The sequence below is a fragment of the Nicotiana tabacum genome, chromosome 6, assembly GCF_000715075.1.
Source record: "Nicotiana tabacum cultivar K326 chromosome 6, ASM71507v2, whole genome shotgun sequence".
In the NCBI taxonomy this organism is placed as follows: domain Eukaryota; kingdom Viridiplantae; phylum Streptophyta; class Magnoliopsida; order Solanales; family Solanaceae; genus Nicotiana; species Nicotiana tabacum.
This window is the reverse complement of record NC_134085.1, coordinates 16,320,892-16,392,980: the sequence shown is the minus strand read 5'-3', so window position 1 is coordinate 16,392,980 and position 72,089 is coordinate 16,320,892. Positions and strand designations below refer to the sequence as shown.

General features: G+C 37.8%; 1 protein-coding gene and 1 long non-coding RNA gene across 3 annotated transcripts; one reads left to right on the top strand and one right to left on the bottom strand.

Annotated features, from left to right (window-relative positions):
• Positions 1-3,850: 3,850 nt before the first annotated feature.
• On the top strand, positions 3,851-7,141 carry LOC142181719 (uncharacterized). The gene is made up of 5 exons (XM_075255166.1): positions 3,851-4,102; positions 4,239-4,525; positions 4,661-5,228; positions 5,334-5,804; positions 6,377-7,141. Exons 1-5 carry the CDS (start codon positions 3,851-3,853, stop codon positions 7,139-7,141), a joined length of 2,343 nt encoding a protein of 780 aa, XP_075111267.1.
• Positions 7,142-48,697: 41,556 nt separating this feature from the next.
• On the bottom strand, positions 48,698-55,874 carry LOC142181583 (uncharacterized). 2 transcript variants are annotated; one of them, XR_012710248.1, is made up of 4 exons: positions 55,459-55,874; positions 53,648-53,718; positions 49,956-50,022; positions 48,698-48,989 (listed from the first exon to the last, which is right to left on the bottom strand). It is a non-coding gene; the product is annotated as an uncharacterized LOC142181583 (long non-coding RNA). The 2 variants fall into 2 exon arrangements; XR_012710247.1 differs by lacking the exon at positions 49,956-50,022.
• Between the last annotated feature and the right edge of the window lie 16,215 nt (positions 55,875-72,089).

The following is a 72,089-nucleotide window of genomic DNA, read 5'->3' as shown; positions in this document are numbered from 1 at the left end:
GAAGGTTAATTTAACTTTTTGCATAAGCACAATTATGGGGTTTTACAGTCTGTTTGGCCAAGCTTCTAGGAGGCCAAAAAAGTACTTTTTAAAAAATTCAAGTTATTTGGCCAATACAGAGAAGTATTTTTGGATAGTTTTTCTGCTTTTGGGAAGAAGCAGAAAATTCTAGCTTGTTTCAAGAAGAAGAAGCAGAAGTGGAAAATTAATTTATTTAAGACAAAATTATCCTCACCATAAATTTATATTTTCCAAATTATCCCTTACTAATTTAAGTTTTTTCCTTTTTATTTTTGTTTCTAGTTTTTACCATTCATTTAAAATTAAAGATATCATATACATGAATCATATTGTAACTTTCCAAATTCTTTATTGAATTTTCTTATTTTTTTATTTGTTCTTTGTGTAATGTCTCGTAACTTTCCAAGTTATCTTTTTCTTTTTTGACACTAAAGCAAATTATCTACATCCTTCTTTGGATTATCAAATCTCTTCCTACAAATAATCATTTATAATTTCTTCTGTTATACGCTATTAGTTCCCGAATCTTTAAAACAGTTGTCAAATCCAAAAAACTTATCTACTAATAGGTAATAAATTTACAATTTCATTGTATAATCTATCTATTTATTATTAAAAGAAGAAAAAAAATCACATATTAAGTCAAGTGGCAGCCTGACAATAGGACACTTGGCAAGTTAGGACAAAGTTAGTAAGGTTAGGTAATACTAATTAGTTTCTTTTTGAATTTAATTTTTTTTTTAAAAAAAAATTATACATTATGTTTTGTTAATAATTAGTTACTCTTTTTGAATTTGAATTTAAACATACTTAACTATTTTTTTACAATTATTTTTATATCTTTAAAATTATTTCTATTTTACGTTCAATGTCATCTTTCAAGTTTGACACTCAGAATCATCTAGTTACAATTACCATGGCTATATCATCCGACGACATTCTTCTACCGATAAGGAATTCAATTATTATGCTAATGAAGACATTACTGCAGAGATTGAGGAAGGAGACGTACCTTCTGATATTCCTTTAGAAATGCAAGACAAGTCTTCTACTAATATGGAGGCATTGTGTGATAGACATAGAGATGAAACTATTGAGAAATATTATCATGTGTGAGTCATTTTACTTATTATTTCATGGTAGATTATCAATATATAGTAATTTGTGGAATAAACTTCTAATTCATACTGAATGATATATTTTGATGATTCAAATCATCATGGAACAATAAGTAATTATATTAGATAATAATATATATACTTTGGTATAACTATATGTGTAAAATTGATTTAATTCTTTAATATGTTTGTTTACTTTATATTTTATATTTTAATTAAATAAAATAAAAAATAATAAAAGTCTCGTACGATAAATATTTGAGTTTGTTTTTCTCCTTAAAAGAATTATAAGACCTTAGTACTTTCCATTTTGGTAATTCAACACTCAAAAGTATTTTTTAAAAAGATTGGCCAAGCACAATTTGTTCACCAAATGTTGCAAAAGTACTTCTTAAATAAATTGGTCAAACACAAACTATTTTTCAAAATAAGCACATTTTGACAGCTTGGCCAAACGAGCTCTTAATCATTCATTATAATTATTATTTTTTTAATCATTCATTACTTGGTTTGCAATGTCAAACTACTGGTATATCTTCTCTGTTAAGTCTTCATTATCATCATAACGCTGCCTCCAATTTGTACTAGTTGACATAGGAACAATACTTAATATAAATTAAAATCAAGCACAAATCGTAGCATTTCGTTAAGATGGACATTTTTTAGAAGTGCATTAGAATAAAAGAGAATGGAATAAAGAACCGGAAGCCGGTAAAGAGAACGTGGCTCCGGCGTCCGGCGACGGAGCTGGTGCCATCCCAATCCCCTGTGCGGAGGAAGCAACGGCGGCAAGGAGGATGGTGAGAACCAAGGCTTGGATGGTAATGCTAATCTGAGCCGTGATCACTGATCAGTTGGTGAAGAAGATGGTCAATATGCGTGGTGATTTATATAGGATAGTAGTGGAGGGAGGGATTTGTGGGACCCGTATGTGAAGAGCGACAGATTGAAATGTGGGTGAGAGTAGCGAATTTGAGAAATGGCCAGTTCACCTAAAAACTCATAATTTGGTGGTAGCGAATTTGAGAAATAGCCAAGTCATTTGCTCAATATGATTATAGCTAGGGGTAGCAAAATGGTTATAAAAAAAATAGTAAATTATCAATATTATTCACTAAAAAATAAGTTAGACAGTGAATTTTTTTAAAAACGGGTCAAATATGAATAAGAATCATATTATTAATTTAGAAAATAGATAATCAATGGGTCTTATATTTGTAAAGCCTCAAATTGGGGGGTTCTCAAGTTAGAGAGACTAAGAATTCTCCCAAAAGTGCTCATATGCAAGAAGTCATGGATAATATGGCTACCCATATTATCCGCCGGTTAACCTGTTTTTTATCCGTATTAAATATTTATTCGTATATTTATGATCCTTCTTCGATCTGAACCGTATCCGACCCGACCTGCCCGTTTGCCGCTCCTAATTATTGTCATTATATGAGAACTTGTTTCATTGAGCACTAACATTAAGAAAATTAAAAATTGTAATTTTAAATATATCGTAATACTTGTTAGGCAATAAGAAATTTAAAATTTGTTTTTTTAAATCAATTAAGTAATATATTTGTATGATCATATCATGTCATTTAAATTAAATAAAAAGTTTAAAATTAAATTGTCGTATATAACGAAATTATTTTTTTGTAATAGAATAATAATAATAGTCTTTTTCCATTAAAACTAAAATAGTATCACATAAAATAAATAGAGAGTGACACTTTTTTATATATTTTTTGGCTTATTTAATGCTTAGACATACCAGACCGATGGGTAAACCACTGCTCTAATATAACACCCCATGTGACAGAACTTTATTAGTCGCGGAAGAGATTTGGTTCAATCATTAGCAACACCTCTAAAGGCTTTTGGCCCTTGCTCATTATAACCTGGTTAAGTTACATGATTTTTATTAGTAGGACTTCATCAAATATCTGTGATTGACTCTTTATTATGTTGTGAGAGGAACAAAATTAACCCGCCTAATTTTCCACTCGATTAATATTAGAGATAGTGCTATTACTTGAAGGATTGGGCCACCTTTGTATTTATTTGTACTGGGCTAAGCCCAATTGTTGGTTTCTTAATAAGTTGGTCGGGCAGTGACCCAAGTAGTTGAGTGGATTACCAATTTTACCCTTGTATATATATAGCTTTTAGCATACAGATGTAAGGAACGATGGATATTTTTCTGAAAGCAATGAACAGATGCTTCTCGATTCTTCTCTCACTTTCTCTTAAACCCTAGTTATTTTTCTTCAAATCTTTCGATCTACAGATGTTTACATGGTATCAGAGCAGCCGATCCTAATGAATTTCGTCATTCTCTATCGATCGATGTTATCCTCGAGCTGTTTTGGTGGAGTTTTTCATGTGTATCGATTTCTCGGTTTTGCCGTCGTTCGAGCTTTTTGCTGGTGAAGCTTGTTTTTCTTTGGATTTTTCGCTAATCTTCTTAGTATTCCAGCAAGGAACGATTATTTATTTTTTTGGATTTTTCATCATCTACTGGTTCAAGAGTTTTCGTGCTTTTGATCTTCTTCAGAGCTAGAGCTTCTGTCAAAAGGACGTATCTTCCGGTTGTGAAGAATTTGGGTAACATCGATTTTCTTTCCTGCTCATCTTTATCTTCATTGCATATATTGAACTGAGGTAGTGTTATACAATCTCTATTTTGGTTGTTTGAATTGTATTGGTATTAATTCACAAAAATGGGTGATACTACTAGTAATGAGTTTGAATTTACTCCTCGTGCTTCAAGTCCTCTGTTCCTTCATCTTAGTGATGTCCCTGGTACATCACTGGTTAGTGTTCCTTTCTCGGGTACTGGATTTGAAGGTTGGAAAAGGAGCATTATTGTGTCTCTTTTAGCTAGAAATAAGATAGCTTTTATCGATGGAACTCTCCCTAGGCCTCCTATTAATTCACCCGAGTGCAAACATTGGGATAGGGTGAACAACATGGTAATTTCCTGGTTGACAAGCTCACTGTCCCTAAAATTGAAGAAAGTGTTCAATATTCGGAGAATGCCGAGAGTATTTGGAGGCAATAAATATTAGGTATGGAATAGTTAATGGAACTAAGAAATTCGAAATTAAGAGGGAGTTGGCTTTTACATGTCAAGGGGTTGTTGATATTGCATCTTATTTTAACAAGTTGAAGAAGCTTTGGGATGAACTGACAGTCATGTCTTCCAATCATGCAAAAAATTGTAATTGTGCTGCTAAGCCTGGTCTAGAGCAAGAAGAAGAAGAGAATATGGTGCATCAATTTCTAATGGGGTTGAACGAGACATATGTTAATGTTAGAAGCAACATTCTGCTCATGAACCCACTGCCTTCACTTGACAATGTTTATAACATTCTCTTACAAGATGAAAACCAAAGGCAAGTCATTCCTACCACTCATTTTAGTTATGATATGGCTTCTTTTCCGGCGAGTGCCAACAATAAACCTCCTTCTCAACCAAGTCTTAATAAATAATACAATCAGAGAATTAATTTTGATCACTCCAATCAAAGGTTCAATCTTGGGCAGTATAAGGGATCTTTATTCTGCAAGTACTGCAAGAAGAATAACCATACCATTGAGACATGTTACAGGCTGCATGGTTTTCCACAAAACTTTAAATTCACAAAAGGCAGGAAGTATGGTACTACTGCCAACATTGAATCTTCTGCTTCTAGAGTTCCTGATGCCCTTACTACTTCTGGATCTGTTAGTCAAGAATCTATGATACCTGGATTGAAAAAAGAACATTGCAGTCAACTGTTGATGCTTTTGCAAAGTTCAACTTTGGACTTTGACTCTCAGACAAATCTTATGGGATCTGCAAACTTTGCTGGTAACATTTCTACTCAACCTTTGCCTTATTGTGATAGCTTTGTTGCTTGCATTTTATCTAGTATTGTTAGGGTCGTTTGGATAGTAAATTCAGGAGCAACTGACCATATGATATCTAGTAAAGATTTCCTTTTTGACATTAAACCACTTCTTGTACCCTGTTTAGTTTCTTTGCCAAATGGTTACAAAGTGAAAGTAACATGCACTAGTTCACTTACTTTGTCTCCTTCCTTTGTTTTGCATCATGTACTCTATATTCTATCATTTCAATATAATCTAATATTTGTTTATAGGTTGATTCAACAGTTTCACAGTTTTGTCCTTTTCACATCTTTTTCCTGTTATATACAGGTCCCTTCCAGGAAGAAGCTTCTAGAACTTGGTAAAGTGCACCATGGTCTTTACAAGCTTCTTCCACTTACCACTTCTAGTTCTTCCCCTTCTAGTCATTCTACTATTCTCCTTAAACTGAATTGTATCTGTATTTCAGATTTAGCTGCTAATGTACTCTCCATGCATTCATCCCCTGCCTCTTTCCTAAATGATACTACATTAGTTGTAAATAATTCACCTTTGAATAATAATGTCTCTATTGTGTCTGACAGTACTATTTCTACTCTTTCTTGTGTAAAGTCTGATGTTTCTTGTATGAATTTTGTGAATGCTGTAACGAGTTCTGATATTGTTTGGCATCATAGATTGGGTCACATCCCATTTGCTAAAATGAAGGCCATTCTTGCTATTTCTCCTAATATTTCCTCTAAGCAATCTTTCATTTGCCCAATTTGTCCTCTAGCTAGACAATCTAGATTGCCTTTTCCAGTAGTACCTCTAGTTCCACTTCCTTGTTTCAACTAATTCATATTGATATTTGGGGACCATATCATACACAAACATATACTGGTGCAAAATAATTTTTAACAATTGTGGATGATTATAGTAGAGCCACTTGGACTCATTTAATGCATGCCAAAAGTAATGCTTTTCTTCTTCTCAAGGCTTTCATTGCAATGGTCCAAACACAATTCAACCTCCTTGTTAAAACTATTACAAGTGGCAATGCCCTAGAGCTTGGCTCTTCTCATTCCATGTCTCAATTTTTTTTCTGATAATGAGATCTTACACCAAACAAGTTGCCCCCACACACCTCAACAAAATGGTGTGGTTGAGAGAAAACACAAACATCTTTTAGAAACTTCAAGGGCTCTTTTATTTCAGTCAAAACTTCCTACAAAATTCTGAGGGGATTGCATATTAACTGCCACTTATCTTATAAATAGATTTTCCTCAACTGTAATATCAAACAAAACTCCTTTTGAACTTTATATGGTGTTGTACCATCTTATAACCATTTGAAACCTTTTGGCTGCCTTTGCTATGCTTCATTTCCCAAGTGTCAAAGGGACAAATTTCAGCCAAGGGTTGTCCCTTGTATTTTCGTTAGTTACCCTTTTGGGAAAAAGGGCTATAAGCTTTACAATTTGCAAAATAAGTCTGTACTTATTTCCAGAGATGTCAATTTTCATGAAGTTGTCTTTCCATTTTATCTCTCAGACTCTCCTTATTCTATACCTTCTCCTTTGCCTTCTTCTCCATCTCCTATCATTTCCGACCCTTCTGGTCCTTCAGCTTTTGATGTTTCTCTTCCTCCTTCCTTTCCCCCTTCTTCACCTATTTCTACTTCTTCACCCATTTCTGCCCCTGCTTCTCCCCCTTCCAGTTTTTCTTTTACTCCCCAATCTGATTCATCTTCAGCTCACTCCTCTCATTCACCTATTTCTTCCAGTCTTGCTGCTCCTAGGAAATCAACCAGAACTCACAATCTTCCTTCTCACCTTCAGGATTATGTATTATCCCTTCCTCCCTCTTTCTACTCCTCTACTACCACCACTACTGTTGCACCAACTGCTGCAGTTGAGCCTCATTCTTATCATCAGGCTGCTATAAGTCCTGCTTGGCAAGAGGCCATGAAAAAAGAGTTTAAGGGTTTGGAGGCTAATCACATATGGGACATTGTTGACTTGCCTCAAGGTAAGAAACCAATTGGGTACAAATGTGTTTACAAAATGAAGCATAAGGCTGATGGTTCTGTTGATAGGTATAAAGCAAGGCTAGTAGCTAGAGGTGACACTCAAGTAAAGGGTGTAGACTTTGCTTAAATATTTTCACCAGTTGTAAAGATGTGTACTATTAGATGCCTCATTACTTTTGTTGTCAAACATAATTGGTCATTGTTTCAATTGGATGTGAATAATGCATTTTTGCATGGGGACTTAGATGAGGAAGTCTACATGAGATTGTCGCAGGTTCTTTCTGTTGATTCTTCTCTTCCTTCTTCTTCTTCTTCTCCTAGTTTGGTTTGCAAATCAAAGAAATCCTTGTATGGTTTGCGACAAGCTTTTCGGCAATGGTATGCAAAACTATCTCAGTCTTTTTGTTCTAGAGGGTACACTCATTCTTTGAATGACTATTCATTATTTTTCAAAAGAGCTGCTGCTTCCTTTGTTTTCATTGCTGTATATGTGGATGATATCATCCTCACTGGCAATGATATAACTCAAATTACTGCCTTAAAGAGTTTTCTGGATGCTGAATTTAAGATCAAGGATTTGGGCCACCTTAATTATTTTCTTGGCATTGAGGTGCTTTATCATTCCTCAGGGGTTCTTTTACACCAAAGAAAATTTTCTCTGACCTATTGACTGAGTTTAAGTGTTCAGATGTCTCTCATGTTGTGTGTCCTCTTGCTTTGTCCACCAAGTTACATTTTGAGGCTGGGGATGTCTTTCCTAGGCCTGATACTTACCAGAGCTTAATTGGTAAACTCAATTTTCTCACTCATACTAGGTCTGACTTATGTTTTGTTGTGCAACATCTTAGTCAATTTCTTAAGACCCCTGGAGTTCCTCATATGGAAACTGCATTACATGTTTTAAGGTATTTAAAGGGTACTCCTGATGCTGGTATTTTTTTAACAATTCTTCTGATCTTTCTCTCCATGGCTACTGTGATAGTGACTGGGCAGCCTGCCTTGAGACTCGCAAGCCTGTTACTGGTTTCTGTGTTTCTTTTGGAGGTAGTTTAATAAGCTGGAAGTCTAAGAAACAGCAGGTCGTGTCTCTCTCTTCTGCTGAAGCAGAATACAGGGCCCTAAGTAAAGTTGTGGCTAAATTGTCTTGGTTGGCTCGTTTGTTTTCTGATCTAGGTATGCCTCTATCAGCACCTATACCTATTTTTTGTGACAGTATGACTGCGATTCATATTGCTAAGAATCTGGTATTCCACGAGCACGCCAAACACATTGAGCTCGATTGCCATTTCATCCGCACTAAGTTGGCTGATGGTTTAATATCTTTGAGTCACATTAATACTGTTTCCCAGCCAGGTGATGTACTTACTAAGTCTCTTGCAGGTGCTTCTCATCATTTTTTGCTTGGCAAGTTGGGCGTGTGCACACCCTCCAACTTGAGGGGGGTATTAGAGATAGTGCTATTACTTGAAGGAATGAGTCACCTTTGCATTTATTTATACTGGGCTAAGCCCAATTGTTGGTTTCTTAATAAGTTGGTCGGGCTGTGGCCCAATTAGTTGAGTGAATTACCAATTTTACTCTTGTATATATATAACTTTAAGCATACAGATATAAGGAATGGTGGATATTTTTCTGAAAGACAATAAACAGATGCTTCTCGATTCTTCTCTCACTTTCTCTTAAACCCTAGTTAATTTTCTTCAAATCTTTCGATCTACAGATGTTTACAATTAAAACATATGTACCATCCGCGTAATCTGACACCACGTTCCAAAATATAATAGGATGCAAGGAGAATAACGTTGTCTCTCCAATTTAAAGTCTTTGGAGTTTGGTCCATGGCTTAAAGTTTAATCTATTCAAGTTATTATCTCCATTTTGTGACGTTACCGACCATAACATGGATAGGCCAACCACCGCTCCAGCGTCCCACACCATGTGGCAGAATTATATAGGCGGCCACACATGATCTGGTCCAGTTATTAGCACCATGTCTTAGAATAATGGTCTTTTTGGTCACCATAATATAACAAAGGTCAATTTACACGCCATTTGAGTTGGTCTCCTTCCATGTGGCTATTACAAAAATTAAGCTCCTCCTCTCATTCGTTACCTATAAATATCAAACACATTTCCCCCTCAACTTACATTACTTCAATCCAAGTGCTCAAGTTGCTTTCTTGAATCAGCTAGCTTTTAACACTAGAAGGCAATTATACCTTTTCTTCACTTGTATATTTAGAAATGGCGCTAGTTAACATGCTCAAGGCTTTCGTGCTTGTTGCTGTCATTATTTTTGCTGTTGCTGCCTCAGAACAGGAAGTTGGAATGGCTCCGGCGCCATCACCAGATGCTGGCGCTGGTTTCTCTTTGCCTGTTTCTGGTGCTTTGATTGGCACCTCTTTGCTCTTCACCGTGGTTGCTTTTTTCATGCATTGATTTTACTGTTTTCCCTTTTATGATTTAGAAAAGAAATTCATTATTCATTTTCGCAGTGACCATATATCTTTGCCAGCATCTTTCTAGCAATTTGGCCATCATATATTGTATTGGATATGGTCATTCGATATTGTAAATCTTGTTATTTTAAGTCATAGTCAAGTAATAAAGTTACTATCCATAATTAACTCGAGATCATAGCAGTATTTGTTTTATGATTTAACCTCTTTTTTATTTGGATTCATTCCTCAAGCTGAGTACAATCTTTAGGTTTTTTGGGCTGAAGAAACTTTAGGATTTATTTGAGGCAAATGATGAGACATCAAGGGGAAAATCATTTTGCGCTCAAGTTTAATCCAAATCTGCAGCTAATGTATGTTCCTCCAAACGAACGTTGATATACGTTAATTCTATGATGATACTTGATATATAGTCAGTGAAGTGGAGGATCTAAGATTTTAGCAAGGAGTTCAACTTCAACATTTTAAAAAAGTGAATAGTAAAAAATTTCGTGCGGATTCATATATAATTATTTTAATCATAATGTAAATTAAACTATCACTAAAAATCAAACTAAGAATATGTTATATTGAAACTAATACGGTGTTAGTTGTTTTGAAGTAATATTCTTCGGTTAGAAAAGAATTAACGAAAGGTTGATCTTTAGCTTAGGATGTAGGTTTGTAGCTAAAATAAGAATATACTTAATTACCTTGCTTAATTGTAGGTCGAGATTTCTATTCGTTCTAGATAGATTCAATTCCACAGGAATATAGGCATTGACTTATCTTGAATAGGCGAGTAATATTCGAAAGAATGCTATGAGTAATTAAAATCAATTAGTTAGCAACCATAGGCAATTCAGATTAGTGGGTGTAATTAGATCTCAGTAGGAGAGACAAAACTAACCATAAACTTGAAATCTTCATCCCATCTCGAACTCATATAAGCAACGATTTTTATTACTCCCTCAAAAATTATGAACTTATTTTCTTTTTAGTCCGCTTAAAAAAGAATGATTCTTTTTTAAAATTTGAAAATAATATAACTTTAAACATTTCACTTTATTTTAATTAGATGATTTATAGTCACACAGATATTTATGAATTGTTTTCGACCACAAACTTAAAAAATCTTACTTTCTTTCTTAAATTTTATGCCCAATCAAATAGATTCATTCTTTTTTAAATGGATGAAGTATTTGTTTAATTCCCGCATAGTAGTTAATAACACAACTTCAACTTGTGTGAACACGAACAAATAAGAAATTCTAGTTAGCCAAGTTAGCAGTTAACTACAAGTCCCTCGTAGGTTCGGTGACATCCGACGCTAAGGCATTTTATTATTTGTTGATCACGTATATTTATGCGTGCATTTTAAGAGCAATATCTTGCAGGGTGGAACTGTTAATAAATTGTATTTGTAAAATAATTTTGAAAAATATAAATTAACATAAATAGAAATGAAAAACAGAAATAGAATTTTAATCCGAGCCCACTGAATTCACAGTATTTCTTTAAGGAATTTAATTCCCTCCTAGTATCCAAGGTTGTGGATTATTTCCTCCCATAATAGAACGAATTACACACTGGTGTAGTGGTACTTCAAACCCCAGTGTTTAAGCGAACACAAAGTTCGGTAGCAAATTACACTTACTGTTGCTTTGTTTGATGTTAAAAGTATGCAGAAGAAGGAGGAGAAACTCAGAAAATCGTATAGAAATTCTGAGCAGAATGAACTTGTATTTATAGCCAATGTTGGGCTGAAATCTGAAGAGGTGCAACTCTTCAGAATGGTTGTTTATGCAAAACGGTCACATCATAAATGCTATAACATAAATGGCTAATTACTCAACAATAAAGAGGTGAAATAAAAAGGAAAAAGTGAAGAGGGTAGTTAATTTTTTGTTACCAAAATAGAAAACGGAAAATTGGATTTTAATATTAATATTTTTTTAATATTAATATTTTTGTTATTAAAATGGATATTTAATAACATTTCTGTTAATATTTATTATTAACAAAAAAATTTGGTCCAAAAAATTAATCAATCAATCGATCATATGACCAAATCCAAATCCGAAGCCGAGCCAAGCGAGCGAAGACGACAACGGTGCGAGGCTTGCCTTCTTCTCAACTCCTTAAGATCTAGAAGAAGATCAATTGCTTATATACCCATAAAAAATATTTTCCTCTTCCAATATGGGACAATGTCCCTTTGCCGGCGGGGGGGGGGGGACTTAAAATTTCATTTAAAAAATTTATTTCCCTCCATTTCCCATTTACCCACTTTTAAGCATTTAATATACTTAAAACTAAAACCCCAAAAATCCCCCAAATGAATGGAGAATGGCTATATCACAGAAACATGCATGAAAAACTGTGTGATTCACAAGCAAGAATTAATTGCATCTAGATAAGTAGGTTTCCCTTTGAACTTTCCGTAGTGAACTTATATCGGATATACTCGGTTAGTCGGTAGATTTGATATCTTTGAACCGTCGAACTTTAGTGTATACCTAGACAACCATAATTCACACAACCAACCCTTATCCGTCTTTGGTTCTCATTGTTGTGTTCATTTCAGCCATGAACACCGCCTGGTTCCATAAGTGTATAGAGAACTGGCCTTGCAAAATTCTCCTTGAAGTGGCTAACAATTCACACTTACATAGGTAATTCCTAAATGTGTCATCCCGTATATACACTATTTGATATACTCCGTATCAGACTTAGAAATCATTAAAAAGCCTTAATGCTTTATCCTTGGTACTGAACATTGTCTCATCACGAGAATGGACCAAAAGTTTAGTTGACAATATTGAACCGTCATTAATGACTTTGTTTGATCTCCTTGAACCTAGATCTTAGGATCTCCAGTCTTCTAGGTAGAGTTACCGCCACTATAACTTGTTCTCGGCCATAGTCCCATTCCCCTTGATGATTTCTCAACTACTTCTCTAGTTAGGCCTTTTGTAAGTGGATCCAACACATTATTACTTGACTTTACATAATCAATCGTGATAATTCCTCTAGAGAGTAATTGCCTAACAGTTTTATGTCTTCGTCGTATATGATGAGATTTACCGTTATACATAACGCTCCCAGCCCTTCCAATTGCCGCTTGACTATCGCAATGTATGTACATTGGTACCAACGGTTTGGGCCAAAATGGAATGTCTTCCAAGAAATTTTGGAGCCATTCAGCTTCTTCACTAGCTTCATCTGAGGCTATGAATTCAGCCTCCATTGTAGAGCGAGCAATATAAGTTTGTTTGGATGACTTCCAAGATACCGCTCCTCCACCAATAGTGAATACATATTGTAAGCACGTGATTTTTTCCCTATATGAGAATTACCCCCAAAAAATTCAAAACTAAAATAATTTTTCTTGATGTGCAGTTTTGTGATATTTTGTGATGTTTTGAATAATTATTTGTATTTGTCTGTGCATGTTTATTTGCTAAATTAATAAAAAATACAAATATATGTCGCATTTTGCATGTAGGATTTAATTCTAAAATTGTTAGTAATTAAGTTTGTTTTACAAAAAATAAAAATTACAAAAATAGGCATCGTTTGCATTTTTAGCATTTAATGTCCAAATATACAATTTTATGCTTAATTGTTACTTAATTGTGCGTTAATTGTTATTGGGAGTTAATTTGCGCTTTTATAACTTAATTTAGTTCTTAATAATAAGTTAAGTATTTTTATAATTTAGTTTTAGAAAAATAAAAGAAGAAAAGAGAGCAAAAATTTAAAGAAAGTCGGAATTGGGCCTCTTCTTCGATTTCAAGCCACAAGCCCAAAAAATACCCAATCTTCCCAAACGACCCAGTTCATTTCGAACTGGATCGACCCAGTCCATAACCCAAAGAGACCCAAACCCCCTTTTCTTTCATTTTTTATAAAACAAAACAAAACAAAAAAATAAAAAAAATAAAAACCAAGAAAACCCTAAAACCAAAACTATCCCCCCCCCCTCTTCTTTTCTTCTTTCTTCTCCAAACTCTAAAACACACATCCATGGCTGCCATGGCTAAGCTCCAGCAGCTTAATCTCCTTCGACACAAGTGCACACACCACCAAGAAGCCCATCTTCTCCATGTCGAGCTCAAAAGGCTCGTCCATGGCTGCGTCTTCGTCGTCGACCCGTCGCCATGGCCATAACGCCATGTTTGCTGCTTCTTCTGCTGCCCGCTACGTCCAGCTCGAACACCCAAACCACCACCAAACGACCATCGTTGTCATGCCCGCTGCTCCGTGTCGTTGCTGGTGCTATCGCTGCTGGGTCGCCGCTGCTGTTGCTGCTGCCATGTCGCCGCTACCTGCTCCTCCATTGTTCGCTCTTCACCACAGCTGCTATTGCTTCTGTTTCACGATGCTGCATCTTCCGCTGCTGCCCGTCGAAGCAGTGGGCTCGAAGCCACCCATCGCCGCTGCTTCGTCGTCTTCCTCCTTCCAGCTGTTGCGCCGCTGCTGCCTCTTCACCATGGCCAGCTGTGTTTGCTTCATGTTTTTGCTTTTGTTGTTGCATCATCTTCGTCTTCGTCGTTGTTTTGAATCGGTTAGTTGGTTTATGTTTCAAATTTCGTCCATATTTTTGTTCGTTGTTTTTCGGATCCAAAATCGATAAATGATTCAATTCTTGTTTTGTTTGTCCGTCGTTGAAATATTTTTTTTTTAGTTTGTTCATATGTTTTGTTGAATTAATTTTCAGATTTCAAATGGAAATTAATTAATTTGTTTTTCATGTTTATTTCATTTTTGTTTTATTGTTTAGGTAAAAATTTGTTAGTTTGATGTTTGTTAGATTCAAATTGAAATTTAATTGATTATTTCTTCAATTTGTTTCATGTTGTTGTATATTTTCCAGAAATTATTAATGTTGTTTGAGTCATTTAATCCGTCATGTTTGTTGTTTTAAAAAATAGATTCATTCATGTTCATACTTTGTTTGGTTGATCTTGAATCCGAAATTTGTATAGTTTGATTTCTTGTTTATCACTTATGATTATTTCTTGAATTTGTCTCATAATCTTATTTAAAGTTTAATATAGGAATTGTTTGTTGTAATGTTGTTAGAGTTGATTTTAAGTTCAATATTATTGAATTTAGAAATCTGAATATACTTGTTTGTTATTGTTGTTGTTGAATCTGAAAATAGGATTGTTTGTTGCTAAAAAAATATATTCAATCAAATTTTAGTTGTTCTTTGTTGTTCAATTTGTGTTCATGTGATTTGTTGTTGAAATGTTGAAGAAATCATGTTCATGTGATTTGTTGTTTAAATTTGTGTAGAAATTGGTCATATTGGCTATATTTTGGTTGAGTGTGATTAATTGATTTGTTATAGCTGATGGGGTAATTTGGTAATTTGCAGTACGTTCAGGGGTAGTTTGGTAATTTCAGTAAGGTCGGAGGGGTAGTTTAGGAATTGTACATTTTTGTAATTTTTTATGTGAAGCATGGGGGACAAAATGTAATGGGGTTGGTTGTGATATAATTGTTTAATATAAAGGGGGGACAACACAAAATTTAGTGGGGAGGAATCTTGTATTTGTTTAGTGAAGCATGGGGAACAAAATATAATGGGGTGGAGATGATATATTTATTTAATGTAATGGGGATAGGTGGGAAGATAATGGGTTTGGTAGGGGAAAGGGATTGATTTTAATTGATTAGAGGGTTAGGATTATATATAGGAAGTCTTGAACACAAGGGATAAGAGGAATAGAGAATAAGAAGAGAGAGAGAACGAGAAAAAAGAACACAGAGAATAAGAGAAAACAGAAAAAAACGGACAGGGAGAATAAGAGAGAGAAAAAAAGAGCTAAATATTTAAGAGAGAGAAAATTCCGAAAAATATTTAAACTTTCAAATGAAAAAAAAAACTAAAGAAAAAAATCTTCTGCTTTCTTTCATTGTTTGAAATCAGCATTAATTGTTGTTGTTTCATCAAAGCTTGAAGCTTTTGTTTTTGGGATTACTGCTCCACTGGTTTGCAAACTTTGTTCCTGGGTTGTTACTGTTGCTGGACTGTTGTTGCTGTGCTGTATTGTTATTACTGCTGTTGATTCTCATCTTCATTTTTCTTTTGCTTCCAATATCAGGTACACAACTGACACGCTGGTTATTATAAACTGAAACATGTAGCATGAATACGAAAATGAAGAGTTGAAGTTCCAGATTTATTTTAATTATATTCTAAATTTTATTTGTATATATAAATAACATTCTAATCCGATGAAACATAGGATGATAGCTTAACGGACGAACTATCTATATAAAGTAAAATAAACAAATGGTGTAGTAACTTCGTCTAGTTAATTCGCTATTGTTGGATGATTACCATGTCTCAAAAAGCACGTTAGTTTATCAAAATAGACCATTTTGGAACCTGGAGGAATGTTGTTTAGTTAAATATTATTGGTTAATTTCAGCATGTAAATAAATTAAGACATTTTTTTATTTTATTTTGTAGAGACAAATTTAATAGAAAATAATGTAGGCATTTTAGGATTGTCTTTTAAAAATAAATGAGACGGGCCTCGCCGAATAAAAATACAAAATTGTGGGGCCCTCGATAAATGTTTAATTAAAATTAATTAGACTTTGGGATGAGCCGTTTAGCAAAATTCCACGGCCTTACCCAGAAATAATAATACGTTAATTGCTTTAGGCGCGCATTTTAATAAGCTTACCTTCTTAAACTCGGGTGTGCATTTCATGCGACCCAAATCCAAATCCCAAAACATTGAATAAAAATGTGCTTCGGATTGTGGGTGCATTTCATGTGACGTAATCCAAAGACATGTTTAAACAATGTTCACATTCTTTTAAAATAATAATAATAAAGCGGTAAAAAGTTAAAATTGGCACATAAGTTCATATTTGTATTAAAATCATATAAATAAGCCGAATATGACAGTTGAGTGACCGTTCTAGAACCACTGAATTCGGGAATGCCTAACACCTTCTCCCGGGTTAACAGAATTCCTTATCCGGATTTCTGGTACGCAGACTATAATATGGAGTCATTCTTTTTCTCGATTCGGGATGAAAATTGGTGACTTGGGACACCCTAAATCTCCCAAGTGGCAACTCTGAAATAAATAAATAAATCCCGTTTCGATTTTCCTTTAATTGGAAAAAACTCCTTCACCCCTCGCGGGGGCGGAAAAAGGAGGTGTGACAGCTCTGGCGACTCTGCTGGGGAAATCTATTCCTTTAGAACTACTGGTTCGGGGTTAGAAATTCGAGCTTAGATAAATTGTTATATTTGGTTTTATCTGATTTTTACACGTTTGAGCCTAATGTGCTAAATGCTGCTTTTACCGCTTTGATATTATTTGACTGTATATATAAACTGTGCTGAACCCTTCTCTCTTCACCTCCGGGGATGTGCTTACTGGTTGAGACTCCCTATTCTGTTAGTGTTATACCTTGAAATAAAAAAGAGGCTCAGACAAGTTACGAAGCCGGATGGCCTTTTGGTTCCCGGTAAGTTGCCCCCTCCTCGACTTGAGTTGTCCGCTCGGGTACACAGTCTAGAACACCGACTCAGGTTTTAAACATAAAATAACATGACTTCATGCCGGATCCCTAGTAGGAACGATTATTTGCATCATGTTGCATTTGACTTAGGGGACTCAAAACAGGGGTTGGGTCTGTCTAGGGCTAGCAACCTGAAATGAAAAAGACCATCTTAATGCATCCTATGTGCTACATGTTGCATTCCTTCAAGGGTAAAAGGGTCATTTGGCAGACCAATGATAATTGAGAGTGAATGAAAAGGAAACAAGGAAAAAGAGAGGGTGAAGTGCGAAGATAAAGCAAATAGGGCCCGGTTATGTTTTGTTACATTTTTATTTAAAAAAAACAAATTTAAAAAAAAATGAAAAATTCAAAAAAAAATCTTTGCACTTTTTATCATTTTTGAAAAATCAAAAATAAAAAAAAGGGGAAAAAGAAAATCCAAAAGATTTTACATGTTTCATCACCTTTTAAAAAAAAGCAATAGAAAAAAAATGTTTTCTCTGAATTAGTTATTTTTTTTTATATTCTCACCCGTATCCAATCTGCCCGAACTACGCGAGTTTGATTCTCACCGGATGTGAGATACGTAGGCAACCCTCATCGGGTCCAACCCCACCTTTTGCTAAAATAGCCAAAAACAAATAAATAATAATAAAAAGAAAAAAAAACATGTCAAAATTTTAATTCTGTCATAAAGAAGTCGGGTGATGCTATTTTGACAAAACATAGCCGAATGTTCCCGAAAGGGACGCCGGAAGGCTGACTTTGCATAAACAACCACCTTTTGGGTCTTTTTTTTTGGATTTTGGTCCAGTTGACCCACACAGCCTTATAAATCTTCGTCCCCGAGGCGCTGAAGGGACGTGTTTGCAACACCACGTTTTCATCGTAATTTGAAAAAAAGAGTCAACGGTCAGGTGAATACCGTTTGGGCTTTTGGTCAAAATAAGTCGAGCCAGCTTCGGCAGCGTCTTAAACTGTTCTTGCCGAAATAGCCTTAGAGTATCTTTCAGTTGTCGAAAGGTTATTTTCGTAAAAGAATGGACAAGTTTGTAAGGGGCCACATTTGCAAAAATAGTCGTTTGGTTGCATTTGTCAAACGGGGAAAGAAACTGGTCGTTTGTAAATCTTTTGATTAGAATATGTGGGTTGTTTGATTTACGAGTTTGTAGGTCATCTTCAAACCTTTGAAACCCAGTTTGTTTAATATGAAAATTGAAAAAAAAATGTTTATTATTGTTTATCTTTTATTGGTCCGAACTACACAAGGTCTGATTCATGCGGGGTCATGATACGTAGGCAATCTCCATAAGATTCGACCACAAGAAAAAAAATAAAAAAAAATCGAAAAAAGGAAAAGAAAAAAAAATGAAAAAAAGAAAATGAAAAAAAAAGAGAGGAAAAGACGTTGTTAATGATGCGGACCGACTGAGTCCATTCTAACCTGTTTTGCTCTGAATCACAAAGAAAGTTAAGGTGGTTGGTTTGTGGTAAGCCGGAAATACAAGACCCAGAAGCACACTTTTCGGGGATCAGGCCTGATAACAGAAGCACTCGAATCCTATTGGGACTTGTTGACTAAAGTGGATGATATTGAAGTTGGCAAGGGCCTAGGCAATACTGATGCGAATCTCAGTGGCTGAGATGCCAGTTTTGATAAAATGGGAGGACGCTCCGTTCCTTGGTTAGCAGGAGAGAAGTTTTTGGTGGCTTATTTTGTTGTCATTTCTGTTGTCCGGATTATTCTTAGGGTTGTAATTCGAATGCTGTCTTGTGTCAAACCTTCTTATCTTTCCAGTTTGTCATATCAGTTTGTTTAAGTTTGGTCGAGGCTGTGTTAGGATTTTATTCTGGTTGTTTTGTTTGTTTTATTATTCAAACCATCTCGCCGGTAGTCTAAAGCAAATCCGGTCCTTTATTATTTCCAGTTTTCTTTTTGTTTAGTCCTTTTATCATTTTTATTCAGCGCCGATTCTCGTGACATGACATGCGCACACAGTTCGGACCTAATCTTAAAAGTTAATCATAAAACCCTGGGAAAGTGATCAAAACATTTAAAGGAAATAAGAACGGTTTGAGATTATTTGAAGCCCGAGTCATGTGGAACTGGGGCAAGTAAAATATAAAGATAACCGTTAAATGCAAGATTCGCCAAATTGGCATGAGGGTCGTTCATGAGAATGAGAGTGTCGCCCAGCAGTGCTTTAGAAATGACAAATGAAAAAGCAAGTGTTTAACACAGTTGTCAAGTCCAGCACCATCGGAAGAGACTATAAATCTATGATCAATTGTGTTGTTTGCACTTGGCATGTTTTGAAGACTGGAATGACGAAGGCATTTTGTTCTACTATCCAAACACTTTATCCTTCGTTAGCCCTTTGAGCCTTATTTATTTTCTTTCATACCCCTCGTTCGGAATCATTAGCAACGACTAGAAAACACAAGCATGACAGGTAAAGAAAAAAAGAAAAAAAAGAAGAAAAAAAAAATAATCAACAAAACGACAAAAGAAGAAAAAATAGAAAAGAATAGAAAAATGATAACAAAAAAAACAATAGAAAGTCAGAAGAAAACAGAGGAATTGGGAACTACGTTTGACCTGATTCATCAAAGAGGATACTTAGGCGCTTCACGGCTCGGTCATAGGGTGCATAGTGTGCATGGTGTGCATAGTGTAACAAAAAAATAAAAAGAAAAAATAATAATAAATAATCCTCAAGCAAGAAACTGGGGCAAGGGTTGCGCTTGTTGTAAACAAATATGATTTCGAAGGTTGTAATTTTGAACCCCAAATTGATTTGTTTTTGAGCCTTTAATACCCTTTCTTTCTAAGCCTATCCAAAAAACCACATTACGGTCCAAAGAAAGACCTTCTGATCAGTTTTCAAAGGATGCCAAGTCAGACAAATGAGAGTCTTACCGGTGAACATAACACTCTGTTCCACAATAGAAAGGACTCTAATCTCCAGCAGAGAAAGTCATACCGGCAACACTCCAAATCCCCAGCTGGAAAGTGATACAAATGAGAGAGTCTTATCGGTGAAAACCTTCACAGGCACCATAAGGCGATGAAAGCTGAGAGAAAAACCAAAATGAGAGAGGCTTGATAGTGAAAACCCTTCGGGCACTACAAGTCGAATAAGATTGAGAACCAGATGAGGAATTGTCAATTGAAGGTCTTGAAAGATGACTGACAGCGGAGGATAGGCCACATGTGCATATCATGACCATTAGAGTCGGTATCTGCATTTGATAGGTTTTTATTTATAGTTTCTTTTGTTAAAGAGTCATCTTTTTCCTTTGTCTTTTATTCTGTCCTTTTTTTTATCTTTCTCCTTTCATAGAAAATTCCCCAGTAGAGTCTGTTTGGTCAGAACCAGTGGGAAATGACTTCAAAATAGGCCATCAACTTTCCAATCATGCAAGATGAGATCTGACTAGTACATCCAAATGGTATGGTCAGCAAGGAACAAGCGCGAGGACAGTGTCAAAAAAGATATTCCCCAGCAAAAGGGAATTGACAAAAGGATTGACGAATGTCAAGAGGGATACCCTTGCCAAAATCAAAGGTTATTAAAACCTCAAGGCCGAGGCCCGTGGACAAAGCAAGAAGAGCAATGAACATGGTGTGGGAAATTCATACTAGACTAAAGGGTCGGGGAAATGCTAGTTTCCGAGCTCTGCCACAAAAGAAGAGGGATATCCCCAGCAGAAAGGGATTATCCTCAGCAAATAATATCATCCCCAACAAGTTGTGGAACACAGAGCAAGGAAGGAGAAAGGGAAAACCATCCCAGTAGGAGTATCACAACCAACCACCACGTTTTAAAACTAACAAATTTTGTTTGATTTGAAACAGGTAAAGGAAATGGCATTGATGCCAGAAATGCATGCCACAAGGGATATCATCAAACTGGGGCAGAAAATTTTCCTTCCATTTAGAAAATTTTCTGGAAGTCAGGTACCCATTTGGGGAAAAATAAAGATAACAAGGGAAGTGGTCTCTGAACCAATGTTGCCCCCAACATAATAAGTTTCAATGGAGGAAGTTGTTCCCCAGCAGACAGAACAAAGGGATGAAGCTTGTGCTCAGAAAAGCAAAAGGCCAGTATCATTCCCAACAGCCTTTCGAAGAGTGAAGCACTAGTTCTGAAAGAATCAGAATTCCCCAGCAGTGTTATCCTCGACAGCGTTATCCACAGCTGATAACATTTTATCCCCAACAGGTAAGTAAATAATTCCCCAACAGTCTCGAGGAGTCCAACACAAGTTTAGTGAAAATCGGTATCCTCAGCGTTTCCTTTCGGGGAAAGGTAAAACGAGTCGTAAGGGAGGTAGTCTTCGAAGGAAGAAGCTATGTAAAAAAGAAAAAAAAAAGAAAAAAAAGGAAAAAGAAAGAGAAAAAAAGAAAAAAGAAAAAGGGGGAAGTAGTTTGCAGAGGAATGAAACATCCTACTCAAAAGGAAGTAATTTTGGAAGGAGTAAGATAACGTATTTACTCAGCAGAGTTATCCACAGCAGTGTTATCCCCAGTGGATCATCGAGATTTAAAAGCATCCTCGACAGAGTTTCGGGCAACCCAGAGTGGGTAAGGAAGAAAAGGAAAAGTCATCCCCATCAAAATAATCCCCAGCAGTTTCGAGGGAAGACAACACATGTAAGTAAATAATTCAGGAAGAAGGAAATGGTTCACGCATAGGAGAGGCATTTCCTCTTAAGTTTGTTTTAGTTTCACCCATAGGAGATGCATTTCCTCCTAAGTTTGTTTTCACCCATAGGAGAGGCATTTCCTCCTAAGTTTAGTTTCACCCATAGGAGAGGCATTTCCTCCTAAGTTTAGTTTTTACCCATAGGAGAGGCATTTCCTCCTAAGTTTAGTTTCACGCATAGGAGAGGCATTTCCTCCTAAGTTTAGTTTCACCCATAGGAGATGCATTTCCTCCTAAGTTTACTTTTACCCATAGGAGAGGCATTTCCACCTAAGTTTAGTTTCACCCATAGGAGAGGCATTTCCTTCTAAGTTTAGTTTCACCCATAAGAGAGGCATTTCCTCCTAAGTTTGTTTTTTTACCCATAGGAGATGCATTTCCTCCTAAGTTTGTTTTTACACATAGGAGAGGCATTTCCTCCTAAGTTTGTTTTTACCCATAGGAGATGCATTTCCTCCTAAGTTTGTTTTCACCCATAGGAGAGACATTTCCTCTTAAGTTTGTTTTAGTTTCACCCATAGGAGATGCATGTCCTCCTAAGTTTGTTTTTACCCATAGGAGAGGCATTTCCTCCTAAGTTTAGTTTCACCCATAGGAGAGACATTTCCTTCTAAGTTTAGTTTTTACCCATAGGAGAGGCATTTCCTTCTAAGTTTAGTTTCACGCATAGGAGAGGCATTTCCTCCTAAGTTTAGTTTCACCCATAGGAGATGCATTTCCTCCTAAGTTTACTTTTACCCACAGGAGAGGCATTTCCTCCTAAGTTTAGTTTCACCCATAGGAGAGGCATTTCCTTCTAAGTTTAGTTTCACCGATAGGAGAGGCATTTCCTCCTAAGTTTGTTTTTTTTACCCATAGGAGATGCATTTCCTCCTAAGTTTGTTTTTACACATAGGAGAGGCATTTCCTCCTAAGTTTGTTTTTACCCATAGGAGATGCATTTCCTCCTAAGTTTGTTTTCACCCATAGGAGAGACATTTCCTCTTAAGTTTGTTTTAGTTTCACCCATAGGAGATGCAGAGGCATACATTTCAGTCTTTTCATTTCAAGTGTTGAAGTTGGGAGCCCGCCCATAGAACAGAGGCATACATTTCAGTCTTTTTATTTCAAGTGTTGAAGTTGGGAGCCCGCCCATAGAACAGAGGCATACATTTCAGTCTTTTCATTTCAAGTGTTGAAGTTGGGATCCCGCCCATAGAACAGAGGCATACATTTTAGTATTACATTTCAAGCGTTGAAGTTGGGAGCCCGCCCATAGAACAGAAGCATACATTTCAGTCTTTACATTTCAAGCGTTAAAGTTGGGAGCCCGCCCAGATAACAGAGGCATACATTTCAGTTTTTCATTTCAAGTATTGAAGTTGGGAGCCCGCCCATACAACAGAGGAATACATTTCAAGATCAAGTCAGAGGACAATAAAATAGAGGGTTACAACAGGAATCCCCAGCAGGAAACAATAAAAATCCCCAGCACCGGGAAGCAGAAGGTTGCAACAAGAGGTCCCAGCACAAACTCAAGTGCATGTGTCAAAAGGAAGAAAAGCATCGGAAGAAAAGCACCGGAAGAAACGCAAGCAGACAAGAAAGCAAGGCAACAAGAAAAATTGCAGTCTAGCCTAGCTTCTTGTTTTCTTATTAAGCACGTTGTAACAAGGAGATCGGTAAGCAGTGGTAATAACATGCAACAACAGTAACATTGCAGTCCTACGGTAGTCCCAGCTATCAAAATTTCCTGAACTACATTGACCTGATTCCTGTTTAGCCCAGGATATGTAGGAAACCTTTGAAGCAAAGGTTCGGTCAAATCTTTTTTAAAAAGAAATGCTTCACACGGAGTACTCGGATGGGCAAAAATCGCTCGCTTTATCTTTGCACGAAAACCCTTCGTGTCTTCGGGCAAAGAGGGGCAGATATAAGCACGTGATTTTTGCCCTATATGAGAATTACTCCCAAAAAATTCAAAAATAAAGTAATTTTTCTTGATGTGCAGTTTTGTGATATTTTGTGATGTTTTTGAATAATTATTTGTATTTGTCTGTGCATGTTTATTTGCTAAATTAATAAAACATACAAAAATATGTCGATTTTTGCATGTAGGATTTAATTCTACAATTGTTAGTAATTAAGTTTGTTTTACAAAAAATAAAAATTACAAAAATAGGCATCGTTTGCATTTTTAGCATTTAATGTCCAAATATACAATTTTATGCTTAATTATTACTTAATTGTGCGTTAATTGTTATTGGGAGTTAATTTGCGCTTTTATAACTTAATTTAGTTCTTAATAATAAGTTAAGTATTTTTATAATTTAGTTTTAGAAAAATAAAAGAAGAAAAGAGAGCAAAAATTTAAAGAAAGTCGGAATTGGGCCTCTTCTTCGATTTCAAGCCACAAGCCCAAAAAATACCCAATCTTCCCAAACGACCCAGTCCATTTCGAACTGGGTCGACCCAGTCCATAACCCAAAGAGACCCAAACCCCCTTTTCTTTCATTTTTCATAAAAACAAAACAAAAAAATAAAAATAAAAAACCAAGAAAACCCAAAAACCAAAACAAAACTATCCGCCCCCCCCCCCACCTTTTCTTCTTTCTTCTCCAAACTCTAAAACACACATCCATGGCTGCCATGGCTAAGCTCCAGCAGCTTCGTCTCCTTCGACACAAGCGCACACACCACTAATAAGCCCATCTTCTCCATGTCGAGCTCAAAAGGCTCGTCCATGGCTGCGTCTTCGTCGTCGACCCGTCGCCATGGCCATAACGCCATGTTTGCTGCTTCTTCTGCTGCCCGCTACGTCCAGCTCGAACACCCAAACCACCACCAACCGCTGCTCCGTGTCGTTGCTGGTGCTATCGTTGCTGGGTCGCCGCTGCTGGGTCGCCGCTGCTGTTGCCGCTGCCATGTCGCCGCTACCTGCTCCTCCATTGTTCGCTCTTCACCACAGCTGCTATTGCTTTTGTTTCACGATGCTGCATCATCCGCTGCTGCCCGTCGAAGCAGTGGGCTCGAAGCCACCCATCGTCGCTGCTTCGTCGTCTTCCTCCTTCCAGCTGCTGCGCCGCTGCTGCCTCTTCACCATGGCCAGCTGCGTTAGCTTCATGTTTTTGCTTTTGCTGTTGCATCATCTTCGTCTTCGTCGTTGTTTTGAATCGGTTAGTTGGTTTATGTTTCAAATTTCGTCCATATTTTTGTTCATTGTTTTTCGGATCCAAAATCGATAAATGATTCAATTCTTGTTTTGTTTGTCCGTCGTTGAAATATTTTTTTTTAGTTTGTTCATATGTTTTGTTGAATTAATTTTCAGATTTCAAATCGAATTAATTAATTTGTTTTTCATGTTTATTTCATGTTTGTTTTATTGTTTAGGTAAAAATTTGTTAGTTTGATGTTTGTTAGATTCAAATTGAAATTTAATTGATTATTTCTTCAATTTGTTTCATGTTGTTGTATATTTTCCAGAAATTATTAATGTTGTTTGAGTCATTTAATCCGTCATGTTTGTTGTTTTAAAAAATAGATTCATTCATGTTCATACTTTGTTTGGTTGATCTTGAATCCGAAATTTGTATAGTTTGATTTCTTGTTTATCACTTATGATTATTTCTTGAATTTGTCTCATAATCTTATTTAAAGTTTAATATAGGAATTGTTTGTTGTAATGTTGTTAGAGTTGATTTTAAGTTCAATATTATTGAATTTAGAAATCTGAATATACTTGTTTGTTATTGTTGTTGTTGAATCTGAAAATAGGATTGTTTGTTGCTAAAAAAAATATATTCAATCAAATTTTAGTTGTTCTTTGTTGTTCAATTTGTGTTCATGTGATTTGTTGTTGAAATGTTGAAGAAATCATGTTCATGTGATTTGTTGTTTAAATTTGTGTAGAAATTGGTCATATTGGCTATATTTTGGTTGAGTGTGATTAATTGATTTGTTATAGCTGATGGGGTAATTTGGTAATTTGCAGTACGTTCAGGGGTAGTTTGGTAATTTCAGTAAGGTCGGAGGGGTAGTTTAGGAATTGTACATTTTTGTAATTTTTTATGTGAAGCATGGGGGACAAAATGTAATGGGGTGGGTTGTGATATAATTGTTTAATATAAAGGGGGGACAACACAAAATTTAGTGGGGAGGAATCTTGTATTTGTTTAGTGAAGCATGGGGAATAAAATATAATGGGGTGGGGATGATATATTTATTTAATGTAATGAGGATGGGTGGGAAGATAATGGGTTTGGTAGGGGAAAGGGATTGATTTTAATTGATTAGAGGGTTAGGATTATATATAGGAAGTCTTGAACACAAGGGATAAGAGGAATAGAGAATAAGAAGAGAGAGAGAACGAGAAAAAAGAACACAGAGAATAAGAGAAAACAGAAAAAAACGGACAGGGAGAATAAGAGAGAGAAAAAAAAAGAGCTGAATATTTAAGAGAGAGAAAATTCCGAAAAATATTTAAACTTTCAAATAAAAAAAAACTAAAGAAAAAAATATTCTGCTTTCTTTCATTGTTTGAAATCAGCATTAATTGTTGTTGTTTCATCAAAGCTTGAAGCTTTTATTTTTGGGATTACTGCTCCACTGGTTTGCAAACTCTGTTCCTGGGTTGTTACTGTTGCTGGACTGTTGTTGCTGTGTTGTATTGTTATTACTGCTGCTGATTCTCATCTTCATTTTCTTTTGCTTCCAATATCAGGTACACAACTGACACGCTGGTTATTGTAAACTGAAACATGTAGCATGAATACGAAAATGAAGAGTTGAAGTTCCAGATTTATTTTAATTATATTCTAAATTTTATTTGTATATATAAATTGTTTAGCTTACTCTAATCAAAATCATGTAGCCGTTTAATATATATAGTGAAACATCGGATGATAGCTTAACGGACGAACTGTCTATATAAAGTAAAATTAACAAATGGTGTAGTAACTTCGTCTAGTTAATTCGCTATTGTTGGATGATTACCATGTCTCAAAAAGCACGTTAGTTTATCAAAATAGACCATTTTGGAACCTGGAGGAATGTTGTTTAGTTAAATATTATTGGTTAATTTCAGCATGTAAATAAATTAAGACATTTTTTTATTTTATTTTGTAGAGACAAATTTAATAGAAAATAATGTAGGCATTTTAGGATTGTCTTTTAAAAATAAATGAGATGGGCCTCGCCGAATAAAAATACAAAATTGTGGGGCCCTCGATAAATGTTTAATTAAAATTAATAATACGTTAATTGCTTTAGGCGCGCATTTTAATAAGCTTACCTTCTTAAACTCGGGTGTGCATTTCATGCGACCCAAATCTAAATCCCAAAACATTGAATAAAAATGTGCTTCGGATTGTGGGTGCATTTCATGTGACGTAATCCAAAGACATGTTTAAACAATGTTCACATTCTTTTAAAATAATAATAACAAAGCGGTAAAAAGTTAAAATTGGCACATAAGTTCATATTTGTATTAAAATCAGATAAATAAGCCGAATATGACAGTTGAGCGACCGTGCTAGAACCACGAAATTCGGGAATGCCTAACACCTTCTCCCGGGTTAACAGAATTCCTTATCCGGATTTCTGGTACGCAGACTATAATATGGAGTCATTCTTTTTCTCGATTCGGGATTAAAATTGGTGACTTGGGACACCCTAAATCTCCCAAGTGGCGACTCTGAAATAAATAAATAAATCCCGTTTCGATTGTCCTTTAATTGGAAAAAACTCCTTCACCCCTCGCGGGGGCGGAAAAAGGAGGTGTGACACATATCCACTTGTGGACTTAGAATCAGTTGAACCGGTGATCTAATTTGAATCACAGTATCCCTCAATCACTTCAGGATATTTACTGTAGTGCAAACAAAGCCCTGGGTATGTTCTACATATCCCAAAACTTGTTTCATTGCCATCCAATGAGATTGACATGGATTGCTCGTGTATCGACTCAATTTACTTATAGCACAAGCTATATCTGGTCGTGTACAATTCATGATGTACATTAAGCATTCCAACACACGAGCATAATCCAATTGTGATATGATTTGGCTTTTGTTATTTGCTAATGCAAGATTCACATCAATTGGAGTCTTTGCAACTTTAAACCCTAAGTGCTTGAACTTTTCAAGTGCTGTCTTAATATAATGAGATTATGACAATGCCATACCTTGAGGACTTTTATGAATCTTAATCCCCAGAATTAAATCAGCAACTCCCAAGTCTTTCATATCAAACTTGCTAGTTAGCATACGCTTAGTAGCATTTATGTTGGCAATGTCATTACTCATTATCAGCATATCATCCACATATAAGCAAATAATGACTATGTGATATTGAACATTTTTAATGTACACACATTTATCACATTCATTTATCTTAAACCCATTTGACAATATTGTTTGGTCAAATTTTGCATGCCATTGTTTGGGTGCTTGTTTTAGTCCGTAAAGGGACTTAACAAGTCTACAGACCTTCTTTTCTTTACCTGGAACCACAAACCCTTCAGGTTGCTCCATGTAGATTTCTTTCTCCAAATCTCCATTCAAGAAGGCCGTCTTAAGTCCATTTGATGAATTTCAAGACCATACACTGCAGCTATTGCTACTAACATCCGTATGGACGTAATTCTCATAACTGGAGAGTATGTATCAAAGTAGTCAAGACATTCTCGTTGTCTATACCCTTTGATTACAAGTCTTGCCTTAAACTTATCAATAGTGCCATCATCTTTTATTTTCCTCTTAAAGATCCATTTAGAACCCAAAGGTTTATTTCCTAGAGGAAGATCAACCAATTCCCACGTATAGTTGTTCAATATTGATTCTATTTCACTATTGACTACCTCTTTCCAAAATAATGATTCCGAAGAAGACATAGCTTCTTTAAATGTTTGAGGCTCATTCTCCAATAAGAAAGTCACAAAATCTAGTCCAAATGAAGTAGACGCTCTTTGACGTTTACTACATCTTGGATCCTTTTGATTAAATGTACTTTCTTTCGTTTTTTCCCGAGGTTGTTTAGATCCTTCACCAATCGACTCACATTCCTTTTTATACGGATATATATTTTCAAAGAACTCAGCATTATCTGATTCTATAATCGTATTATTATGAATGTCGGGATTTTCTGATTTATGAACCAGAAACCGATATGCTTTACTATTAGCCGCATATCCTATGAAACATACAATCAACAGTTTTCGGTCCTATTTTTACCCTTTTAGGTTTAGGAACTTGCACTTTTTCCAAACACCCCCACACTTTAAAATAATTCAAGTTGGGCTTCCTTCCTTTGCATTTTTCATATGGAATGGATTGTGTTTTGATATGGGGTACTCGATTTAGTATTCGGCTAGCCATAAGAACGAATTCCCCTCACAAGTTTTGTGGCAAGCCAGAACTTATCAATAATGCGTTCATCATCTCCTTTAATAAACGATTCTTTCTTTCTGCAATCCCATTAGATTGGGGCGTGTAAGGGGCCGTTGTTTGATGAATAATTTCATATTCTAAATATATTTGTTCAAAAGGAGATTCATATTCACCACCCCTATCACTTCTTATCATTTTGATTTTCTTGTTAAATTGCGTTTCAACTTCATTTTTTTATTGTTTTATCTTTACTATTAAGTAAGTAAACATAGAGATATCGAGTACTATCGTCAATAAAAGTTATGAAATACTTTTTTCTACTACGAGATGGTATTGACTTCATATCACAAATATCTATGTGAATTAAGTCTAAAGGGTCTGAATTCCTTTCAACTGACTTATAAGGATGTTTAACATACTTAGATTCCACACATATTTGACACTTCGATTTGTCGCATTCAAATTTAGGCAATACTTCCAAATTAATCATTTTTCACAAGGTTTTATAATTAACATGACCCAAACGTATATGCCATAGTTCATTTGACTCAAGTAAGTAAGACGAAGCTGAAATTTTATTATTATTTTCAACAACCATTACATTCAGCTTGAAAAGGCCCTCAGTGAGATAACTTTTTCCCACAAACATTTCTTTCTTACTTATTACAACCTTATCGGAAACAAAAACACATTTAAAACCATTCTTAACAAGAAGTCCAGCAGAGACTAAATTCTTCCTAATCTCGGGAACATGAAGGATATTGTTCAAAGTCACCACTTTGTCAGAAGTTATTTTGAGAAATATCTTCCACGTCCTTCAATCTTGGCCTTTGCAGCATTTCCTATAGAAAGCGTCTCATCGGGTCCAACATGAGCATAAGTAGCAAAAGTTTCTCTAACAGCACAAACATGGCGAGTGGCTCTAGAATCAATCCATTACTCTTTAGGATTGCCCACCAAGTTGCACTCGGGAAGCATGGCACACAAGTCATCAACGTCATCATGCTTTTCAACCATGTTTCCTTGACCACCTTCTTGTCTTTCTTCGGAGTACGACACTCCGTAGATTTTTTGTCCGGCTTTTCCACAATTGTAGCAATTTCCACTGAACCGCTTCTTGCTTGGGTTGTATTTCGGTCCAGAAGCCTTCTTCCTCTGTTTGTTCTCTTCAACAATATTAGCTTTCATTATTGTTGAGTTTCCACGGCCTCTCTTGTCAGCAACTTTATTGTCCTCTTCGATTCTCAACCGAACAATGAGATCTTCAAGGGACATCTCCTTGCGTTTGTGTTTCAAATAATTTTTGAAGTCCTTCCACAACGGAGGCAACTTCTCAATCATCGCTGCTACTTGGAATGCTTCATTGATGACAAGACCTTCAATGAAAATTTTGTTAGTAAACATAATAAAATTAATATTACCAACATTAGTATTAATTCTACTTATACCTTTAGCAAGGAGATCGTGAATAATCACTTGCAATTCCTGGATTTGGGTAATAACAGACTTGTTATCTACCATTTTGTAGTCAAAAACTTTGTAGCAACGAACTTCTTCAACCCGACATCTTCAGTTTTGTATTTCTTTTCAAGAGCAATCCACAGTTCTTTTGACGTTTCCACGCCACTGTAGACGTTATACAAAGCATCCTCCAACCCGCTTAGAATATTATTCTTGCACAAAAAATCTGAATGCTTTCACGCCTCAATCACGAGAAAGCGTTCAGTTTCTGGAGTTTCATCGGACAGCATATGAACATCTTTCTTGATGAACTTCTGGAGACATAGAGTAGTCAAGTAGAAGAACATCTTTTGCCAGTGCTTGAAATCAATCCCTGAAAATTTTCTAGGTTTCTCCGTCGGTGCCAATGCTGCCGGTGTTGTTCGGCTCGTTAAGGCATTGGAAGTTGCCATCGAAACAACTTGGTTTCCATTATTATTCATCATTTTTGTAAAAGAGTGACACAAACGTTAAAATCACGTAGATTTTAATGTCCAATAGAGTACAAAACCACAAAGGTTTTACTCTCCAGAAATAGTGAGTATAATACAAATACAGAATTAAATTCCTTAAGCTTGTTAATAAACTGTATTTGTAAAATAATTCTAGAAATATAAATTAACATAAACAGAAATGAAAAACAGAAATAGAATTTAATCCGAGCCCACTGAATTCACAGTGTTTCCTTAAAGAATTTAATCCCTTCCTAGTACCCAAGGTTGTGGATTATTTCCTCCCAGGATAGAACAAATTACACACTGGTGTAGTGGTACTTCAAACCTTAGTGTTTCAGCGAACACAAAGTTCGGTAGCAAATCACACTTACTGTTGCTTTGTTTGATGTTAAAAGTATGCAAAAGAAAGAGGAGAAACTCAGAAAATTGTATAGAAATTCTGAGTAGAATGGACTTGTATTTATAGCCAATGTTGGGCTGAAATCTAAAGAGGTGCAACTCTTCAAAATGACTGTTTATGCAAAATGGCCATAGCATAAATATCATAACATAAATGGCTATTTACTCAACAATAAAGAGGGAAAATTGAAGAGGGTAATTAATTTTTTGTTACCAAAACAGAAAACGGAAAATTGGATTTTAGTATTAATATTTTTGTTATTAAGACAGATATTTAATAACATTTCTGTTAATATTTTATTATTAACAAATAAATTTGGTCCAAAAAATTAATCAATCAATGAATCATTTGACCAAATCCGAATCCGAAGCCGAAGCCGAGCGAGCGACGACGACGATGGCGCGAAGCTTGCCTTCTTCTCAACTCTTTAAGAGTTAGAAGAAGAGCAATTGCTTATATACCCATAAAAAACCTCCCCCTCTTCCAATATGGGACAATATCCCTTTGCCGGGGAGGGGAGACTTAAAATTTCACTTAAAAATTTTGTTTTCCTCCATTTTCCATTCACCGTCTTTTAAGCATTTAATATACTTAAAACTAAAACCCCAACAGGAACACCATCTCAATGATAAAATATGTAATTTAAATGGGTAACAATAAGATAAAGGAGGTTTGTGATAAGAATGGACCTTGGGCCTAACTCAACCCCAAAAGCTAGCTTGTGAGGTGAGGATTGCCCAAGACCATATAAGGAGACCAAGATACTCATAACCCACTGATGTGGGAAACAACTCAACACCCCCCTCACGCCCATGCTTGCAACTGGAGCGTGGACAATATAAATGGGGGCCCAATATTGGTAACACTAAATTGGGATGGGTCTGGCTCTAATACCATGATAAGATTGGACCTTGGGCTTAACTCAACCCCAAAAGCTAGCTTGTGAGGTGAGGATTTCCCAAAACCATATAAGGAGGCCAAGATACCCATAACCCACCGATGTGGGACACAACTCAACACCCCCCCTCCACGCCCAGGCTTGCAATTGGAGCTTGGACAATATAAATAGGGGCCTAACATCGGTAATAATAAATTGGGATGGGCCTGGCTCTAATACCATGATAAGAATGGAGCTTGGGCCTAACCCAATCCCAAAAGCTAGTTTGTGATGTGAGGATTGTCCAAGACCATATAAGGAGACCAAAATACCCATAACCCACCGATGTGAGACACAACTCAACAGTATGTTAGTTTTGAGAGCAAAATCTGAGCAATTTCACTTACAATAAGAGCATATTTGGGACAAAATTCATTGGAAGACAAATTTATTCTATTTCCCATAATTAAGGGGTAAATTTGATTTCCCATAATTAAGGGGTAAATTTGAGCTAATCCACTGATGACAAGGGTATTATTTGAGACTAAATTCAAAATAAGGATAAAATTATTTTATTTCCTATAATTAAAAGGCTTTTTTGGCCTTTTTCTCTTTATTTTTTTCATCAAACAACTCATAATTTCGTGACGGCGAATCAATTTTTTTTTTGGTATATAAATTAGTGGTGATTTGTGTCTTCTTTAAAGCTTTACTAAATGCCAAGACATTACCACTGCTCTAGTATAACACCCCCATGTGGCATAATCGTATCAGCCGCTGCCGAGGTTTCCTCCAATATTTGAAATACCCACTGTGCCAATGCCCCTGGCTCGTCTTACAGGTCAATTTACTTGATTCAGAGTTGGACCTTTTCAATGTGAAGTATTCCAAAACCAAATACCTACATTCCTCTAATCCTTTTGTACTTTCAACATTATTAGAAAGTAAAGAAGCTTAACTGGACCGCAATTGACCTGATGTCACTTAAGTAGAGTTCAATCACTGCCTATTGAATTGTAGACCTTGGTCCTGGATATTACTCTTTTAATAAATATAATTTAATTTATTTTCAAATATTTGATATTTTAGAATAACTATTGTATACGGGTAAAAGCGATCTCGTAGTACGTCCCGGTCCCCGACATGATAAGCCATGGTAACGGGAGGCCAAGACCCAATTTGGAATAAAGAAGTGTGAAGATGAAAAAATTTGGAGCAAAACTAAATAAAATGCGGAAGAAAAAAGAAAAAAAAATAGAGAAATGGGGGGACACCCTTTGGTGTTTGCCCCCCTCCCCCCAAGTGAAGGATAAGAAAAATGGAAATAAGCAACAATGAAAGAAGGCATCTGGCGCTTAGAGCAAATTGTAGGAAAAAGCGTACTGACTTTAGTGCAGGGCCAGTGCTAGGCGCTGCCCTGGACGCTCGAATCGGGACTTGTCGTTATTCGCCCGGGACTTAGTTATTTCATCCCTACACAGTCCCAACTCGTATAAAAGGGGTCCTAACCCTTTTTGGAGGGGGGAGGACGTTTTGAGAGTAACTTTTGACCAAGGAAGAGCACAGAGCCGCTTTGGAGGCCGGGTTTATCTTTTCTTCCACCAACCTTAGTAATTTTTATGATTCTTTGTATGATTTATTGTTTTGTTACCATATCTATGTGGAGCTAAACTTCACGTTCTAGGGTTGTGATTCTTTCATGACTATTGTTATTCGGATATTGATTTTGCTTTCATGATTTATCATATTGATTTATTTATTCAATCTTGAACTTAATTATTTAATTGCTTGATCACCAATTGAATACTATCTACGAATCTAGAGTTGAACTCGAAAGTAGGAATTCTAGATTGCATATAAGATTGAGTAGAGCAAATTCTTGAATCTGGGCATCGGCGAACAAATTCGCAGTTAGGATAGACATATACCTAATTGTCTTGCTTGGTTGATTTACATAAATTATAAATGCGTTCTTGTTAGTTCTAGTTCCATAGACATATAGGCATTTGGTTAGCTTGAATAGGCGAGTAAGAACTCGACAGATTCTTATGAGCAATATTAACCCTGTTAACCAATAAATTAGATAAATTAGTTAGTCAATTCAATTGAAGAATACAATAGGAATGTTAGATAGCACATAACCTTAGATCATTTTCATCACATTGATAATATAAAAATATGCTCTTCCACTATTTAGAATTCATTCGGTATTTTCTTTTAGTTTAATTACTTTAACATCACTTCTTTTGGGTTTATTCCTTGTTTAGATAATTCGGATAGTCTAATTTAGTTAATAGTTAATCACAAGTCCTCGTGGGTTCGACATCCGACTTTTAGTCACTTTATTACTTGACGACCGTGTATACTTGCGTGTACGTTTGGCCGCAACAAGTTTTTGGCGCCATTGTCGGGGACTTAGAAATTAGCTGTTCTCCTATATTAGACTTTTTCTTTTATCTTTACAAGTGTGGTTTTTTGGGTAAATATTTTTATTTTGATAATTATTTGATTTTTTTTCTTAGTGTGTTTCTAGTTCTCTCAGCATGATATCTGGGGATGAAATGTACGGAGGAAATGTTATTGATGAAGATGTTTGGTTGATGGAAGACTTTTATAGCCCGTATTTTTGGGCTTGTCATGACCTGGCTTCTTGGAAGTCTGAATTTGATTTTGGGAGTAAGGGTTGGTATTGTGACGAATATTATCGCTTTAGGGAATATGCGTAACAATGTTGTCTTCTAACAACATTGATGAATAATTAGTCTAAGGAGAGAGTTGAGCTTGCATATGAAATTGACACTTTTAGCTTGGGTGTGCATAACTTGGATGCAGAATTTAGTGCAAAGGTTGATGCGTGTAATGCCCAACAATTTAACGATGAGTTGTGTGAAACTGAAAAAAATCTTCTAGATCAAATTGAGGAGCTAAAGCGAGAATACCAATCATTAGACCATGTTTTTCTTGAGGATGCCAATGTTGAGAATAGTACTTTAAAGTCATATGAGTGAGTAGATAATATTACTTTGGGAGAATTGAGTATGTGTATAAATGAGAATGTAAATAGTAGTCAAATTCATAATTTAAGGCGCATTAGACCTCATTCCAATCATTTTTCCACATTGTGTTTAGATAGTAAGATAGTAATCGAGTTATCTGAGCCTATGAGGGAGTCAAAAGGTGAGGATGAAAGTGCCTATATTCTTGAAATTGTTGTGCCGAAAAGAAAAAATTATACTCCTCATCTAAAGGCCGATAAGTGTAGAATGAAAATTTTATTATTTTGCTTGGTTATCTTTGTAGACCCACCACTGGAGCATAGCCGCAGACTGGATGTCATATTAAGGATACAATTCATAAGTTCGAGATGGAGAAAAAAGTAGTTAACGTCGTACCACGACGTTAAATTAGGCGCTTCTTAGGAGGCAACCCATCTTTACTGCTTTATTTTATTTTTGTTTAATATTTTTTATTATTTTTATCGTGTTGTTTTATTTTGTAAAATTATGAGAAGATGAAGCAAAGCCATAGGAAGTATGCAAAAGTGAGCCAAATGGCTGGAACTATTGAGAGGTACCCGCACAAAGGACCATCCTTGAGAGAAGTCTGAGTACCTCGTGAGCTGCTATTGCTTCGGCCTTTGGCCTTTCAAGGATTTTCTTGTTCACCCTTGTTATTTTTGATTTATTTGTGCATTGAGGATACTACACTCTTTTCAGTGTGGGCGGAAGATTCGATATGGTTTGTATAGTATTATATTAGTATATTATCTTTTTATTGTTAGCTAACTTCTTATTTTAAATTGTACAGTTAGTAGAATTAACGGTGTAGTAGTAATAGTAATAGAAAAAAAAAATTGAACTTTTCCCGACGATGGATCTCCTAGGCAGTTTTCTTGAGGGATTAAAGTCTTAAAAATGAAAAATAAAAAAACACAAAAACATATCTTTTAGCTTACTTTAGGTAGTAATAATCCCACGTGATTTTTCTTTGTGCCTCGGTTCTTTTCCATGGGATGTAGTTTGAACCGAGTAGTAATTTTTTTTATTTTTAGAGTAGGTTAGACTTCAGAGAATAAATGGAAGAAAGATGAGATTCCTAGGTGACCTTGACTTGTTTGATAATAGCATATTTAGGCTTTAGCATATGTAGTATCTTCCCGATAATTTGAAATTATTGATGATGCCTTGTTTAGTTGGATAGCATGTCTTGTGACGCCTATGTCTCATTCACTTGACTTATGTTCACTTTGTGTTTAATGCTCAATATCTCGTGCTCCATGAATGCTTGTATTAGTTTGAGAGTCGGAATGTGACTATCCTTAGTGAGTCACGTGTCATGTGTAGTGAGGTTTTTGTGTAGTCCATGTATTATACTTGTGTCTGGAACTTTCCTTGTATGTGAGTTGAAACGAAATTTTACGTGATGCTCGGTTTAAAAATGATTTTAGGCTTTATTTGATCTTTTTTTGAGCTTTATCGCTTATCATGAATAAAATTTATCCTTAGTTAACCCTTTTGAGCCTACAGACTTTTATTTGGCACCCACATTATAAGCCTATACTCTTTGTTCTTAATTGATATTGTTTTGATCCTTTTACCTCTTAAAGCACTTTAATTGTGAAATGAGCGCTAAAAGAAGTAAGAAGGGACTAAGTGCGGGGTGGTTTTTGAGTGAAACCAATGAAAGAAATAAGGGTGCACTTGTTTTGTAAAATAATACACCACTACCAGAAAGTGAAAAAGGAAAAAAGAATAATCTGAAAAGAAGAGAAAAAATGTAGATGAATAAATATCTTGTTTTTGTTGGAGTGTAAATGACGATAGTTCTTAAAGAAAAGGGAATATTTGTGGAGGTGATATTGTTTATGAAGTTGAAGTTGGATTGAGAGAATTTGTGCTTAAAGTTAGTTTTGTAATGTGTTAAAGTTCTTAAGAGGGTAAACCATTATTCCTAAATATATCTTACCCATCCCTTAGCCCACATTACAACCACGAAAAAGTCCTAATTGATTTTAGATCGAGCGAGCCTACATTAGTAGAGATTTACATTATGGGCAAGCCTATGGTATTAACTGCATGCATGTGACTTCTTTTGTTAGAGTGGGAGATTTTCTTTGATATATGTGACTCTTTAAACTATATTTGATCATGAGATACGAATATGTGGATTTAAATTACTCTATTGTTCTTGTTGTAAGGGTACACAGTTTCACGAGGGATGGGTAACATTATTAGGATTCTCTATGATGTTGGGTATAAAAGCCATGAGTGCATTGTGACATTGAGTCGGTTTTTGAGGCTAGGATTGTTATGAGCACGTTGTCTTTGTTGTGAATATTTTTGAAGAATGGCATAAGTAAAGGAAAGTATAAGCGATTGCATATGCTACAATTTAATTATTGTTATCAACCATGATCATTGGTGTAGTGTGTTTAAAATGTGTAAATATAAAGCGTTCAAGAATAGTGTGAATTGTTGGCTTACTCGAGGACGAGAAAGAGTTTAAGTGTGGGGTGTTGATGTTCGGCCATAAATACATATATTTAACCATTATTGCCTCATATTATAGAACTTTTAATCATCTTTTGAGTATTAATTACATTATGTTGTGCTTAATATTATATTTTAACTAAAACATTTTAGAGCAAAATTAAATAAAACACGGAAGAAAAAAATAGAAAAATAAAAAAGGAGACAATGGGGGGACACCTTTTGGTGTTTGCCCCCCCCCCCCCCCAAGTGAAGGACAAGAAAAATGGAAATAAGCAACAATGAAAGAAGGCATCAGGCGCTTAGAGCAAATTGAAGGCAAAAGCGTACTAACTTTAGCGCCAGGGCCAGCACCAGGCGCTGCCATGGACGCTCGAATTGGGACTTGTCCTATTTCGTCAGGGACTTAGTTATTTCGGCCCTACACAGTCCCAACTTGTATAAAAGGGGTTCTAAATCTATTTTAGACGGGAGGACGATTTTGAGAGTAACTTTTGACCAAGAGAGAGCACAGAGCCGCCATGGAGGCCAGGTTTCATCTTTTGTTCCACCAACCTTAGTAATTTTTATATTTCTTTGTATGATTTTTTGTTTTGCTACCATGTCTATGTGGAGCTAAACTTCACGTTCTAGGGTTGTGGTTCTTTCATGACTATTGTTATTCGGATATTAATTTTGCCTTCTTGATTTATCATATTAGTTTATTTATTCAATCTTACGCTTAATTAGTTAATTGCTTGATCAACAATTGAATACTATCTACGAATCTAGAATTCTCACTTTCGAGTTCAACTCTCAGCACGTACCGATAAGAAATTGGCAATCAGTTAATAAGGAGATTTTTACCTTTTATAGAGTTGTACCTAATGTTGGATTTTCCTACTATATAAAGGGGGTATGATTACTTGTAAAACACATTGTAACTCGCATTTCAAGGCAATACAACATTAGTTTCTCTGCTATTAGCTATCTTTCTTATTCATTAGGGTTGATCTTGGTGAGTCCGGGTCAAGGTCGATCATTTCACTGAGACTTGAACTATCTCAATCGCGTGGTCTGAATTTATTCTATCTTTGTTTATTCATTATTTACTTCGTCAGTTGCTTTGTGTTGAATTAAACCACGTATCCTTAAAATCATTTACAAATTTAATTATTATCCGATTTTGAGTGTAAACAGTTTGGCGCCCACCGCGGGCTAAGGATAATAGTGGCTGTTTGATACAAACTTCTATAACACACCCTATTTACACTTGTTCTTTGGAGTACTTTTGATTTCAGGTTAAAGTCTGAAATGCCGAACTCCTAGTCTGCCCCTCTGAACGTGGATGCTGAATTCGGCCACCATGGCAAGAACAATAACATAGCACCCGGTAACGAGGTGCCCCTCGTCGATCCCAATGGAAGTCCTTTTTCAAGGGTGTGGACTCGGCTGTTTTGGAAGACTTTACCGGGTTGGACAACTTGGAGGTGCCGAGGAAGCAGTCGTCTTCAAAGACCGATGGGCTGAATTCAAGCCCAAAGTTGATCAACTAGTTTCCTACCCCGAGTACAGATCCCGGCCGTAAGAGGTCAATAATCATCATCGTCCTGGAGGATGCCCAAGTTCTTTCCTCTCCCGTAGGAGTAGCGAGTTACTGTCGGTGCCTGGTAATGGAAAAAGACTAGGTGAAAATGAATAAGGTGGGCGTACCGTGCCTGTTCAAGGAAGCACAACAAGTGTTGAATCGGGTAAGGCACCAGTACGCTCTTTCATCCTCTACCTTAGTTCTTGATATTTCTCACGTCTTCCCCCTTTATATTTTTACAAGACTCGGTACCCTATCATGAAAGATTTCTTCAATACTGGGCTAAGGTTAACTAGCTCAAGCCGAGACCGGGGAGCTTGCTAAGAAAAGAGATATGTATAAGCTTCTCAGCAAGCAATACGAAGGGGCCGTCAAGAATCTCCGGGACGAGTTGGATGCAGCTCAGAAGGAGCATGCCAACTAATCGAAACAGGTAAAGATTTTCAAGGTTAGCGATGATGACTTAGACATGGTGACTAATGACCAAATATCATAGGTCCAGCAGAAGATTGACCGGATCGACCAACTCCGGGCTGAAATGAATGAGGTCTAGGCCATAGCCGATGTCTTGAAGGGAAAAATGGACTAGCTGGCTTCGGAAAAGGAGATCGCCAAGGAGCAGCTGGTATTGGAAGAGATCCAACTCCGAGTGGCGAAAGAGAAAGTCGAAGCACGTGCTAGATAAATCGAGGACCTCCAAGCTCAAAGGTCAACGAGATACCCTTGGCAAAGAGCTCGAAATAACGAGGTTCGAGTCGGAAACAATCAGGGTTGATGCTGAAGAGATGGTGTCCCAGTACAGGGCCGATGTCGAGGAAGTCGAGGCCCGCCTAAAAGTCACCGTTGAATACATGGAGTGGTTGTCATATACAGAGACCCTCGAGGAAATCCATGCCCAATGTTTTGACCTCTCAGGTTAGATTGAAGAGGTGTAAAGGCTCGATATTGAGGCCAAGAAGTTGGCTGAACTTGAGGATGATGAAGGCTCTGAGGTCTCAACGAATCCGAAGATGGAGAAGACCCCGACGACTCTAGTGACGAGGCGGCTTCTGGTGAATATCAGACGTAGGTGCCTTAGGAATTTTTCTTTGTTTTTGCATTTTATACATTTGTTGAGGCCGTTTTTATTGGCCTTTGTAAAGACATTTTGAAATGTTTATAAAGTTTTTTCCCTTTCGGTGATTTTCGAGTTTACCATCTTTTCATTGCAAAGATTTAAAATGCCCTGGTATGGAATTAGATGTTGCAATAAGCCGATTTTCAGAGGCTCAAATAAGACTTGTCCCCGATGCAAGTTTTGCTTAAAACTTATAGGGGCTTGGAATTACTGGAAGTTTCCCCGAGATACTTGTTTAAATATTTTTTGATTAAAATTTTGCCGAGGGTAATCTTCTAACAAGTTTAGAATTTTGAAGGCCTTATGTTTTGATTACGGGCTTCGGACCTCTCCGAGCCATTTTAGGGTGGTCGTAGCCTTTTAAGTTCAGGCATTGCCTAACAGGCTTTGTACCTCTGGGCTTCGATAGCACGAGCCGTCCAAGCTATCTTGGACGACTGTCCTCGAGTGGGGGTGGCCGTAGCCTTTTAAGTTTAGGAACTGCCTAATAGACTTTTGTTCCTCCGAGCTTCGATAGCTCGAGCTGTTTGAGTTTTTATTGGACGACAGTCCTCGAATGGGGGTGATCTAGTGGATCCGGATAGAGGCAACCCTTGGGTTCGATATCCTTAAGGAACAAAATGTATTAGTCTTTAGGGACAAAATATGTATCTACAAGGTAGAAACTTTCTTTCATTTTTGTGCGTAATATACAAGATTGTAAGTGTGTACAAACTTCGTGTTATGGCTTAGGTGGTCTATGCAGGAACGATTCATTTGACCGCTTGGCCCCTACAATAAATCCTATCCACTGAGCCTAGACTGTTCAAGCACAAAATTTCCTTCCTTACTATAAATCATTACCCGAAGGTGATGGCCCCCAATATTCTAGGTCGATCGTCGATAGGGCTTGGATACTGATGATGTGACCATCGACTTTGGTTCATAACCAGTTTTTGATTCTAAGTTAGCACGATCCATTGTTTCCTCATTAAAAACCTTGTCGGAAAACCCATTTGGGACAAAATCGGTTTAAGGGAAAAAGAGTGCAACGTGTGCTTTTAGGCCTCACAACTACATCGTCCTTTGGTTGTTGCCTGCAAGTTAGTCCAATTCGTAATATATAAAAAAAGATATGAGGGGGGTTGTACCTTAGCAGTAGTATCGTTTTAAGTGGGTCACGTTCTAGTTGTTCGGTAGTCGCTCACCATTCCCCGCTTCGAGTTTATACGAACCTTTATCGGTAATCTCGATAATTCGATATGGACTTTCCCAATTTGGTCCTAGCTTCCCTTCATTCAAATTCTGGGTGTTTGTGTCACCTTTCTTAACATCAAGTCCCCGATATTGAAGTGTCGGAGGTTGGCTCTTCGATTGTAATATCTTTCAATCGGTTTCTTCTGGGTGTCCAACCGTACGAGGATGGCCTCGTGTCTTTAATCCATTAGTTCTAGGCTCGTGCTCATGGCCTCACTGTTTGACTCTTCGGTCGCATATCAGAACCTGAAACTCGATTCTCCTACCTCGACCGGTATTAGTGCTTCGGCATGTAGACCAACAAAAATGGGGTGGCCCCGGTACTAGACTTTGAGGCCATACGGTATGCCCATAGGACTCAGGGAAAAATTTGCTTCCATTTTCCTTTGGCTTTGGTCAACCTTTTATTAAGGTTTTGGAGCATGGTGTTGTTTGTAGACTTCGCTTGCCCGTTCCCACTAGGCTGATAAGGTGTTGACAGGATCCTTTTTATCTTATGGTCCTCGAAACATTTGCTTACTTTACTGCAGATGAACTGCTTCCCTTTGTCACATACGATCTCGGCTAGCATCCCGAACCGACATATTGTGTGGTCCCAAATAAAATCAATAACTTCTTTTTCTCTGACTTTCTCAAATGCTTGAGCCTCAACCCATTTAGAAATATAGTCAATCAAAAATAATATAAATTGAGCCTTACCAGGTGGCCATGGCTGGGGACTGACAATGGCCATTCCCCATTTCATGAATGGCCAAGGCAACAAGACCGAATGCAGAATCTCCACGGGATGATGGATCATCGATGTGTGCCTCTGACAGCCGTCGCATTTCCGTGCGAATTCCTTCACAACTTTCTCCATGTCGATCCAGTAATAGCCAGCTCTGATTATCTTACGATCCAACGATTCGGCCCCCGATGGTTCTTGCATGTGCCTTCGTGAACTTCCCTCAAAACATATTCGGTGTTTCACGGTCCTAGACATATGGCGAGTGGGCCGTCGAACGTTCTTCTGAATAGGATGTTATCCTCGGAGAGGTTGAACCTCGTCACCTTTGTGTGTAGAGCTCTCGATTCTTTAGGATTCGAGGACAACTTCCCGGTCTTCAGGTAATCTATATACTTGTTTCTCCAGTCCCAGGTTAAGCTTGTCGAGTTGATCTCAATGTGGCCTTCTTCCACTACCTATTTCATGAGTTGTACGACCATTCCCGAGCTGAATTCATTGTCATCAACCGACGACCCTAGCTAAAGCATCGGCTTCGCTATATGTATCATGGGGTACATGTTGCAAGGGCCACTCCTTGAATTGATGTAGTATTACTTGTAGATTATCCAGGTATCTTCGCATTCGTTCCTCTTTCACTTCGAACCTCCCATTGACTTGACTTACAACAAGGAGGCATTTAGTTTCGATCACATTGGCCCCCAGGCTTTTAGCCAGTTCGATACCTGCAACCATGGCCTCATACTCGTTGTTATTGTTAGTCAATTTAACCGTTCTAATGGACTGCCTAACTACGTTACCTAAGGGCGGCTTCTACACGATGCCGAGTCTGGACCCCTTTGCGTTCGATGCACCATCCATAAATAGGGTCCAGATCCCCGAGGAGGTCCTCAAGGTTAATAACAATTATTTTGCGACCTCGGGTATTAAGGCTGGCATGAAGTCGGCTACGAAGTCTACCAAAATTTGAGACTTAATGGCGGTTTGGGGTCGATATTCAATATCGTACCCGCTAATTTCCATGGCATATTTGGCCAATCGTCCAGAGAGATCGGGTTTGTGCATTATATTACTCAATGGGTAAGTAATTACGACACATATAGAATGGCACTGAAAATATGGCCTTAACTTCCTAGAGGGGCTTAGCAAAGCGAGCACCAATTTTTCTAGGTGTGGATATCTTGTTTCAGCCTCACCTAGTTTCCTACTAACATAATATATAGAAAATTGCATACCTTCTTATTCCCGGACTAAGACTCCACTTACCTCTATCTCGGATACCGGGGTGCTCGTTTGCCTTCGGAGTATGAATTAAAGGTAGACTCGAAAGGTACCGTTTTAGTTCTTCCAAAGCTTGGGGGCACTCCGTGGTCCATGAGAAGTTATTCTTCATTCTTCTTCTTCTTCAATAACAAGAAGAATCGATGGCTCTTATTGGAGGACCTTGAAATGAACCGACCCAAGACGGCTATGCGCCCGGTTAGCCTTTGAATGTTCTTGACATTGTCCACCATGGTGATATCTTCTATGGCCTTGATCTTGTCGGGATTGATCTCGATTCCCCGATTGGACACTATGGATCCAAGGAACTTTTTGGACGCAACTCCGAATGCATATTTCTCTGGGTTTAGCTTCATCTTGTATTTCTTCAGTATGTTGAAGGTTTCCTGCAAATGTTCCAAATGGTCCTATGCTCGTAGGGATGTAACTAACATGTCATCAATGTAAACCTCCATTGATTTTCCTATTTTATCTTCGAACATCCAATTTACTAAGCGTTGGTAAGTGGCACAAGCATTTTTAATCCGAATGGCTTTACGTTATAACAACAGGTGCCGTATTTAGTGATGAAGGAAGTCTTTTCTTAGTCGCCCGGGTCCATCCAAATCTGGTTGTACCCGGAATAGGCATCGAGAAAGCTGAGTATCTCATGGCTGGCCATCACATCAATTATGCGATCGATGTTAGGCAAAGGAAAAGAGACTTTAGGGCATACTTTGTTCAAGTCCTTATAGTCTACAAACATTTTCAATTTGTCTCCCTTTTTAGGCACTACCAGTACGTTCGCTAACCAATCTGGGTACTTAACTTCTCGAATGGAGCCTATTTTAAGGATTTTGGATACCTCGTCTTTGTAATGCATACCTGACTTCAGATTGAGGCCTCCTCTTCTGTTTGACCGGATGAAACTTTAGATCCAATCTTAGCCTGTAAGTAGTTATCTCCGGCGGGATCTCTGTCATGTTACGATGGGACCAAGCGAAATAATCTATGTTATCTATAATGAATTCAATGAGTTTTTCCCTGATCTCGGGACTTAGCCCTATGCCCAGGTATACCTTCCGATCGGGAAGGTGCTCGATTAACCTAACTTGCTCCAGCTTCTGAACCATTGACTTGGTGGCATCAGAATCGTCAGGGGTTGTGAAAGACCTAGGGACTCCGTAGTCATCATCCTTGCTTGTCTCTTGCTTTTCTGGTTCAGTCCGGGATGCATCGGTGATTGCTATTTGGTTTCTCCCTCGGTGACATAAATCAGGTTCTTTGATGTTGAGAGTGCGTATATCGGGACCACCTCATCGATTGTGAATATTTCTTTTGCTGCTGGTTGCTCTCCGTAAACTATTTTGATCCCTCCCGGTGTAGGAAATTTTAACGCTTGATGTAGCGTTGAGGGTACTGCTCTCATGTTCGGAATCCATGGGCTCCCGAATAAAGCATTGTATCTCATGTCTCCTTTGATCATGTAGAACTTTGTTTACTGAATGGTTCTGATGGTGTTTACTGGTAGGGTTATCTCCCCTTTAGGGGTCTCGCATGCCATGTTGAATCCGTTTAAGACTCGGAGCAGAGGCACTATTTGGTTTTGCAGACCCAGCTGTTCCACGACCTTCGATCTGATGATATTGGTCGAGCTACCTGGATCAATTAACACACATTTAACTCAAGATTTATTTATGAGTACAGATATTACTAGTGCATCATTGTGTGGTTGCAAAATACCTTCAGTGTCCTCGCCGTTGAAAGATATGGTTCCCTCCTGTACATAATCTCGAGTCCATTTTTCCCTTGCAATGGATACTTTAGTGAATTCTAACATCGGCCCTAGAGGGACGTCAGCTCCACCAATGATCATGTTAATGACATGCTGAGGTTCCTCTTGCCCGATCTACTTGTTGGCGTCCCTATTCCTAAAGTGATTTATGGCTCGATCACTCAAAAATTCTCGTAGGTGCCCGTTGTTGAATAACCAAGCTACTTCTTCTCTTAATTGTCGACTGTCTTCGATTTTGTGTCCGTGAGTGCCATGATATTTGCATGTTAGGTTGGGGTCCCTTTGGGGAGGATCAGACTACAATGGTCGAGGCAACTTAGTATCTTTGATGTGTCCGATGGCTGATACGATGCCGACATCATCGACGTCCAAATTGTACTCTGATAACCTTGGTGCTTCCTTTGACCCGATGGGTCTGTCAAAACCATTTTTGCTCATGAGTACTCAATTATTATGACCTTGATCGCTCCTTCTTTCACTCCTTGCAAGGTTGCATCCGGACCCACTGCTCCTTCGATCTCTATTGTATAGTTGATACCGGTCTTTGTTCGATCTTGGCTCATGATCGACGACTCTTTTGGATATATCACTAGTCCTGGCGGTGTAAACAAATTCAGAAGGGGCCCCAAGCTGATCATCTTTGACCCTGATTTTTGATTGGTACCTGTTATGGATGTCGGCCCAAGTTACTGCCGGATATTCTATTAAATTTTGCTTCAACTGCTGTGAAGCCAATAAGCTTTGGGGATTGAGTCCTTGGGTGAATGCCTGAACGACCCAATCGTCTACGACCGGAGGCAGATCCATCTGTTCCATTTGAAATATTGACACAAATTCCATGAACATCTCATTATCTCTTTTCTTTACCTTGAAAAGGTCTGACTTTCTAGTCTCGACTTTGATGGCCCCGGCGTGCGCTTTTATAAAGGCATTTGCAAGCATATAAAACGAGTCAATAAAATTAGGGGGTAAGTTGTGATACCATATCATAGTTCCTTTTGACAAGGTTTCTCCAAACTTAGTCGGCAGAACGGATTCGATCTCATCATCCTCCAAGTCGTTCCCCTTGATGGTGCACGTGTAGGAGGTCACATGTTCATTTGAATCAGTCGTTCCATTATACTTCGGGATTTCTGGCATACAAAACTTCTTAGGGATCGGCTTCGGAGCTGTGCTCAGAGGGAAAGGCTTTTGGGCAAACTTCCTGGAATCTAGGCCTTTCAGTATCAGTGGTGCTCCTGGGATTTGATCAACCTTGGAGTTATTGGTCGCCACTTTTTTATCGTTAGCTTTGATTCTCTTTTCTCCCGATTCTACCCGTTTCGTTAATTCCTCGAGCATCTTTATTATCTCTGGATTGGTCCCTAGTTCAACTTCACTCGGACTTTCTGTGACTGGTTCATTTCTGCGAGCGTTTTCCCGGGATGGTTTGGGCTCAACTCTATTGGGGGCGCAACTTTGGTTTTGCAACTAGGCTATCACTACCTGTTGAGCCTGTAACATTTTGAAGATCACCCGCATGTTGATCCCATCACCTTCACCGCCATGCGTATCTTGGCTACCGGTCTGGCCCCCCCGCGAACGCTATTTTTCGTATTAGTGGGCAAGTTAGCATCGATGGCCACATGGGAGTTGGCGTCGATTGGGTCTACAACCGGAGGCCCCGTTGGGATCAGCAGGGTGAACTTCGTTGTTAGGCACTATATTGGTGTTCTCGCCGTGGTGGCCAGATTCAGCATCAACGTTTAAATGAGCAAATTGAGAGTTTAACATCCTTAAGTTTTCCTAAAATTAAGATCTCAAAGAACAAGAGTAAAGCAGAGTGTGTTGTGAAAATTTGTATCAAATTACCACTATTATCTTTAGCCCCATGGTGGGCGCCAAACTGTTTACCCTAAAAAACGGATAACAATTAAATTTATAAGTGATTTTAAGGATATGCGGATTAATTCAATATAAATGATAAATTGCGTTAGATTAAAAAGATAAAGGACATGCTAAATTGTCAAACCAATTGTGGGGAGTGAACCCGAACTCGGTAACAACTTTAATGTAATGCGCGCCTTCGATCCCGGGCTCATAATAATGAAGAACTAATGAAAAGCAGTAAGAACTTTGAATATTAGATAAATAAGAATAAAATTGCTTTGGTGTGTATAAAATGATCCTAATGAATAGTCAGACTCCCCTTTATATAATAGGAGAATTTTGCCCTAAGTATAACTCTATAAAAGGTAAAATTTTCCGTTTTACTAATCATTGATCTTCTGCCAGTATGTGCGCTGTGAAATCCGGCTACGTACGGATATCATGGTCCGTTATTAGTCATTCTCGATTATCTGATAACATTCTCTGAAGTTTAGGGATTCGAATCGGACCTAGGGAATACGACCCTGATTACTCCGAAGGTGGGTGTTTTGCCCGGACCTCGATTCGAGGGGCTCCTTGTCTCGATTCCGGTTACTTACACTCACATCTCTGCTCCGTTTACTTCATCGATAATCACATACAAGGGACTCGGTTTCAACCGCATACATAAATCTAATCAAGTTAAGATATGCGTTTTGTGACATTACTGACCATAACATGGATAGGCCAACCATCTTCACTTGTATAGAAATGGTGCAACTTAACATCTTCAAGGTGTTCGTGCTCGCTGTCATTGTCGTCGCCGTTACTGCCTCAGCACAGGAAGTTGGAATGGCTTCGGCGCCATCCCCTGATGCGGGTGCTGGTTTCTCATTACCCGTTTCCGGTGCTTTGATTGGAACCTCATTGCTCTTCTCCCTGGTTGCTTTCTTCATGCAGTGATTTTATGATGTCCCTTTTAATGTTTTGAAAAAGAAAAATAGCAATTCATTGTTCATTATTTGGGTGACTTTCTTTGGCAGAATATTGCTAGTTGGTTATCTTACTTACTGAATATGCATTGTCATTCGACATTGAGATATTGTAAATCTTGTTACTTTAGTCACTGCCAAATTTAAATGTACTAGCCTTTCTAAGTATTAAGTTTGAGACTGTAAACAATATTCGTTTTCTTAGTTTATCCTTTTTTCTAGAGATAATACCTTAAACCTCGCCTAAATTATACAATATTTGTCAGTTGCCAACCTGTCACGACCCTAAACCCAGACTCGGTCGTGATGGCGCCTCTCGTGAAGACAAGGCCAGCCGACACTTCCCATTTCGGTATTTAACAGCTAAACAGTAAGAAACAGTCTAAGCATGATAAAATAATCCAAAGTTTAAGCAGATAACAACATAATTTGCGGAATACAACCCCACACAGCCCGATACCGGGGTGTCACTAGCCATGAACATCTAAACAATCCGGAATACTCAGAGAAATCTACAGAGTTTAATACAGTAACTAAGAACATGGAGAATAAGATGGGGAAGAATCTCCGGGCTGCGAATGCAGACAGCTACCTAGAGACTCCTCGGATCTGCCTGAGCTGGAAAGATCAGCACTCGGGAGCGGGACCAGATGCGCCTGAATCTGCACACAGGGTGCAGGGAGTAAAGTGAGTACTCCAACTCAGTGAGTAATAATCATAAATAAAGACTGAAAGCAGGAAATCACGCAAGGCACAAAGCAAGCTATAATGAAGCAGTAAAACCATTAAAAATAGTGAATCAATAGAAATACAAATAATCATTTAGGTTCAGTTTTAAACTTTGGGAAATACCTTTTCAACAATTAAACAGATAATGACAGGTAATTCAAAAAGATAAACACATAAAGGTTCGCCTCTCAGGCACAGTGTCAACAAATCCGCCCCTCTGGCAATATCTCAGAACAATACCAGCCTCTCGGGCTACATCTCACGTCAGATAGGTACCCGCGCTCACTGGGGGTGTGCAGACTCATGGAGAGGCCCCTTACAGCCCAAACGCAATATCAAGCCATCTCGTGGCATACATCACTAGGATCTCGGCCTCATATCAATCACGACACCTAGTGGCATACATATCTCTGGCCCTCAGCCTCATAATCAATATCAAATGCTTCCTCACAACATAGTCCCTCGGCCTTACTCAGTCAAAATCCTCACAAGCCACTCGGGCAATAGTAAAACATGATTCTCGGCCCAAAATATCATTTAAAAGATCATTTAAGTGTTAAAACAGAGTAAACATGGCTGAGTACGAAAATAGTGAAATATATCAGGACTGAATTCAAGTATAAAGTCAAAACAATAAGAAAATATCAATAAAAGTCCTCGAAGGGTTCAAATAGTTGGCAAAAGCCCAAATATGGCATTCAGCCCAAATAATGATGATAGCAAATAGATTTCAGTCAAATACACAGTAAAATAGTCATTCGGGACGGACTAAGTCACAATCCCCAATAGTGCACGATCCCACACTCGTCATTAAGTGTGTGTGTCACCTCAATATAGCACAACGATGTGCAAATCAGGGGTTTCATACCCTCAGAACATCATTTTCAATTATTACTCACCTCAAACCGGTAAATCTCTAGCTCGCGACACCTTTGCCCCTCGAATCGGCCTCCACTTACGTCGAATCTATCCAAAATCAGAATCACAATATCAAAATATGCTAAGGGAACAAAGCCCAAGCGAAAATAATCAATATACGACACAAATCCCAAAATTACAAAAACCTGACCCCCGGGCCCACATCTTGGAATTCAATAATTTTTATATCAATATATTCCTTATCTCCCCACGAGTCCATACATATCAAAAGTTCTGAAATCCGACCTCAAATGGTCCTTCAAATCCTCAATCAAAGGTCTAAGTTTCCAAGCCGTAGTTCTTCAATTTTTTGCTTAATTTCCATGATTATTTAGGTGGAATTCACATTAGAATCGAGTTTTAAGTCCAAGAATATTACCTCGAAGTGATTCCTCTTGAATCCCTCTTCAATCCTCTTCAAAAAGCTCCAAAAACGATTAACAATGGAAGAAATAAATCCTAAAATCGCGGACAAGATGAGTATTTAAACATTCTGCCCAGGCCTGAAATCCTTCTTCGCGAACACAGTCTAAGTCTCGCGTTCGCGAAGCATAAATCACCTTTGACCAAAATTCCTCTTTCGCGATCGCATCATGCCACTCGTGAACGCGATGGTTCCACAACCTGACTCTTCGTGAACGCGCTCCCTCACCCGCAAACGCGATAAACAAAACACCTCAAACCCAGCTGGCCAATTTCCTCTATGCAAACGCGGAGCTTTCCTCGCGAATGCAATGAATCACTTCACAGTCCCTTCGCGAATGCGGAACCTTCCTCGCAAACTCGAAGGCTAAAATTTCAGCCTTCTCCAGCTAACCCTTCGCGATCACAGTTCCCCTCTCGCGAACGCGAAGGTCGTTTGTCTGCAACACTGAGCAACAGATTTCTGCAATTCCAAACTTCATGAAATGGGAACTCAGCCGAGGCCCCTGAGACTTCATCCAAACATGCCAACATATACCATAACCTCATTCAAACTTGTTCCAACCTTCAGAACACTGAAAACAACATCGAAACACCAAATTCGCATCAGATTCAAGCCTAAGAATTCGAAAATCTTCCAAATTACGCTTTTGATAAAAAATCCAACAAAACCACGTTCGAATGACTTGAAATTTTCACACTCATCCCAAATGACACAATGGAACTACTGCAACTCTCGGAATTCCATTCCGACCCATATATCAAAATCTCGCCTGCCAACCGAAAATCGCCAAAATAACCACTGCGCCAATTCAAGCCTAAATCTACTTCAAACCTCCAAAACGCATTTTGATCATGCTCTTAAGTCCCAAATCACCTACCGAAGCTATCCGAACAGTCAGAACTCACATCCGATACCTCTAACACATAAGTCAAAATCCGGTTGACTTTTCCAACTTAACCTTCCTCAAAAGAGACTAAGTGTCTCAAACCTTACCAAATTCTTTCCGAACCTTAACCAATCAACCCGATCACATGTAGAACCATTATACAAAGCAATAAGAAGCAGAAATAGGGAAAAATGGAGCAGCAACTTAGGAGACGACTGACCGGGTCGTCACACTACCTAAACTATCACATGTCCGAAAACCCCTGAACTATATACCCCTTCATAATAAAACTCCCTCGTCTCTTATATGGCATAATGTGTGTAACATTTCTCCCAAGAACATGCGAAAGCTAAAAACAACAATTAAAATGGCCCACCTGACAGTTTCTAATGGCTAATTAGCCCTTCTTTTTTAAAATTTATATTTTTTTTCTCTAGTTTATCTTTATATTTCACCTTCCTTTCTCTTTTAATTTTTTTACCTCTTTTATACATTTTCACCTTTCTTCTCCATTTCTTCCTCTGAATTTAAGGCAGTCCAACGAGGCGGATCGGGAGGGATGGTGAGGGGCAATGGCGAAACCAGAAAATTGAATAAAGGTATTTAAATTTTGAACACCCATTTCTAGTGGGCTATGTAAAGGTGTTCAAAGTTTATTTTTAATCAATAACAAGTAATCTTTTACCTTATACATAGTATAATTTTTCGGCAAATAGTGGTTAGTTGACCACCCTTGGGCCAACAAAGCTTTGCCCCTAGTGGCGGGGCGGGCCTAAACGGGACGGGATAAACGGGACAAAATTGTCACGACCCAAAATCCACTAAGGATCGTAATGGCGCCGGACACCACTGCCGGGCAAGCCAACACCAAATAGCTAGTAATTTCTCGTTTTAATTTTTGAAATCATCCCTTTTTAAAATATTAAACAATTAATAAAGAATTTCACTGAATAAATAATGATGTCTTTAACAAATTTTGACACTAAATAATCCCGTTGACATCCCAAACCCCGGTGTCACAAGTGGATGAGCAATTTCTAGGAAACAATGTAATACCATAACTGTCCGGAATATAAATTGGACAGAGAAAAAAATACAATACAGTACTCTGAAGGAGACTCTACCGACTACGGGTCGCCTCGAGAGGTGTAGCTCACCTAAGTCTCCGTATCAAACATGCCGTTGCGCCTGACTAGGCCAATAATCATACATGTGTCTGTGCAACAAAAATGAATAACAAGTGTAGTATGAGTACAAAAATAACGTGTACCCAGTAAGTATCCCGTCTAATCTCGAAGAAGTAGTGACGATAGGTCGACTTCAACACTTACTAGTGGTCCAATGATTTCAAATACAGAAAAGAAATGAATAAATATGAAGCAGAGTAAGCATATGAAATAAAGATGTATAAAATACATGGTACAATTGTCTTCTTTACAATTATACTCAATCTCCCAACTAGCATGTTCCCTCCGTAACCGGAGCATATATATAAAGGTATAGTGACTATCATAAAATGGTTGTAACAATTCAATTCAGGGAAAGATCCTCAGATACCATGGCTTCTAGCCAAATGTTACGCACGAGTTCCATAAGAGTGATCTATATATATATATATGAAAATGTCGAGGCGTACAGCCCGATCCAACATAAGAATAAAATGTGCACTGCCGAGGGTTGAACGGCGTGAACCATAGATGCATCTATTAACCTGCTGAGGCGAACGACCCGTTCCCATGAGAGTGTGGTACATAAATCCTGCCGAGGCGAATGGCCCGATCCCATAAGAGTAGTAAAAGGGAATACCCCTCTCGCGAATCATACGTGCGACGCGGTAAAATATAAATTTAAGGAATCACCCCGCTCGCGGATCATACTTGCGACGTGGTAAAATATAAATTTGCCATTGAAATCATATCTCTTTCTTGATTCTTTTCAAAGTAAGGAAAATTCAACTTGTAGGTTTTTAAAGAAATTTTCCCCGCTCGCGAAAAATACATGCGACGCGGTTACAAATAGATTTCTTAAGCTATTATAATATTCCTACAATCCTTTTCAAAAATACGAAGTTTAAATGAAAACTTTTAAGATCTCAAATTCCTCAATTTCAACTCTTTTCAAGATATTTACTAAGAAAGCTCAATCTCGCTTCTTCTCAAGGCAAACAATAAACATAAATCAACAATAATATCAATAAGGCATGGTATAAACCTAAAACTACTCGGACATAGGCATAGCTAGTAGCTACGTACGGACTCTCGTCACCTCATGCGTACGTAGCCCCCACAAATAGAGGTGCATATTAATTTAGTTTACCTATGGGGTTAATTATCTCTTACAAGGTTAGAAAAGAGACTTACCTTGCTCTGAAGTTCCATAACCGACATCCAAGCTCTTCCGACGACTCAAACTGATGCACAACGCTACGAAACTAGCCAATAATTATGCAAACCCATTAATTTATGCTCAATTACTCATAATAATACAATTTATAACAATTCCTAACCCCGGTCGAAAAGTGTCACACCTCCTTTTTTACCACCCGAGAGGGGATATAAGAGAGTTTTTCCAATTAAAGTGACAATAATCGAAATGAGATTATTTATTTATTTTAGAATCGCCACTTGGGATATTTATAGTGGTGTCCCAAGTCACCGGTTTATTTTAAATCCCAAATCAAGGAAAATTGACTTTATTTAAAAGTCTACGGAACCAGAAATTCTAGATAAGGAATTTTGTTAACCTGGGAGAAGGTGTTAGGCATTCTCGGGTTCCGTGGTTCTAGCACGGTCGCTTAACTATTAATAATTAGTCTAATTATCTGACTTATTACATATTTAAACCTCTTGTGCCTTTTAAACTTTATAAACGATTTTAATTATTTTTTAGAATTATTCTGGAACAAGTTACGATTGTCGTACATTTGTTTGTTTGATACACACTGCGAATCATGCCACGAGAACCGTACCCACGATCTACAACATGTTTAAATTATTAAAGATTAAATTATTGCTGGGTCACATAAATGTACTCTCGGATTTCAGTAATTAAACGTCACGACTACGTCACGGGAACCGTATCCGTAGCTATGATAATTATTTAATTAATGCGCCTAAAGCAAACTATGAAAGTTCAAGGCATTTTCTATACTAATTTTGTATTTATGTGAGCGCCATAGATTATAGGATTTTTATTTGTGTATGACACACCCCAAATTATTTTATTTTTTTCGAAGAAAAGATTGGTATTTCACTAAGGCAAACTAAAGGCACTTCTACTTTAATCTAATTTTAAATTAGGTATCACAACCACGTCACGGGAACCGTACCCATAGTTGTAATAATTTAATTGCGTGCCAAAAGCAAACTACAGATGTTCATATTTACTTTCTAAAATTAATTTGAGTTCATGTGACAAGCTCAAAAATTTATAGACATGACTTGTGGGTAAATGCTCAAAGATTAAGGATACATATTACTAACAAACGGTGCTCCTGGAATTTGATTACTTAGAAGATAATACAAAATAAAATAGCAATTAACCAGAAAGTCTACATATATAACATAGTGTTAAGCTCAACTCATCTTCTCGGTTATTGATTTGCTATATAAAAGCATTGGGAAAAGTAAAAAAAGCAAAGGAGAATAACCAAAATCATAGAGCTTTTTAGCTTTGCTTTCATAGAGAAAAGAATTATGCTTCATTCAACTTCAGCAAAATTGAGGCAGCCCTGGGGTCTTGCGCAATAAGACCCCCTGCTCAAAATTTACCACCAAAGCAAAGTACAAGCAGAAAAACAAATTGGATTATAAAATTCTAAAATCAATATTCTCTTCTTCCTTTAAAAAGGAAACATCAACAGAATCGAAGGAAGGAATCCGATTTCCAAAAAAAACTGGAAAAATAGCAAACCCACCATTTTTTACAAAGAAATCGGCGTGTCCTTCCACAAGAGAAATCGAAAAAAAACTCAGCATTCAAATACAGAGAACAAAAATTTCAGGCACATTAATCAAAAATCATTCTTCTGATTCAGTGTTGTCCAATAATACCTTACAATTACACAACCCATCAATTTTTAGATTCCACAAAATTTAGCATATTCATAGAATGAGCCCTCAAATATTCATTCATAATCAAATAAGAGGACCATAGGAATAGGAAGACGTACCTAAACAATCCAGAATAGTTGTAAATGGCCAATTAAAAAAATCTAGGATGCGGAATGGAGCTCAGCTACTCAACAAGCTATCAAACTAGAACTTAGGGCCCAGATAAAGGATGGAATTGAAAACGGAACTCAGCAGCACATCTTCAACGGAAAACTCAGCAACAACAAGCCAACCAATTCGAACCTCAAATTCTAGCTTCCTTTTGATTTTTGTTTGAAACCATTTTTCGGATTCGAACTTTTAATATGTTTGTGTATTTTCGTGTGTATGAGATTGGATGTGGAAATCTGATCGTTCTTGTTGAGAAATGGAGAGGGGTATGTCGTTGATAGAGTCCAGGAGAAGAGTCAGCTTTCGTCTCTTTTTAGAGGAGAAAATGGAGCGCCATTTTTTTAGCTTCTTCAGGGTGTGGTCCTTAATCATCTGATGTTGTCTTCTTTCTATATATAAGTTTTATTAAAGGGTAAGGGGTTTGGGTAGGTTAGAGTAATGAGCTTGGGCTAAAGGATCAGACTTGGGTTAATTAATTCGGATCAATTTAAGGATTGACCCAATTTTGAATAAATAAGACCAAACATTTTTTCCTATTTTCTTCTATTTATTTTTACTTTTTTCTTTTCTTTAATTAATTAAAACCCTAAATTAAGCTATTTTTTTGTAGAAAATAAAATTCTTTATTTATTAAAACAACTAATTAACTTAAAACTAAGTAAAAATACTAATTTCTAAAGACTAAAAGTTAAATATGTAAAAATGACTATTTTTGTAATTTTTTCCTTAATAATGCAATTAACTCAATGTAATTTATTCCTAAATGCAAATTGAACCTAGGATGGCATAAAAAAAATGTAACTGATTAAAGAAAACATTCCTAAAAATCAATTAAAATTATTTTTGGTCCATTTTTAGGAGTTATTTTCATGTAGGGCAAAAATTAGGTGCTCACGGCTGCCCCTCTTTGCTTAAAAATATGAAGAGTTTTCGGGCAAAGATAAAGTGAGCAATTACGAGCAATTTTTGCCCGTTTGAAACTCCATTTGGAAGCATTTTGAAAAAGTTTGACCGAACCTTGCTTCGGAGGTGCCTACATATCCTTGACTATAAAAGAATCAGGTCGGTATAGTTCTGGAAGTTTTGGTAGCTGGGACTTCCGAGAAACTGTGATTTCACTGTTGTTGTTGATGTTTCTGCTTGTTGAACTCCTTATTACACCAAAATGAAAAATAAAAAGCTAAACTAGCTAAGCCTATCAACTACGAGTTACAAGATTCCTATCTATAAATCTTCTGAAGCTTGATCTTGAGTCTTGGCTAGTTCTTCTTGCAGACTCTGATCTGAATCTTGATGCTCGTTAGCTGCAACTGCTGATTCATTCTTCTTCAGCTTTTTGGATCAAGGCGGGACATGCAAAGCTTGTGACTTCAATCATATCTTGAGCAGTCCGCCTCTTTTCTCCGCTTCTATACTTAGAGTTCAACTTCTTTTCTTGTTCTTATTTTCTTTTATTTGGGTTGAGACTTCTTCTTTTGGTCATCTCAAACCTTGTACCTCATGGTAGAAACCTGTTCAGGCACCAAAGCGAACAAATGAATGAAATATTCTGTCACAGTTTTTACTAGGAAAATTTCGTGAGTTATTGTAACAAAAATCTAAACTATTTCTTTATTGAAAGCAATTAAAATCAGGATTGTGTATTCCTGAGAAAAAGAGATTATGGAGTGGAGACCCTATATATAAAAGGCAATCAAATAGGGATCGGACGCCCAAAGTTGGGAAAATTACCAGGTTATGCTGGAAAAATGACCGGGTTATGCCGGAAAGGTCATCGGGTTATGCCGGGGAAGTCATCGGGTTATGCCGGAAAACAAAAGGTCCTCGGGTTATGGCAGAGAGGTCCACGGGTTATGCCGGAAAAGTTATCAGGTTATGCCGGAAAAAGAAAAAGGTCCTCGGGTTATGCCGGGGAGGTCTACAGGTTATGCCGGGAAGGTCTACGGGTTATGCTAGAAAAGAAAAAGCTCCTCAGATTATGCCGGGGAGGTCTACGGGTTATGCCGAAAAAATCATCGGGTTATGCCGGAAAAGAAAAAAGTCCTCGAATTATGCCGGAGAGGTCCACGAGTTATGCCGGAAAAGTCATCGGGTTATGCCGGAAAATAAAAAGGTCCTCGAGTTATGTCGGGGAGGTCCACGGGTTATGCCGGAAAAGTCATCAGGTTATGCCGGAAAACAAAAAGGTCGTCGGGTTATGCCGGGGAGGTCCATTGGGTTATGCCAGAAAAGTCATCGGGTTATGCCGGAAAAGAAAAACGTTCTCGGGTTATACCAGGGAAGTCCACGGGTTATGCCGGAAAAAGTCATCGGGTTATGCCGGAAAAAGGAAAAGGTCCTCGGATTATGCCGAGGAGGTCCATGGGTTATGCCAGGAAAGTCATCGCATTATGCCGGAAAAGAAAAAGGTCCTCAGGTTATGCTGGGGAGGTCTACGGGTTATGCCGGAAAAGTCATCGGGTTATGCCGGAAAAGAAAAAGGTCCTCGGGTTAAGCCGAGGAGGTCCACGAGTTATGTTGGGAAAATCATCGAGTTATGCCGAAAAAGAAAAAGGTCCTCAGGTTATGCTGGGGTGGTCCACGGGTTATGCCGGAAAAGAAGAGGGTCCTCGGGTTATGCCGGGGAGGTCCACGGGTTATGCCGGGAATGGTCATCGGGTTATGCCGGAAAAAGAAAAATGTCCTCGGGTTATGCCGGGGAGGTCCACAGATTATGCTGTGAAAGGTCATCGGGTTATGACAGAAAAGAAAAAGGTCCTCGGGTTATGCCGGGAGGTCCACAGGTTATGCCGGGAAAGGTCATCGGGTTATAACCCGAGGAGATCCACGGGTTATGCCGGGAAAGGTCATCGAGTTATACCGGAAAAAGAAAAAGGTCCTCGGGTTTTGCCGGAGAGGTCCACGGGTTATGCCGGAAAAAGTCATCAGGTTATGCTGGAAAAGAAAAGGGTCCTCGGGTTATGCTGGGGAGGTCCACGGGTTATGCCGGGAAAGGTCATCAGGTTATGCCGGAAAAAGAAAAATGTCCTCGGGTTATGCCGGGGAGGTCCACGGATTATGCCAGAAAAGGCCATCGGGTTATGCCGGAAAAGAAAAAGGTCCTCGGATTATGCCGGGTATAATTAGGGAATGGGACCCTATGTTGAAAAAGATTACCAGGTTATGCTGGCATCGAGTAGGGACTGGACCCTAATGTAATGATTACCAGGTTATGCTGGCATCAGCTAGGGAGTGGGACCTTATGCTACCGTGTGGGACCTTTTTCATCATTTTTCTTCTTCTCTCTTTTTTTTATATTTATTTTTTATTTCAGAAAAATGAGTAAAATGCTGGAAAGAATTTGGAAGAAACTTCCCTTTCGGATTGATTATTGCTGCAAAGCTATTTCTAGCCCTTGTGCAGTTTCTTTTTGGTTGCACCTGCTTCTTGTAAAGTTGCTTTGTATTACACCTGTTTCCTGTTTCCTGTTTTCTAACAAAGAACAATTGTTAGTTTGAAACGGTGGTTGGTTTTGTGGCCTTGACGGTTTCAATCACTTAATCTCGACCTAGCTTCTTTGATGAAGGCCTCAACTACAACTGTTTGTTCCCTGAGGACCGATTTCATTTCAGGCCCTGGAGAACCTTTGGTTTTTCCAGACTTTGCCATGAGGGTTGGTCACGTGGGACTTCAGCTTTCAACTTTATTTTGCCTTTGTGGGCCTTTTCCTTCTGACTTGTTGCCTGTTCTTCTTTTATTTTGCTCCTCAAACTTTGTCGCAACGGCTAGTCGTATGGGACTTAACCTTTTCCAACTTTATTTCGCATTCATAGGCCTTTCGTTTTTAGATTCTTTCTTCCAACTTCATTTTCTGAGCATTGGGGTACCTTGATTTTTCAAACCTTTGCTAAGACGGTTAGCCACATGGGACTCAAGCTTTTTAACTTCATTTTGCCTTTGTAGGCATTTGAATTTGATTTCCTTTCTTTTTAGGAGTTTTTCAATTTCAAAACATCAGCCGCCATGGCCGGTCAAGGTCGACTTGATGCCCCCGACGAGGCTGGGTACCTTTTTGCATATTAGCTTGTATCAAATGAGAACCCTGTAAATCAGTCTTACCATCCTTTCTTTGACTTAGTTTCATAACAGAGTTGGGCCGAAAGGGATTCAAAAAAAAACAAAAAATGGAATAGAGAATGAGTTTAAAACAAGAAGTGTCCCTTTTGGGGAAAGAAAAGAAAGACTTATCTGGAGTACATGCAGACTTCAATGAACATGACATGTCAGTTGTACTGGATGCCTAATCTGTGTAAGTTGTCCGAGTCTTAGAAATTCATCACAACTTTTGCCTCAAATTCGAGAAATCTTGCCAGGACTCTGTCGATGCCGATGACTGTGAGGATCCTCTTTTCGATCAGGGGCTCCCTTTGCGGGTTTTCACATGCTGACCTCTCTCATTTCTCTTCTCACCGTCGCGTTATAGTTCTCTTTGCGAGTTTTCACTAACAAGACTCTCTCATTTTTATTTCTCTTTGCTTACCATCGCCGCACGGTGCCCGTGTGGATTTTCACCAATAAGACTCTCTTATTTTATTTCTCTCATTTGGATTGTATCAAATCCAAGTAGTTGCATTCTCCGATCCTTGAACATTCTCACCGATTGATCAGAAGGACTTGGACAGGATTTGGGGTAAAAAGAATTTGGATTGAATTACAACTTGGAACCTTTCAGGCAAAACCATCGCCGAACCATTGTAACTCCTGCCCCAATTTTACTTTTGGGGGAATTTGAATTTTTATTTTGGTGTGACTGAACCCAAGTGAGAGGCTGCCTACGTATCCTTTCGGAATCAAGTCGAACGTAGTTCAGGGACCTTTTTTCTTTTGTTTTTCTGTTTTGTTTTGTTTTCTCTTTCTTTTTCCTCTCTTTTTTTCATCATTTTTTTTCATTTCATTTTCTTTGTCTTTTCTCCCCCCCCCCCCCTCCTTTGTATCTTTCTTTTCTTCTATTTTCTTTTCATCCTCATTTTTTTATTTTCATTTTTCATTTCATTTTTTCAATCAATTTTTTTTCATAACACTTTCAGGTTCCAAAGAGGGTTATCAAAAAATAGTCACCGGCTCAAAGGGTTGAATATTTGGATACTAAGAAAGAAAGTCTTCTTCATCCCAACCGGAGATCATTAGTATTGTATAAAAGATCCAACATATTACCTTTTTCTGCATTTGCATGGATAGTTGTTTCAGGGACATTTCTTCGATGTGTCCCACGTACAACGCTATCTTTTGGCAGTACTCTTGTTACCATGTATGGACCTTTCCAATCTGGTACCAATTTTCCTTCAACTGTTCCAACTCTTTGTTTTATTTCTTTAAACTTATCTTCATTGCAATCTGATTCTTGATTCATTATTTCAAAGTCTGATAGCGTTTCAGGATCTGGGCATGAAGTCCGCAAGCATGTCATGCTATTGAAATCTGCATTTAATAGAACTGAAAAGAGAATAAGAAAAATGACAAAATTAAGAAAAGAGACATCCCTGGAAGAATTTCATTTGATTTTTTTTTTTTGAAGATAGAAGGGTTTACATCATAAAGTAAAACAATAAAGTAAAATATCCGGATCACACCCTAAGATAATTCAGATGCAGAAAGGATAGCAAGACTGGCTGCCAAGACTCCCGTCTGATGGGGAACTTTCAGGCTTGGCGACCGTCTTTCGGCTTTTCTTCTGTTTCGGCAATGGCTGCAATAGCCTTTAGTGCCGGATAAAATTCCTCATCTTTACAAATCATTCAGACTATTGGCCCAGTGTTATGAGCAGGCAACAAATTGTTCATCATATCAGGAGCTTCTTCATCCCAAAAAGCGATTCTTTCAGCTTCAATCAAGTCTTCTACTGCCCTTTTAAGGGTCCAATGGTCCTCTGTACTATGTCCCACTGCTCCAGAGTGGTATTCATATCTAGCATCAGCTCAGTGCGATGGGGACTCGGTGTTCGGCCGGTTTGGGGCCACTAGCTGCAATAGATTTAGCCTGATTAGCCTTTGGAACAAGCTTGAATACGAATAGGGGTGAACTAATTCTTTCTGAAAGGATCTCTTGGGCGAGGATTGTATTGGGGATCATTTGGTTGAGGATTATATGGAGCTTGGTAAGGATGGGTATTTCTGGGAGGTGGAGCTCGGTTTCATGGATAATGTTGTGGCCGCTGGTAAGGTTGCGCGTTCATCACCGCATAAGGAGGTGATGCCATGACATAAGCAACATCTTGAATGGGATAATAATGTTGAGGGACCTCAGGAAGCATATATGATTAGCTGAATGACCTGCGGGCCCCGCTCGAGCTGGAAGCCATCATGGCTCCTTATTCTCTCTCATTTCCATTTATCAAACCCTCTGAACCATTTTGAACACCTGGTGATGTGTCTTTAAAAGCAGCATGACTCAAGATTCGACCCTTTTTAGCCCACTTTCTACCATCTCCCCAATTTTGATAGCCTCAACAAATGGCTTTCCCACAACGGACATCATGTTCTGGAAGTAGTCCGCCTCTTGGGCCTGTAGAAAGACCATGACCATTTTAATTTCATCAATTGGAGGCTTTACCCTGGCAGCTTGCTCACGCCATTTGACAGCATATTCACGGAAGTTTTCCGCATTTTTCTTTTTTAAATTGGACAAAGTGTTTCTGTCAGGAGTGATATCCACATTATACTAGAATTAGCGGACAAAATCTCGGGCCATATCGTCCCACACGTGCCAAAGCGTAATTTATTGATCCGTATACCACTCAGAAATGATTCCTGTAAGGCTTTCCCCAAAATAGGCTATTAACAGCTCCTCTTTTCCACCAGCACCCCTCAACTGGATACAATATTGTTTCAGATGAGCGACCGGGTCTCCATGCCCGTTGTACTTTCAAATTTTGACATCTTGAAGCCAACTGGCAAGTGGACATGGGGAAACATACAGAGGTCAGTGTATGAGACACCCTTTTGTCCACTCAGACCTTGCATATTTTTCAGGCTTTGTTCCAGGCTCTTCATCTTCTGAGCCATTTCCTCTTGCTCGGGATTCTTAACAACCTTTTCTTGCTCCACCGAGAGATCATATTACGAAGGTTGAGTGAAAGAGTATGTGGTCACATATGTTATTTCTGATTGAAGCTGTGGACCCTGAAAGGTGAACATTGGAGGCTCAATATACGGCCGTGGTAAAGTTGGTTGTGCTCTGGTGTAGACTGGTGCTGCAGAGAACAATATTGGAGGTGCCCTGGAAACTGGCACCTGGGGGCGAACCACAGAAGGCATGCCAGGAACATTGGATAGCATTGGAAGGTGCCCGCATGGGATGAGCGGGTTGGGCACAGGGGTGTTGGTAACCTCACCAGACCTAGGGATCAACTCAGGGAGCCCAGGGATTGCACTTGACGGTTCCCTACCATTAGACTAGGCGTCCCACATTTCCAATAAGCGGAGACGCAACATCCTATTCTCTTTAGCAAATGCTGATTCTGGTTGTGGAATAGCCCTTGCCAGACTATCCTCAGGACCTATGATTGGTAGGTTGCTTGCGAAGGCCATCTCTGCCGTTGGATCTTGTGAAAGAGGGGAGGCTAGACTGCCAACAACACCAACCACCACAACCTGGCTAGTTTGCACACCCAACAAGCTTGTTAGTTTTGAGACATTTAACATATAGGAAATCGCACGTTAAGATGCAATGTACCTAACAGTTAAACGCTTCTACTATGTGTTTGAACGGTTGCATGTTTCATCCCGGCCTTACCTAACTCTTTCAGTATGTACCTCTTTCCTTTTATTTCTGCCTCTCTTTAATCACTCTTGATTTTTTTTCTTCATTTCATTTCTGTTGCTCTTTTATTTTTTGGCACTCTCTTTTTCTCTTTTTGTTTGTCACTCTTTTATTTCTTGTCCCTCTCTTTTTTTCCTTTTTTTTCCACTCAATTTTTCTTTCTCTCTTTTTTATTCAACTTATTTTTCACTCGATTTTATTTTATAGCTATGATCGAATACGATGGGGATTGCCTACGTATCATGACGCCGCACGAATCAGATCTTGCATAGTTCGGGAAGATCGAAAATGGAGTAAATAAGCTAACCTTTATTTTTGTTGGATTTTTTGAAAGAAATGCTTTAAAGGAAGAAAGGAAATATATTTTTTGGATTTTTGTTTTGTTTATGAAAGAAAAACGTCTAAAAAAAATTCATTTGCTCTTGATTTGAACTTTGGGAATTTTAAAAATAAAAATAAAATATTTTTGTTTGAATTTTAAATTGTTTTATCTTTTCCTAAAAAAGAAAGAAAATATTTTTGGCTTTTGGATGTTGCCGCTTAATCTTCGAAAGAGAGACTTTTAAGAAAATGTTTTGGATTTCTAAGTTTTTATTTATTTACAAAAGTACTTCAAAAGAAGAGTGAAAAAATTTTTGGACTTCAATTTTTCAATTTTTTTTTGACGTTTACGAAAGAAAGACTTCTAAAGAAGGAAAAGAATATATATATATATATATATATATATATATACATATATATTTGATTCTTTTTTTAATTGATTTTTTTCTGGGAAAAATACTTCAAAATAAAGGAAACCCGTATTTTGAATTTTTATTTCTATTTCCCTATGAAAGACTTCTGAAAGAAGGAAACTACTTTTTATTTTTGAGTTTTTAAAAAAAAATCTTTTTTTGAATTTTCTAAGGAAAAATTTCTAAAGAAGGAACTAAAGGAAAATATTTTTGGATTTTTAAAAATTGGGGCCGGAACCGATGAGGTTTGCCTACGTATCTCACATCCGGTAAGAATCATACCCGCGTAGTTCGGTCAGTTTTGACGAAACAAGGGAAACATGACTTTGAAAATTTTGACTCAATTTGAAATGACTTTTCTTTTTCTTTTTCATTTTTCTTCAGAATTTCGGCAAAGTTTCAGAACTTGCTAAATATCTACCTCTCACTCTTTTTTTTCTTTTTTGATTTTCTCCCTATTCTAGAAGCCGGTCAACATGCAAGCCGAACCAAACAGATGCGCATGTAGTACGTAAGATACATCAGGATGGTCTTTTTATTTCGGGTGCACCTGTCCTAGACGGACCCAACCCCTGTGTTGAGTCCCCAAAGTCAAATGCACATGATGCAAACAAGCGTTCCTAATAGGGATCCGACATGAGGCTGAGTTATTCTAGGTTTAAAACCTGGCTATATGGTTCTAGACTTGGTTTACCCGAGCGGACAACTCGAGCCGAGGGGGGGCTACGTACCGGAAACAAAAAGACCATCCGGTTTTGTAACTTGTTCGAGCCTTTTTCTAATTTAAGGTATGACACTAACATAAGAGGAGTCACGCCAGCGTGCACATCCTCAAAGATGAGAAGAAAAGGGTTTCGTAACAGTTTATATACAGTTCAAATAATATCAAAGCGGTAAAAAGCGACATTTAGCACATTAGGCCAAAACATGTAATAAAAATTAGATAATAAATAAAAGCCAATTATAACAGTTATTCTAAGCTCGAATTCTTGAACCCTGAATCGAAACTCTGGGTTATAGTCCCCAGCGGAGTCGCCAGAGCTGTCGCACCTCCTTTTTTACCACCCGAGAGGGGATATAAGAGAGTTTTTCCAATTAAAGTGATATTAATCGAAATGGGATTAATTATTTATTTCAGAGTCGCCACTTGGGATATTTATTGTGGTGTCCCAAGTCAACGGTTTATTTTAAATACCAAATCGAGGAAAATCGACTTTATTTAAAAGTCTGCGAAACCAGGAATTCTAGATAATGAATTTTGTTAACCCTGGAGAAGGTGTTAGGCATTCCCGGGTTCCGTGATTCTAACACGGTCTCTTAACTATTAATAATTGTCTAATTATCTGATTTATTACATATTTAAACCTATTGAGCCTTTTAAACTTTATGACCTCTTTTAATTATTTTATGGAATTATTCTGGAACAAGTTACGATTGTCGTACACTTGTTTGTTTGATACACACTGCGAATCATGTCACGAGAACCGTACCCACGATCTACAACATGTTTAAATTATTAAAGATTAAATTGTGGCCGGGTCACATAAATGTACCCCCGGATTTTAGTAATTAAGCGTCACGACTATGTCACGGGAATCGTACCCGTAGCTATCACAATTATTTAATTAACGCACATAAAGCAAACTACGAAATTTCAAGGCATTTTCTATACTAATTTTATATTTATGTGAGGGCCATAAATTATAGGATTTTTATTTGTGTCAGGTACACCCCAAATATTATTTTTTTTTTTAAAAAAAAAAAGAAAAGATTGGTATTTCACTGAGGCAAACTAAAGACACTTCTACTTTAATCTAATTTTAAATTAGGTATCACAATCACGTCACGGGAATCGTACCCGTAGTTGTAATAATTTAATTGCGTGCCTAAAGCAAACTACGTATGTTCATATTTACTTCCTAAAATTAATTTGAGATCATGTGACAAGCTCAAAAATTTATAGACATGAATTGTGGGTAAATGCACAAAGATTAAGCTTAAGGATACATATTACTAACAAACGGTGCTCCTGGAATTTGGCTACTTAGACGATAATACAAAATAAAATAGCAATTAACCAGAAAGTCTACAAATATAACATAGTGTTAAGCTCAACTCATCTTCTCGGTTATTGATTTGCTATATAAAAGCATTGGGAAAAGTAAAAAAAGCAAAGGAGAATAACCAAAATCATAGAGCTTTTTAGCTTTGCTTTCATAGAAAAAAGAATTATGCTTCATTCAACTTCAGCAAAATTGAGGCAGCCCTAGGGCGCAATAAGACCCCATGCTCAAAATCATTACCACCAAAGCAAAGTACAAGCAGAAAAACAAATTGGATTACAAAATTCTAAAATCATAATTCTCTTCTTCCTTTAAAAAGGAGACATCAACAGAATCGAAGGAAGGAATCCAATTTCCAAAAAAAAAAAAACTGGAAAAATAGCAGACCCACCATTTTTTACAAAGAAATCGGAGTCCCCCTCCACAAGAAAAATCGAAAAAAAAAACTCAGAGAACAAAAATTTCAGGCACATTAATCAAAAATCATTCTTCTGATTCAGTGTTGTCCAATAATACCTTAAAAATACAAAACCCATCAATTTTAAATCCACAAAATTTAGCATATTCATAGAATGAGCCCCCAAATATTCATTCATAATCAAATAAGAGGACCATAGGAATAGGAAGACATACACAAACAATCCAGAACAGTTGTAAATGGCCAATTAAAAAAATCAAGGATATGGAATGGAGCTCAGTTACTCAACAAGCTATCAAGCTAGAACTTAGGGCCCAAATAAAGGTTGGAATTGAAAACGGAACTCAACAGCACATCTTCAACGGAAAACTCAGCAATAGCAAGCCAACCAATTCGAACATCAAATTCCAGCTTCCTTTTGATTTTTGTTTGAAACTACTTTTTCGGATTCGAGCTTCTTAATATGTTTGTGTATTTTCGCGTGTGTGAGTTTGGGTATGCATATCTGATCGTTCTTTTTGAGCAATGGAGAGTGGTATGCCATTGATAGAGTCCAGGAGAAGGGTCAGCTTTCGTCTCTTTTTAGAGGAGAAAATGGAGCGCCATTTGTTTTTAGCTTCTTCAGGTTGAGGTCCTTAATTATCTGATGTTGTCTTCTTTCTATATCTAGGTTTTACTAAGGTGTAATACATACAGAGACACCTAAAGTTGGCACAATCTTTCACTTAGACACTTAAACTAGGCCTCTTTCCAATTAGATAGGTTTCTTAGGCAATTCTCATACCAATTAGACACAAAACTATGACATTGCAAAGAAAGTGTTTCTCAGTCTTCTTGAGCGCGTGAATGAAATAAACATGGCATTTTTCAATTAATTAAATATTAAAATGCATTTGACCACAAAAAATCCTATTTTCACTAAATCCCCCACCCCACCCACCCACCCACCCACCCAAAAAACAAACTCTGTTCCGTCATCTTCTCCATTTTTCCACCATATCAGCTCCTCCACTATCTTAAACCTTCTTTTTCCGTAATAATACTCCAATAAGGCATCTTCTCCTCATAAATTACCTAGCAGCAACCATTTTTCATTTATCATTACCAACCCCCAATTCCAAAATCCCACCAAAACTTCTCCTCCAACCACCATAATATTTCATTGCCATAACACCAAAAAGTAAATAAAGCTGCATGAAAAAAATCATCAAGCACAACTATCAATCTCAAACAAAGACAACTAAAAAGTGGTGAACAAATGAGACCAACATCCTAATAAATAGAATAAAATTACTTGGCCATTGTTATGTAATTTTGATATTTTTGCGGAAATTCTTGGCTTCATTAAGGAGTTTGATAAATGAGTTTTATGAACTTTAGGCTTTGAGGTTTGGATCTGTTTGACGCCTCTTGCCAGACGAGATCAGACGACAAAAATTGGACAACAAAGAGGGAGCACGGATGATGTCGGCGACGGGATTGGAGACATCGACGGGTGAGGGAACGTTGGAGGTTGGGGACTAAGGGGGTATTTGTATTTTAGTGGAAATAACACTATATAGCTGAGGTGGATAGTGAGGTAGACAAAACAAATGATGTGGCACGATTTATAATGGTTACTTTTTCCACGTAGACGGAGATTGCAAAACACGCGCTTGGTTAATTAATCAGCCAACAAAAAACGTGTCTAATTGGTATGAGAATTGCCTAAGAAACGTGTCTAATTGGAAAGAGGCCTAGTTTAAGTGTCTAAGTGAAAAAATGTGCCAACTTTATGTGTCTCCGTATGTATTATGCCTTTTATTAAAGGGTAAGGGGTTTAGGAAGGTTAGAGTAATGGGCTTGGATTAAACGATTGGACTTGGGTTAATTAATTGGGGTCAATTTAAGGATTGCCCAGTTTTGAATAAAATTCTTTATTTATTAAAACAACTAATTAACTTAAAACTAAGAAAAACACTAATTTCTAAAGACTAAAAGCTAAATATGTAAAAATGACTATTTTTGTAATTTTTTCCTTAATAATGCAATTAACTCAATGTAATTAATTCCTAAATGCAAATTGAACCTAGGATGACATAAAAATAAAAATGTGACAATTTTATGATTTTTTCTATAATTTTCAAATATTAAAAATGCATGAAATGCAACTGAATAAAGAAAAAATTCCTAAAAATCAATTAAAATTATATTTGGTCCATTTTTAGGAGTTATTTTCATGTAGGGCAAAAATTAGGTGCTCACAAAAAGTTGATAAAATTACCCTCGGGCCCACGTGCCCGGATTCCGAAATCTTTCGAAGATAAAGTTTACACACAACCTCATGAACTCAAATATATAAATTGCTCTCAATTTCATGCCCAAAATCATGGTCAAAATCCAAGAATATCAAATTTCTAGGTCTTCCTCAAAACCCCAAATTTCTACTAATTTCCATGTTAAAATCTATACATAATCAATGTATTTAACTCATAATAAGTGGGGATAACATACCTTGCCATTGATGATGAAAACACCCTCTTGAAACCCTCCAAGAATCGCCCAAGCCAAGAGAAAATAAAAGAAAATGGGCCAAATCCCGTCTTAAAACAACTCACTGCCCTTCTTCGCGAACGCATAAATGCCCTTGCGTTCGCGAAGCACAACCTGCTTCAGCCCCAAAATCTCCTTATCGCGTTCGCGAAGGCCAGCCACCCAGACCCTACGCATTCGCGGTCCAGGCCTCGCGTTCGCGTAGGCCAACAACCTCGGGCCTAGCTCCCCTCTTTCCTTCTACGCATTCGCAATCGCCCACTCGCGTTTGCGTAGCCAACTCAGCCCACCCCTTACGGACTTACTCCAACTTTCGGAATCGGATTCCGACCCTGATATAAAAAAGTCCACTTTCGGTCCAACTTCTCAAAAACCTTCAAATTTCTAACTATAGCCAAATGACTCCAATATGACCCACGGACCTCCGAATTCACTTTCGATCGCGCTCCCAACACCAAAATCACCATACGGAGCTATTCCCAGACTCGGAATCCAAACAGACTTTGATAACACTGAAATGCACTTCAATCCAAACTTATGAAATTCTTCCAAAAATGCTAACTTCCACAATAAGTGCCGAAACGTTCTTGGGTCTTTTAAAACCTAATCCGGACATACGCCGAAGTCCAAAATCATCATACGAATATGCTGGAACCTTTGAATCCCGATTTCGAGGTCGTTTACTCATAAATCCAATCTTAGTCAATTCTTTCTACTTAAAGCTTTCGAAATGCGAATTCTCTTCCCAAATCAACTCCGAACTTCCCAAAATTCAATTCCGAACATGCGTACAAATCATAATACCTGAAGTGAAGCTGCTCCTAGCCTCGAACTACCGAACGACACGCTAGAGCTCAAAACGACCGGTCGGATCGTTACATTCTCTCCTACTTAAACATAGTTCGTCCTCGAACATGCTATGAAATGCATTGGAGTTGTCCGAAATCACTGTTTAGCACATTGTGCTCCTACCCTTGCTACTACAACCCAGTTGACCACATTAGCTCGATAAATTCTGAAGAAATTCACTTTTATTCAAGCAAATAAGCTTAGATCCCAATTCCAACATCCGAAATTTTCTGCTAGGCCCGATTCCAATATATGAACACTGTATCAATCACTACATGAGGTACCGGAACATGACTGTATACCTTTGCTGAATTCTCACTATGCACCACATTATTCACAGGACCATAATAACATTCTCTGATCATAATAACCAACGTTCCCCGAATCTGATGCTCACAATGCACCTCATGATATATATAAGTCTTGTTCCAACTCTCACAATACCGCCACGATGAAAGAGATGTGTAGAAATTTATAACCAACTACCTAGTCAACAAATCATTGAGTCTATACTTCTGACAAGAACTATTACCTCATTCTGAACCAAATAATGATCTTTGCTCTTTAATATACTTCATATAATCAGACTGCACTGATCCTAGATCCAATAATCTCGTCTCACCCAATACAAACTGCTCAGGCAGTAAGCCACCTCAGTCATGATCAAAAGTCCCATATGATGCCAGAACATGCCAATAGGCCTCAAGCTCGAACGTGATACATAAGGGAAATGAACTCTGGAAGGGACTACTCAACTCATGCAACTAATATGAACTTTCCTAAGAAAATAGGAAACAAAACACACAAAAACAAATATAGGGAACTGTACTCAACATCACACGGTCGCGGCATGCAACCCAATCCAAACTACATACCCATGGCAGCGTGCCGCCCGATCCAAACATAAAATTAACATAAGAAGATACACACCGAGCTAAATTGCTCATTACTACAAAATTACCGAATATCGGCCACAAGCACGCTAAGTGCATAATACCATACCTGGGGAGATAGATAGCGCCATAAGCTACAAAACTCAAGCACAATCGAGAGGGTGCGATGTATGATCTGAATCTCAAGATCCATCCTACTCATATAATACCATATATACGCGAAACCTTAACACATAAGAAATTTATCAAGCCGTTTCGCAGCTCACACGACACAATATAGCATTACATGAAATAGCCGATGATCAAATAACATCCAATGTCCGAATACTCCTTTGTAAGGAGCGCTATGCTGAAATGAACACATTCGGCCTGATATAGAGCCCATATTCATATTTAAATCCATTCACAGACCTCAAGACAATTCTGATCATATCGAACTAGGCCAATAATCTCTCCTGGGTTCATAATAACCCCTCCCTTTTTCCCATAACACACAAGAATAACCATCATCACCAGGGCAATCCTCCACAGTCTACAACCCAATAAACCGAGTGCCGTCCAGGCATAAATCCTCAAATTAACAATATTACCACAAATCTTCATACTTGGTTTAAATTTCCAATCAATCAAGTGACTTCATGCCACACTCATACAATCTCCCCGTGGGACATGCTCTCATGACCTTCCGCACCAGATAACAAGTTTGCACATCCATACCACCGGTCGCGCTAACGCTGTAAAGCAAATCAAGAATCTATAACCAGGTTGCAAAGATTCTTTCACAAAACACCGACCTCAGGTGACATTGAAGATTACCAGCTTGCCCTAAACATTAAAATCCCTTTCCTGCTCATCCGAGCTCATGACATCCTCGGCACACACCAAACCGCAACCTTGATCCTCACTTTCAAATTTCATACCGCCCACTGCACCTAACAAGCCAATATGCGATAGTACAAGAATTTCATCATAATTCCTGAACCACTAATATGGTAAACACTTCATCACATGGAAACTTTTCACTTAACTCATTCCAAGAGAACCATAGCAACACACGAGTAAATCTTCATACCCGTAGAACATTCAAATCCTCAAGTAGTCGTCTAAACCACCATAACCCTTTCGAGATCCGCCTACACATAACAAGATATATTACTTGATTACTTCCAAGTAAAATCAACTATGACGGCCGTCGAGCCTCGTACGTACCGCCACAAATCACATACGTGACTTAATCATGCTGAAGAAACTGGTCACTACCACCATTATGCCAATTCAACCATGGCTAACCAA

Coding starts and splice junctions, on each gene's coding strand:
- LOC142181719 (XM_075255166.1), top strand. CDS start 3,851: ATGGGTGATACTACTAGTAATGAGTTTGAATTTACTCCTCGTGCTTCA. Junction 4,526..4,660: donor TTACAAGATGAAAACCAAAG/GCAAGTCATTCC, acceptor CTCCAATCAAAG/GTTCAATCTTGGGCAGTATA. Junction 5,805..6,376: donor AATCTAGATTGCCTTTTCCA/GTAGTACCTCTA, acceptor TCATTTCCCAAG/TGTCAAAGGGACAAATTTCA.